Here is a 72,089-nt window from a genome sequence, read left to right on the forward strand (position 1 = left end):
AAAGTGTCGTGGCATTAGGAAGGTTGAGAACCACTGCTTTAAAGAGTCCAAGTTGTCCTAAATTGATACAAGTTGGAAGTGTTTGCTTTAAGGGGAAATGATATATGTCGGGGAGGTGGGGGGGGGAATGAATATGATTGCAGCAGCATTAGTCAAGGTTGCTCTTGCAGGCCATTTTTTACCATTAAAAATCCCCCAGCTGTTTTTCCACACTTGGATTCCTGTATTTTTTAACCCATGGATGGGAAAGCACCCATGGGTGATTGCAGACACAGTTTAAAAACCCATAGATTCAAATGAGTAGTCATGTTGGTCTGAAGTAGCACAATAAGATCAGAGCTTGCACTTGAAAGCTCACGCCTTGAATAAATCTTTGTTGGTCTTAAAGGTGCTACTGGACTCTGATTTTATTATTTAAAAAACCATGTCTCCTTTTACATACTTCTGTGTTGATCAGATCTGGGACTTACTAAACCTGCATTTCCCTAAACATTGAACACCAGAAGTCAAATTGTTGCTACCCTAGAATCATTACTGCAATCAAAATATGTTATTTTAACTTTAATTCTTTGGTTTCAGTTCTTAAACTTATGGAACAGAATGGGGTCTACTCACAAATAAACATACATCAGGCAAGATGATCACTTCATTAGATTGATTTTCTACCCATATGCCAGTAGGTTTCCTTTATTCTTAAGCCTGTGGGATGAAGTAGGCTTCTGTCTGAGAAATCATGACAGCCAAGCACATACATACACATGACTAGAGCTCCTTTGCAAGAAAATAGAGCAGGGAGTTGGATTAGATCAGTGGTCCCCAACCTTTTTTAGGCTGGGGACCGGCAGGGCAACTGCCCCGCCCATGCATCGCGCATGCGTGGCTGCATCCGCGCATGCGCACATGCACCATGCGCGGCCAAAACCGCGCATGTGCGATTTCGGCCGCGCATGGCACATGTGTGCATGCGCGGCCCTGATTCCCTCTCCCCCCCCTCCCGCAGTAAGAAGCTTCCCGGGAGAGGGAAGAGAGGGGAGAGGGAACAGCAGCCCGGCGCCATGGCTTTCGCGGCCCGGCACCGGGCCGTGGCCCGCAGGTGGGGACCACTGGACTAGATGACCTGTATGGCCCCTTCCAAGTCTACGGTTCTATGATCAGTACATAGTAAAAATGCCCAGAAATATAATTGTAATATCTATGATAATTATTGATGAATATTCAATTTCTTGAAAAACAAGGATATATGGTAAAAGAAGACAAACACAGTCTAATGTATTTAATAATAATAGCATAATGCAGAAATTGACAGCATAATGGCACAGAGACTGCAAGAAGCCCAACTAATTTTATGTGGCTCACAGACTCATTACAACCCTAAAATCTCAGTTTTCATACTTTCCCCCTTGAAGGCTACACAGATATTCCTGAAAATGAAATAGCAAAATTGTTAAATTATATGAAATAATGATAAAGATTAATTATGTAAAAAACCCTGTTTTTCATTTTCCTTGGTTTTTTTTACATAGAGCAAGATTTTAATAAGGTTCTTGGATTTTTCCAGAAGAAGAATGATTTAAATTAATTGAAACATGTACTGATGGTGTTCAGTATAGCCAAAATACAAACTCCTTTTGTCACCCAGGCTCATTTCTGTGTGGTCCCCACATTCATTGCTCACCCTCAGTGTAAAAACCATTGAAGGAAAAGATCTCTGTTTTGTGTGATCATTTGGGTACATAAGCATATAGTACATTGCAGATTATTCAACTGAATATTCCTTCTTCAAATTATAAAAACAAATAACCAAATCATATTATTGTTCACTGCTCTGATCATTCATGAGGCCATGCCTTTTAACTAGAATTATACAGAGTCCTTTAAAATATATATTAGAATGAGCTGCCAGGGAGAGAGAGAAAATCTTACTGTCCAGGCTGCTCAGGCAGGCCGGCTGGCCGGCTGAGTGTCCTTTCATATCTGCTGACAAAAAGGTCACGATGCTAGCATTTTATTATTCAGCTCCCACTCCAGATCTTGATTTTTAACTTGACACAAATAAGTCACTTCATGCTTGCCAAATCTCCAAGGTTGTCAAGCTGTTTGGAGATTATTTTGGAATAATTTATTTTGTAGGCAGCCTGCTGAATCTCTCTTCATGTAATGAGAATATTATAAGGCTGTTTTGACTGTCACCAACAGGAAAAATGCTGTGCACCTTACCTTACATGTTTAACTGGGGAAACAGGGGAATCCAAGATATTCTCTCATGACTGGCCTGTGGTAGCTTCTGTTCTGGCTTCAACAGCATTACAAATGTTAGCCTCATAAAATGTTTAAATTCTCTTACATGTATCAAAACTACCTTGCTGAACAATCATCTTTAGACACAAGCTAGGTTCACAGCCTAGAAAATAAGTACACAAAATATTTGTCTACATACTCCCCTGCTGGACTTCTGACTCATACATATCTGTGTTACTCAGTTGTGGCACAGACTACTTGCCTATTTTAAAGCCTTTGCAGGTGGATTATCCAGAGCAAATCTTATTTGATAAAGCAAAAGAGGCTCTACGGAGAGCTGTCATATTCTGACCCAGCAGTTGACTATAATAATGTGGAGGGAGGCTTCTATGTTCATATCTCCAGTGGCACCCATGTGCCACAATGGTAGAGAAAAATATCAAAAAGGATGAAGTTCATATAATTTGAGGGCTTTCCAGGAAATATTTTGTGGATTAGTTAAAGCACCATTTTAGACAAAAAATCAGGAGGAAAAACTGGATTTAGTCTTTTACCTGTCAAACAGCTATTTGCCCGAGATTTAGACAGCTTGGATTGGACTAGACTAAAAATGTGTACACTCATGCGCAAACTGTCTATAATGCTAAAAAGTCCACAAGATTCTTTATAGTGTTACCAGAGATACGTGGCTCCTGGGTAGCCTATTTCAATTAATCTTCATCAGATGCTAAACCCCATGCAAAGCCCAAGAAGAAGGGGTACATTCTATAGTTATTCACCTTGATTATTCTGGTCAAAACAGCATTTTTACAGGCACAAGGAACATTGCCTGAATAGCCATTAAAATATATGAATTATTTCCTCCATGCTTCAGTATCAATTTTCCCCTATAATTTCTGGAAATAACCACAGGGGTGACCTGAGTAAATGAGGAGTACATGGTGAAGGGGTTCATGAAGATGACATCACAGTGCCATATAGTCAAGATGATTTGGCTCTGCAATGACGGCACTGAAGGTGAAGGAAGCCAAATGAGATTGAGGCAATGCTTGCTGAACTGGAGAACAATTTGAGCTTTTTTGCTGCAATCATACCCCCCCCCCCCAAGCCAGAAGGGAATGGGGACAGTGCTGCCACATTGTTTCCAAAAAAAGTGCTCACTCTCCTTTCAACTCAGCCCTATTCAAAACCTTCAAAGATCTATATATGACAGGCGACTTGCATTTTCTGAATACTTTGCTGACCCATAATAGAACAACCCTGAGGTTGCAGATTTTATAAATCACTGGAGTCTGCACAGTCTTGATGCACAGCTTGCATGGGGGAAAGGCCAGTTTACAGCAGCAATTTACAAGCCTGCAGTGGAGTCCCAGTAATGTCCAGGTATTGGTGATAGAATCTCAGCCAAAATACTATCAACACAGCAGCAGCAGCTGTGCTCCCCTTAGTGCTCCATCATGACACATAGACTGGTGTATAAAGGTAAAGGTATCCCCTGTGCAAGCACCAAGTCATGTCTGACCCTTGGGGTGACCGCCCTCTAGCACTTTCTTGGTAGACTCAATACAGGGTGGTTTGCCATTCCCTTCCACAGTCATTACCGTTTTACCCCCCCCCCCCAGCAGTACTAGGTACTCATTTTACCAACCTCAGAAGGATGGAAAGCTGAGTCAATCTTGAGCCGGCTGCTGGGATCGAACTCCCGTCCTCATGGTCAGAGCTTCAGACAGTATTTCAGCTGCCTTACCACCCTGTGCCACAAGAGACTGGTGCATATGACTAGCCAAAAGATCCTTCTACATTTGTGTAGAGAAAGGGTGGGAAAGAAGCAGGGCCTGCTCTAGCTCACTGATTCTGCCTTATCAGTTGAAGGCACAGGATTTAATCATAGTATTGTGCAGCCTCAAGAAGATACACCTGATACACCTGGTAGAACTATGGACTGCAAACTGCTGCTGGATGTCTGAAAGCTGAACAGTTGTCAAATGTTCTATTTAAAATATATTATTGTTATTTTAAAATTGTATTATGTTAAATGATTCCACCCCCCTCAAGTCACAACCAATTTATTGGAATTTCATAGGTTTTTCAAGACAAAGGATGTTCAGAAATGAAGCCATCTCTGAATATACTTTTCTTGAAAAACCTCTGCAAACTGTCTCTGTGTAGTGACTCTGGGTTTCCTTGGTGGTCTCCCATACAAATACTAACAATGGTCAGCCTTGCTTAGCTTCTGAGAACTGATGAGATCAGGCTGGCCTGGGCTTTCCAGATCAAGGCAATATTAAAATCACATGAATGTATTTCCCTATAACCAAGCACTTGTCACGCTTTTCAAGAAAAATGGGAACTAAAGGACTAAATGAAATAACTTTGGGGCATTTTGCTTTCTTTTCCTTTAGAGTAATATGATTTTCGGGTGTTATTGATGAGAAAAAGGGCTAGCAAACATATGTCTTACAGCTGCAAGATTCAGAAAGTACACTATTTATGGATCATTTAAGGATGCAGCAAGAAAAAATAATAATTAAGAAAATATGTTGCTAGAAAGAAGACTGTAGGAACATATTTATCTTTGAAGGCACTACCATATAGAGATTGCTTGCTCAAAACCCGAACTCTTGATCTAATCACTCGGTGGAGCTCAAACTCATATTTCCCAATTCCATAAAAAAAGAGCATCTCAAGCCCCTCCAATTTTGTATTTGGTTCAGCACTCAATCCTTTCCCCTAGCTTTGTGTTTGGTTTCTTGCTTTAGGATGCTTAGGGCTGATCCTGCGTTGAGCAGGGGGTTGGACTAGATGGCCTGTATGGCCCCTTCCAACTCTATGATTCTATGATTCTATTATTCTTCCTGGACCTTTACACTTTTGCTAAACCACCAAACTCTTCTTATAGCTGGTTTTGATTTGAATTTTTCCTTAACCTTGGACTAGATGATGATGATGATGATGATGATGATGATGATGATGATTAGATTTATTATCCATCACTCCCAGACACTTCTACCTTCAACCGCTTCCCATTAGTTATGTAGTAAAAGTTGTTGAATGTGTTTATAATAAAAGTTGCAGATTCTGTTTTTTTTCCTTATTGTCTTATAATGTGTAATGATTTTTCACTCGTTTTATGGAATTCGCAAGAAATACCAGAAGGATGTCTACATCTTCTTTATTGATTACAAGAAAGCGTTTGATTGTGTGGATCACAACAAATTGCAGGAAGCCTGAAAAATTTGGGGGTGCCAGTGCATTTGATCAAACTGATGCAGTCACTCTACGTAAACCAAGAAGCCATTGTACGTACACCATCTGGTGACACTCACTGGTTCAAAATAGAAAAAGGAGTGCACCAATTTTGTATTATTTCCCCCTTCCTATTTAAATTGTATGCTGAGATCATGACAGAGATTGAATTTAAAGAATCAAACACTGGAATTAAGATTGGAGGAAGGAATATAAGTAATTTTCATTATGCAGATTACACTACATTCCTGTCAGAAACAACAGAAATCCTAGAACAGCTGATTACAAAGGCCAATGAAAAAAGTAAAAAATTTGGCCTTTTCTTAAATGGTAAAAAGGCAAAAAATAATTATCACTGCAAAAAAACCCAGACATGTCACAATAACAACTGATGGTGAAAAGATCAAATGCATTCAATAATTCATTTTTCTTGGATTACAAATTGATGTGAGTGGCGACTGCAGTAGAGAAATAAAATGTCAAATTGTTCTGTGTCACTCAGCAATGATGAGCTTGAACCAAATGTGGAAGAGCAAGGACATAAGTTGACTACCAAATGTAGAATGGTAAATTGGATTATGAAAAAATCAGCCAAGAGAAGAATTGATTCATTTGAACTTTGGTGTTGGAGAAGACTTCTGAGGGTTCCATAGACAGCAAAAGTCACAAACAAGGATCAAGATAGACACTGGCCAAAACATTACACAACTAAAAGAAGCAGTTCAAGATCGGACATCATGGTGACAGTTGAGCCATCGGATCACCAAGAGTCAGACACAACTGAATGGCTGACAACAACAGCAAGAAATACCCAACTGCATTTGTATCTGAAAAATCTCAGTATCACAGAACAAGAATTATGCTTTAAGGCTAGGAAAGGATAAGGAGAGGGGTTGACCACAGTTCTCCTAGAGTTTTGGACCAATCACTGAAGACAAGAGGTAGAATAGGTGTAAAAGCCTATGCATCTGAGTGGGGAACTTCTGGATAGCAACAGATGGATTATGATTAGGTTAGGATATAATGGGTCCCCACTGGGGAGAAAGGCAGGGTATACATTGGAAGACTTTAACAGCTGACTGGAATAGAGGGTAACCGCTGGTTTTCCCACCATCTGTGGATTTATGGGTTTTTTTTAATAACTCGTTTTATGGAATTGTAAGTTTTTAATGTTTTATGGAATTTTATGGGGTCTGCTGTTTTATTATTGTAAGCCACCTAGAGATGACTTAGTCAAGCGAGGTGGGATATAAATCAAATTATAAATAAATACATAAATAAAGTAAATCAGTTGAAATGATAGAAATTGGGGGATTTCACAAGGCAGGAAGGTAGACAAATTCTATAGAACAGATCCTGGCACTACTTGGTCTAGGAGAAATTAGGAGTAGAACATATATGTACCGTAGAGAGAATGAGTTTAGCAGGGCCACTGACTCTAAACAGAGTATGGAGATTTTTATTCAATGGGAATTGGCCAGGCCACAGATTCCATGGTGAAGATTGTAGTCCAGCAGTGACCAAATATTGCTGCTTGTGTACTATGAAAAGGCTATATACCTGTAGGAGAAGCATGATCTTGAGGAAGATATCTGGATCCTTGGCACAAAAGGAAAAGAGTAGGGAACTGTAATAGAGAAATCCAGTCAATATTTACAGCTAATGGTTAGTTATCTGTTTGCTACCACAACAGTGTCATATTCAGTGGGCTTAGAAGGGTGGGATTCTGCTTAGGGCTGCACTGTTAATAAAGTGCAAAATGACCTTCCTTTACTCCACTGGGATAACTTGTAGTCCTGACCTTTCTGGCTACTTTGCTTTTTCTGTATCCTGAGTAAATGTGGTGTCAAGGAAATACATCTCAGATATACTTCTTGACTATACTCTGAAGTCATGTAGTTCTTGCATTGCTTCCTCAATTCCCCAGCTGAACTGAAGGAAGTCAAAGAATGATTAATGTTACCAAGGGAGTTTTCACTACTATTTAGATCCAAAGGCAACAATCCTTCTTCCCAGTGTCCACCCCACCCCCCCAGCACTAGTTGCTTGTCCACTTCAAGTGATGGCCTATTAGTCAGACAAAATGGCCTTGGGTGGATTAAGACAAACATGCAGCATGTTAGAACCTAAAACAGATACATTCAGCGGGACCAATTCTACTGCTGAATAATTCCCTATTTGTTGTTTCATTTGTAACTCAGCTTCCCTCATTTCATATCTCAATTCCTAGTTTCAAGCACCGCATGACATTTTGCAGAGGGAGAAAATAGATGTAATCATGTAACATAAACAAGGGGATGATGTCCACTTTTAAAAAGGACAGGCTTGCTGAGTTGAGTGACCACTGTGAGACAGCAGTTCTCCCTGTCTGCTGCTGATAAGGCCAACATAATATGCATCAGCTAATGAGGAAGCCTTATTTGGTATCAATCATAAATTAAGTCAGTGGGTAACATTGATCCTTGCCTCTGCCAAAAGAGAGATGCAGCTTATTAATACATATTCAGACAGAAAACTAAGCTTACTGTGCTGATGAAAAGAAATCTTTCCGGGAACCTACTTGGTATTTAAATAAGACAGTCAGTTCCAAGGCCTGCAGCTGTTAGCGTAGGTGGCTTGGGGGCATTGTCCTGTGTTAATTCCATCCTGCCTACATTACATATATCCAGATTCTTCCTCCTCCATTTACACAACTGGATATTAAGGGTAGAAATGTCTAAACCGTGTGTGTGTGTAGAACAAATGCTATAAAACTCTCATAAGTCTGCAGTGCTTTCTTCTCCAAAAGGAACCAAACCATGCTGTGCTGCCTCAGAAACTTTTCACCCCTTTGAAAATGTAACAATATGATTGTGTGATGTGTAACATTTCCAGCCCTTGAAATGCCAGCCTAATATAGTTCTTGTCCACAAAAAAGGCAGTTGTGTGGTAGTGGCCAAACGTAGGCTGAAATCCTAAAAATAGTCTCTTGGGAGTAAGTCCCATTGAGACTTACTTCTGAATAGGTCTGCTTAGTATTACTCCATTTTTTACCTTCTGAGCCTTATGTGATAATATTCAGAATATGAGAGCCAGGACACAAACATAATTATTTTTAAAAATAATTTTAAAAATTATAAAAATATTTCATTGGTACTTGCTGTATTACTGATAATTTGGCTTTGCTATGAGACCAAAAAAGAGCCTCTTGTGGTGCAGGGTGGTAAGGCAGCCGACATGCTGTCTGAAGCTCTGGCCATGAGGCCGGGAGTTAGATCCCAGCAGCCGGCTCAAGGTTGACTCAGCCTTCCATCCTTCCGAGGTCAGTAAAATGAGTACCCAGCTTGCTGGGGGGTAAACGGTAATGACTGGGGAAGGCACTGGCAAACCACCCCGTATTGAGTCTGCCATGAAAACACTAGAGAACGTCACCCCAAGGGTCAGACATGACTCCGTGCTTGCACAGGGGATACCTTTACCTTTACCTATGAGATCAAATACAACCAAATATTAGAATAAATGGCTTATTGATTGCCTGATTCATAAGATGAGGAAAATAAAACTGGGGACTCACCTGAGTTGTGAAGCTGGCCAAGAGTGGGGGTGGGGGTGTGGCAACTTAGCAAAACTTTTCCAGTTAGACACAAAACTATCAAAAGAATATCAGTAGTGCAAATCCAAATTTCCTCTCCCCTTGGCCTGCTCTCATGTGATCTAATTTTCTAAATTTCAGCTTCCCCTCCTCGTACATATTTCACCCTGCTGGCATCCCTTAGAATCTACATAGCTTTAACCACCACCCAAGGCTGCCAACTGGCCTAAAGGAAAATCACCTTCAATTGCCCATTTTGATATATTCTTTTGTAAGGGCTCGGGAACACCACTTCACCCCATTTAGGCAACTTTACATTCCTGAGGCTGCAATCCTATGCACATTTATTTGGGAGAAAGCTTAACTGAACACAGTGGGACTTGCTTCTTAGTTAACAAGCTACCAATATGTCACATTCTCAGTTTGTTCATTGAAGTCATAAATAGACATGACAGATCTTTCTACACTGAGTCCACCTGCAAATGAAATAGGTATCTGTCCCCACCTCCTGTTGTTTACTTTAAGAGGCCATGTTTGGAACACTAACAGTGTGATTCCCTTGCAACAGCCACTGAGGAAGAGTGCCTGCACACAAAAGCTCACACTTTGAATAAATCTTTCTTGGGCTTAAGAAGAAGAAGAAGAAGAAGAAGAAGAAGAAGAAGAAGAAGAAGAAGAAGAAGAAGAAGAAGAAGAGTTGGTTCTTATATGCCGCTTTTCCCCATCTGAAGGAGTCTCAAAGCAGCTTACAGTCGCCTTCCCCTTCCTCTCCCTACAACAGACACCCTGTGAGGTGGGTGAGGCTGAGAGAGCCCTGATATCACTGCTTGGTCAGAACAGTTTTATCAGTGCTGTGGCGAGCCCAAGGTCACCCAGCTGGTTGCATGTGGGGGAGTGTTATTTTTTTAAAGGCGCTTCATTGCTGTCCGGTAATGCCACAACACAGATGCATTTTTAATAAAAACACTTCCGCCAGAATGATACAGCATTCCCTCCCCCCTTTTGGGATTCATGTTCTTTTGGACTTTATGTCTGTGTGGATTTCTGAGATACTGAATATGGAAACTGGAGTCCAAAGAGTCATTTTTAGTAAATGGTTGGCTAAAAAAAAAAGGTGCCCTGCATGATCAGGAGAAGGCTGCTCGATCACCCCCCCCCCTTCCCAGCTCATTTCCCACCTCCATTAAACACAAACGGGGCTGTTTTTGCCTGCCTGAGTTGTCAGAAGGCTGGACATGGGAACCGAAGCCCAAAAATACATTTTTTTTTGTAAATGGTTGGCTTAAAAACAAAGTGCTCAGACCCCTGTATGATCAGGAGAAGGCAGCCCAATCACCCATCCACCCTCTTTCTCAGCTCATTCCCCAACTCCAGAAAACAGAAACGGGGCTGTGTTTTGCCTGCCCTATCCCAAAAAGATTGTGGACACTGAAGAACATTTTATTTTACCTTTGATCGTATGTAACCATCACATTCTTTGTTGTCCTGATTTCCTTTTTCCACTAACGAATCCTAGCACAATTGCTTTCTCCAATGAGTTGGATTGCATGATATGGCCAAAGTAAGTGAGCTTGAATGTCATGACTTTGCCTAGCAGTGAAATTATTAGTTTTTAATTTCCCCAATATGTTTAGAACTTCATCTTTTGTAATCTCAATGTGATTTAGTCTTCATACTCCCTTCCTGAAAATAGTGGTTGTGAATTCAGAAACAAAACATTCATTCTCTGCCATCTCCCCATCCCTTTATTCCTTGGTCACCCAAAGTCCCCACTCCTTGTCAGGCTGGTTTCCTGCTCCAGATATATTTAAATAAATGTTTATCTGGATGCTTTTACCAACCTGCTCCTCAAATTCTCTTTTTATAAGCCTAGTAAAGCCTAGTTAGGGCCATTCTGCACCCGATAAATATAGTGTAATGCTTACCTTCTGTAGATGCGATATGTTTGGCGTTTTGCACACCATCGTCAACATCCAGCACACAAGCAGCAAACCTTTAGCTACATCTTCCATTTTGAAGTGCTAGCTGGGGAATCGCATAAGGTAGATTCCCCAAACTATGTAGTGTGAACTAGAGAAGAGCAACTAGCAAGCCACATGCCAAGGAAATGTGTGGAGCTGAAGTAGCGTTTTCTCTGCCTCCAGTTCCCACCCTTGCACCCTTCTCCCGGGGATGGTTTTTTTTTTTTAAAAGCAAACTGTCTAAAGGAACGAATAGGCATTAAATCATTCAGGCAAAGTAAACCACCACCACCCCCAATTAAAACACAAAGCATGCCTCCCTAAAGTCCCCTGTAAAAATTTTTTAAAAAGGAAAGCAAGTGTAGCAGGGGCTCAGGCAGCAGCAGCGATGTCCCTCTGCAAAAGACTACCTCCCCCGGGCCTCAGTAAAATTGTCAAGCGTTGACCAGTTCCCGGTGATAAAAAGGTTGGGGACCCCTGACACTTTGATTTGTATAATAATGGAATTAAAACAGTTCCTCGGGGCTTGCAAAGGGGAGTTCCCCCACCAGGCATTTGGCTGAGGTCAACCAAAACTAAACAGCATCTACTGTGTCCCTGAACCTCTCCCCCTTGAACCCATGCAGCAAATATGACCAGCCATAGGTCTGCCAAATCGTTTGCTGTGTTACAACTGTTATTTCTCTGTTTATTGTTTTTATTAATGTCATCTTTTGTTCGCTATAATAACTGAATTCAATGTATTATTCTGTTGGAATTTTGTCCCTTCTTAGCAGGCCTGAAGTCAGAAGGAGATCTTAGGGGAAATATTCTTGTTAACACCATGTGTTGGTTTCGGTAAAAGAAAAACTGTCTTGCCATTATCAAGGCCTACTGAATTCACAATGCAATCGGGTTCACCTCCTCTTTATACACAAAAGAGGAGCCTTGCTTTTTCTGCTAATGCATTAGATTCTCAGCACCTTCTTTTGATTTGCCTTCATCCCGTAGTGAACACACAATTTGAATAGGCTCAGAGCCTTTACGACTTCCAGATCTAGCAGATGGAGACACTGTGCCGCTTCTACAAAGGTCCTGCTGTCAAACAGTTTTGTGGCCCTATTATTTACTTGTAGTGAAGCATCTGGCATTCAAAAATATATATTAAATTAACTGCGGCTAAGGACTGACAATATGCAGCAGGCAAGATTTTAAATTTAAAAGGCTATAGAAGAGACAAGCAGAACATTTATCCGCCTGGATATACATCCCAAAAAAATGAGGGGAGGGGAAATGAAATATGTTGGATGAACAAAAGAAAATGCAGGTCACTGAAAGCTCTCTTAATGGTAATTAAGGATCAATGCATTAGAATAAAGAAGATCTTTCCATGCACCAACAAATACTATTACCGTATTTGCTGGCATATAAGACGACTGGGCGTATAAGACGACTCCCCAACATTTCCAATCAAAATATAGAGTTTGTTACATTACAGTACTAAGGGCCACTATGGGCAGCTATGTCTATCCCAACTGAAGTGCACCCGGCGTATAGGACGACCCCCCCCCACTTGGAGGCATGTTTTTCAAGGGAGAAAAGTAGTCTTATACGCCAGCAAATACTGTAAATTAAATTGCTCAGGGGAGAGCGGTATATAAATACAAGAAATAAATAAATGAAAGGGGGCATGAAAATTAAATAAAAAATAAAGTCAGATTTCCTCACTTCATCTCATTCCAGCAATATATAAGCATAGATAAGCAACAAAATAGCAGAGAGAGAGAGAGAGAGAGAGAGAGAGAGAGAGAGAGAGAGAGAGAGAGAGAGAGAGGAAAAAAGTCATCTCAGGAATGTAGATATTGCTGTGACAAATGTAATAATTTCTTTAAATTAATTGGCATCATGTAGCTAATGAAATCCCCCTGTTTCTAATATAATCAGAGGTACCCTTTCAAGCTCCACTTTGCCTTAGTAATCTACTCTATTTAGCAGATGGGCCAAGTAATTATCTTTTGGGTAATTATCACTGAATGGTACATCACTGGGAATAAACAAGGTAAACTGCCAGAATATCAGCTAGTCCCTGTAAATTTAAAGAACTGTACTTGGTGAATTAAGTATTCCACATGAACATCTCTATGATAAATTTACCAAGGAAACCCTTGACATGTTATATGATTCCCCTCCTCAGAGCTTCTACTCAGCACATTTCAAAAATGAGGTGAAATGCAGTAGTATTTGAGGAAGCAAATTCAGTCAAAATTCAAACTTTGAATGAATAAATAAAATAATGGCAGAAAAAACTATAATTAACAGAATATTTTCTGAGAAATTGCAAACCTCTATAATTATATGCTTTCTATCTCTTGGGTTTCAAAAAGTAAACATTACAAAAGAAAATTTAACGCACAAAATAGTCAGTGAAGCCTGTCATATAACCACTCACCAGTCAGAGTCCCAACTAACCAGTTGTCCTCCAGGAAATGCTAATTGCAGTCATAATTTAAAATATTTTGCTAGGTTGACATATTAAAGAACACCCCCCTCTTGTGGATACAGCAGTATTCTCTCTAACCAGCTACAGATGAGCAATCCGTACTACTAGAAACAGTAAATCCCACAAAGTTTTGACTCTCCAAGAGTGTTACATAAAATCTCTCTGGTCATTTTGTTTACCTTACCTGGTCTCTGGTCCTTTATATTGCAAGTATCCCTTCTGCTGCCCTATTATTATCTCATATTTTGGCAGAATAACACCTCCATACAACATTGTAATCCTGTTAACTGCAACATTTTAAAAGTCTCTTTTCCTAGTAGGTCACCTTACACAACTATGCACATTACAAGTGTTTTTCAACATATCCCTCTGCCATAGCCACAACATAAAGCCCTTTCTCCATAGTACTTTCTATTTGTGCAGATACCTCAATAGTCTTGGGCCCAGGCTAACTTTTCTCACTTCTGTTATTCACTTTGCTCTCCCTTTACGTAGGCACCTGTACTTCTCATCTCTCTGGCTATAGCCTATTAAAATCTAATAGTTTTGGTTCCCAACCAACCTCCTCCCTTTTCCTCTAATCATTGTCTATAAAGCTGGTTGCAGCTAAGTAGTCTGACTGGGAGTAAGAAATGTGTTTCATTGGTGTATATGTGAACAAAAAAATAATCTACCCTTAAAACAAATTAGAGGAAACAAGCACCTGTAACTGCTCCGTGGCATTAATGAAGTGCTAAGTGCAAGTTGGGAGGATAAAGGGGCGGGCGCCGTCCGTGATAAAAACTCAGAGGGGCCCAAATAGCCAATGGGGAGGTGTGAAAAGCAGGCCTCCCCATTGCCTACTTCCCCCGTCCTAGACTCTGCGCCTCGCTGCGGTGGAAGGAGGACGGCCTCCACGTCAAAGACGCGGCAGCCCTGCTTCTTTCCAGCCACAGAGCCTCCCAATTTGCCCGGGGAATGGGGAAGAATTCCCCCGCCTCCCAGTGTGCCTTCCCCTGACCACGCCAGGAGCGCCAGACTCCTGCGCCTGACAGCCACTGGCCCCGCCGCCTGGGGAGGGCCAACTTGCACCCCACCACAGCTGTCCTCCACGACGGGCCCACCCAGGTAAGCGACTGGCCCCCACGAACTGCCACCAACCCCCCCACCGCTCTTCCTACCCGATGGACCAACCCCCCCAAAATCTCCCTCTCCGCCGCTCCTTGCTGCCACCTGCCACCCCCAAATGCCACCGCACCATCCCACGCAATGCCCCCTTAGCTCCAGCCACCCAGCCACCCACCCCCAACTGATGCCACCACGCTCAACCCCACATGCCCTGACACCCCCACATGCCCTGACACATGCCCCCACACCTTTGCCCACCCATCCACCCCCGCGGCCCTACTTACCCTTCCGGATGCCAACCTGTTCTCCCCCCAGCCACTCCGCGGCCTACCACTGCCGCGGACAGGCCGCACGGCCTGCGCACCCACCGCAACGACACCCACTGAAACCACGCATGTGTAGACTTCCGCTCATGCCTGGTTTCCATCGGCCATGCTCGCCCCACCCCCCGCCATCGCCACTACGAGACACCAGGCATGCACGGCATTCCGCACATGCCTGGTTCTGGTCCCTATTGCCCCCCCAACAGCCCCTGCCGCCCCCCAGCCCTACCCATGCTGCTAGCCACCACAGGCCCCAGCGGACGCTGGCCAGCACACTTCGCCCACCCCTCCCAGTAAGCACCGAGCGGCCTGTGCCCCTGCTTCGCCCATTTTTAAAAATGGGCTTTATTCCTAGTTCAATATAATTTAATCAGTCAGAGTTCTTTTTTTTTTATGTAGACTGCAGGAATCATTTAACAGGAAAGATGTCATTTAGAGGTTATAATTGTTCCTCTTGTATTTGTCAGTCTTCATATGTACTTTTTTCTTTTTGATCGAACTCCTTCTTGAAGCCTAGCAACTGCTTCCTATCCATATAGTTCATGGCCATCTTCCACATCAAACAGATGTGGAAGAGAACATCAAAAGGTAATTCGGAACATCTATGATGAAACTAGGTAATGCTAACGCTAAGAAGGAAAAGGGCAAAAGTGGCCATTTCATTCGGATGTGAAAAATGGAGTGTCCGCTTTATAATATGTTACTTTTTTTAGTGTAATAGGCTGGAATGAAAAGAGAAAATAATAGATTGCTTTTCAATAGGGTGGGTCAAGTTGATGTTTATTTACAGAATGAGGTCACATAACCCCAAGATTCTACATTTTAAAAAAACTTTAAGAAATCCTAATCAGCCAGAGATTCACAAACTGACTCAACTGACCAATTTTGCCAGTCTCATATTTTGTAAGATTGTGGTCTTCAAAAGCTACTATTTTTTGTAATTTCCCCTTGACTTTGCAACTGCCAATTCACAACTAGAGGTAGGCACGAACCTGGAAAATGGGAGTTTGCTGGATTTGTCAGCGTTTGCGGGTTGGGGAGAAGTCAGGAACTCCGAACCCCAAACTTGCGCAGCACCCCCTGTGGGTTTGCTTGAGTTTGTTAACTGTTTAGGTGTTTCCTGGGGTGCTAGATATGTGAAATTCACTGTGGAACCCCTGACTGTATTGCCTCATTGTGGACATGATTTCTGGGTCTTGTCCAGTGTCACCCTTCTTCCCTTTGACCATATGAAGTGGTCATTGACCCACCTACCTTCCTATGTCATAGTTTTATTTTGCTACTTTAATGTTTTCCCCCAAAACGTTCCCATTTCTCTAACATTATATTTTGGCTGAAATTCTGCATCCAGCATGTCATAGTTTTAGAGAGGAACAAGGTTTCCTATGGACTTAATGAATGATCACTGAAATGCGCATCGGGAGCCCTCACAGGGGCCAAATGGTGCCTGTACATATGACCATGAGGGTCCACAAGCTTGGTGGGGCCTGGGTGGGTTGTAGTTACCAACAAATCTCCAAGTTTGTCAAGCTGTTTGGAATAATTTTTTTTGTTGGCAGGCTGCTGAATCTCTCTTCATGTAATGAGAATATTATAAGGCTGTTTTGATTGTCACCCAGAGGAAAAATGCTGTGCACCTTACCTTACATGTTTAACTGGGGAAACAGGGGAAGCCAAGATATTCTCTCATGACTGGCCTGTGGTAGCTTCTGTTCTGGCTTCAACAGCATTACAAATGTTAGCCTCATAAAATGTTTAAATTCACATAATTTGAGGGCTTTCCAGGAAATATTTTGTGGCTTTGTTAAAGCACAATTGTAGACAAAAAAATCAGGAGGAAAAACTGGATTTAGTCTATTACCTGTCAAACAGCTATCTGCCAGAGATTTAGACAGCTTGGATTGGACTGGACTAAAAATGTGTACACTCAAGCACAAACAGTCTATAATGCAAAAACATGCTCCCTGAGTCCTGGGTCAGGTGCTCTTAATTCCCACCTATCTACCTACCAGCCTAACCAGCTTTCTACCTGTCTACCTAACCAGCTATCTACCTACCTACCTAGCAAACAGTCTACCTGCCCACCTATACCATCTATCCACCTTTCTAACACCTGCTGAGCACAACTACCTACAAGCATTGGACCCAGGGAGTACGATGACAGCTACAACACATTCTGGCTCCTCCAAGTTTGTGGACCCTCCTGGTCACCGCCAGCTCCATAGGCAGACTTTCTGGATCCATCATCTAGAGAACACAGTGGCCCCCCTCTCCCCAGGAGTCATCATGATGAACTCCGGGGTACAACTGGCAGCTGGATAGCCAAGCAAATGTAGGGATGCCTGACTGTCTTCAGGGCTGTCACTGCTGTCCCAGCCTGGGCTCAGGCATGGCATAGATAAGGCCCTCCATTACCCCATGCAAAAGGAACACAGAAGTATCTGTGTTCCCTTTTTCATCATGGGTAAGGTGACCAGATTTTAACACTGGTAAAGCAGGACACCATTGACCGGGGGGGGGGGGGGCGTGTTCTTGATTAAAAATTTGGTCTATATGGAACAACAAAAAGTTTCATAGAACGCATAGAACACAAAAATAGTATTGTATATATATATGTGTATGTATGTATATGTATATGTATATGTATGTGTGTGTGTGTGTGTGTGTGTGTATGTGTGTATGTGTGTGTGTGTGTGTATGTGTGTGTGTGTGTGTGTATGTGTGTGTATGTACACACACACACACACACACACACACATATATATATATATATATATATATATATATATATATATATATATATATATATATATATATATATATATATATATATATATATATATATATATATATATATATATATATATATATATATATATATATAATTTCAACATAAGTACAATTTGCCAGGTACCCCCAGATGTCCCTCCAAAAGTGGGACAATCTGGTCACCCTAATCATGGTGGCCAATGGAGCCTAGCCTGCCAGAGGCCCGTGTGAACACAGAACAGCTGGGCCATCCAGGCCTGGCACCTCCCCATCCTGCAGAGGCCCAGAGGAGGTAAAAAATGCCCCACACAGCTCCACAGCACCACGGGGCTGATTATGGCATTTTTTCTTTTTTTTGTAGGCAGGTAGGAGTGCGTTCTCATGCAATCCCATCTTCCTGCAACTCCTCTGCTGTCTCTCCCCCCCCCCCAGAGGAACCATTCTACCCTGGCTGCATTTGTCGGGATGCATAAATCTGGGGCAGACCAGGTCCAACACTGACATGACCCACCCAGAAAGTGCACTGCTGGCAGCCCAGAGTGGCGTCACTGGTGCAGAATAGGCCCTGGATTACTGGTGTGTTGTGTATAGGGAAATGTAGTCTTTCACTTTCAATGGAGAATGATGTTATGTAGAAAGTTGCAAATAATCTGCTGTAGTTAGGAGTCTGAGTTGGAGCAAAAAGGTCTTCATTTTCCCTACCATGAAATCTGTAGTGGCTGGGACTGCAGCAGGACACACAAGAAGAAAATGTAGGCCATAAGAGTGACGGTGGAATTCCATGTCCCTCCCCACTCTTTCTCTGGGCCTGCAATTGCTCCTGGACTCTGCTTGGTCCAGCATGGCTCCTGGCTTCTCCCACTGCTGCCAAGCCCAGCATGACTCCTGGACATTTCTACCAGGCCCGGTATGAATCTTGGACTTTGTCTCTACCAGGCCCAGCATGGCTCCCATGCTCCACCATCACCTGGCACAGTACAGCATCTAGGCTGGAATCTAGCATTAATCATGTCACAGTGGGGATTTAACCTCCAATGTATTTTTTTTTAAATATATATCTTTGTAAACTTGGGGCGTTTGGAGGAAAATCTTTTCCTCAGATTGGGCCTGATTCCCAGATTTAGATATCCACAGATCTGTCTGCACTTGAGAAATAGATATATAGATAATGATCTCTAAAAAAGATTATTGTGGTACCCCAAAGCATAATAAATTGACCGTTCCATAAACCATGTTTCATTTATATCAGATGCATGAAGTGTTACACTTATTTTGCACATGTATCAATAGTCTCTTTCTCTCTCTTTCACACATACACACACGCACGTAAACTTACTTCTACAGTACAAATATTAGTATGAGGGATACCGTTTAGACCATTCCTTCCCCTTACCACCATGGCTACAGCCCAAATCTAGGCTTCCCATGATAGCTATTCATTTTTAAAAACGGTAGGTGATCCCATCACTAATCTCCCACTCAGTCTCAAAAAAGATATTCCTATTACCTGTGAAACTTTTAGCAAGAGATGCTCAGTTTGAAGCTTTAGGTCGACCACTGAGCTTCAGTTCAAAACTGTTGGGAAACGACAAAGTCCAACAAAAACTCATTAGCTGTTTTTGTTTTATTATGTTACATGGAAAGCCATATATTTACAATTTTGGAGCTGATTTAAATAATTAGGTGGGCAATTTAGTCTTTAAAACAGTGGCATTTATTGTTAAACTGTTTTCCCCAAACCAGTTCTAGAGATAAATGATATCTAGCATACCATATTTTGTTCTGGGAATGTCAGTGGTTACAGATGCAGTCAAACAGAAGATAACATGAAGTCTAAGAAGAGATCAAATAATTCCTTATCAAACTATTTAAGGATGACAAATCAGAAGTCATCTACATGCAAATAAGGAGGCTGAGGTGAGCTCATGTCTCCTGCATACCTGCTAACTAAAACCAGTGCTAAGAAGCACAGCTCTGAAGTTAAGCACTGTTATCCTATTTATGAGGTTTGTTAGGTTTGTTGACTCTACACAGGGGTGAGACAAGCCATCTGTGCCCTACCAGCCATCTGTGCCCTACCAGCAACAGTGAATGGGGTCCCTACACTGATCATGGTCAGTATTACATCTCCCTACCTGCTTCTTCCTTGCTGCATCAGCACAGAAGCAACCCAAGAAACCTTGTTGCTCTGTGCCCCCCCTCACTGAGTCAGAGGATGCTCTAGGGTTCATCTAGAACATTATTATTTTTTACCAAGACTGTCCCATATGGTAATCTAGTTATGCAGCCAGAAGTGACGTTATGAGATGTTGTTTTGCCTCCCCCCTTCCATTTCCCCACTTCCTTATGGAGCAGCAGTGAGAGCCCAACGTCAGAGAAGGGAGGTAGATGGCACGAGAGCTGGCAATCTGCCCAGCCTACCCATAGCTGCCTACCCATAGCCTACCCACCTCAACTGCTGAGCCATGGCTAAAGTATATGCATGTATATGCTAAAGTATATGCATTAGAGCTTAGCACCACCATTTTGAAGGCAATGAACTGGTTCTTCAATGGTTTGCTATTATCCGGGGACTTTGCCTTTTTTCTATTTGAGAACAGCATATTCTTCTTTGAACCAAGTTAAAGGGGAAAGTCTGATAGCACCATGATTTGTGCTTAGAAAGAGCATCATGCCTTGCGGAAACTCCCTCCAAAAGCAAGGGTGTATAATGGTCTATCGTGTGTGTGTAATTTCTGTGTGGAAGTAGTCATTCAAATAAAATTACAGTACAATCCTGAGCAGGTCTGCTCTGAAATTCAGAGTCATAATCCTATTCAAGTCTATGCAATTGATTTACATTTATTTATTTATTTATTTATTTATTTATTTATTTATTTATTTATTTATTTATTTATTTGGCTTATAGCCCGCCAGTCCGCAAGGCTCACGGCAGTTTACATATAGTAAAAATACCCTAATACAATAAAATCCTCATAAAATAACAAGTGCAATCAAGCAACCCACCCGGTCCAAGTAGCGGCGAAAATATATAACTTGACCCAACCAAGGGGAAGGAATAGTGACCGCCAGAGTAACCCTGGTGGGGGGGGGGTCCCAATCTACTGTCCAGGCTCCGGCCTCAAACATAGACCTGGCGGAAGAGCTCCATCTTGCAGGTCCTGCGGAAAGCTGGTAAATCCCTCAGGGCCCATAGCTCTTCCGGGAGCTCATTCCACCAGGTAGGGGTCCGGACCGAAAAGGCCCTGGCCCTGGTTGAGGCCAGACATGCCTCCCGGGGACCGGGTATGACCATCAGATTTGTGCACGCTTTGCGCAAGGCCCTGCTGGGGACATAGGGCGCAAGGAGGTCCTGCAAGTATGTGGGTCCCAGACCATGGAGGGCTGTAAAGGTTAAAACCAAAACTTTGAATCTGATCCGGGCAGCAATCGGTAACCAATGCAGCTGCCTCAGCACAGGCTGAATATGGGCCCTCTAAGATGTTCCAGTGAGGACCCTAGCAGCTGCATTTTGCAGATTGGGATTGAACTGCTAAATTAAAGAAGACTGAACACAGAGATAAAAACTCAAAGCAGTCACCATCTCCATATCAGATTCATCTATTATGAAACAGCTGGTGTGTAGCAGGATTGGTGCTTTCTATCTTCCCAAGGCAAAATGTTTAAAATAGGAAATTTAGAAATGCTGACATGGAGTTATTCATTCTTTCTTATTAATAATTTTGTAAAGTTAATTTGAACAGACTACAAAGGCAGACAATGATGCGTAGCTCATATTTGTACAGTTCCAGTTTGGCAAATCCATGATTTTGTAGGGAGGGTTCTTGTCAAGGAAAGGCTGGAGATCGACAATAGTTTCTTTTCCTTTCCTTTCCTTAGCTCTTCTGAGCAATAGATCTTGAACAATGACTAAAATAGTACTCACTCAGTGACTGAAGGAAAATTATGATAGACAAGAATTTAGTAAATGCTAAGGTTATATCCAGATCACTGTCTAGTCTCAGATAGGGAATAACATCCCTTTGAGGATTACTGAATGATAAATGTGATAAAAGAAGTAAAATCCATTGATTCTTAAAAGGAATATGCCAGAATTTTATGAGATAAAGTATCAGTTTTATCCAGGCAACAAGCACAAAGATGACCTGAATATGGAATATTACAAAACCTCCCACGCAATACTTCAGACGGGTTAGCATGAAGACGAGCTAGAGCAAATGCCATAGCATAACGAAGAACTGTTGAATACCTTGTATAGCACAGCACTGAGGAGGGAAAGTGCCAAAGAATTCATCCAGACAGACTCTATGAGTACTAATTACCATGCTATCATAAGTCAGCTTGGTGAGACTCTGCTTGGCAGTGTTGAGGGTCTCTGCCTTACCCAGCAGGAGAATTTCTTCTAATGTAAGGCCCAACTACTGTAATCTAGTGTCAACCGTCTTCATCCATACTAAGTAATAGGCATCCTGTTTGAGAGAAACAGCAATCCATCTGCTTCTATGGCAAAGAGTCTTTATTCTAAGCTTTAAAGCACTAAGCCATGCTGTAGCCTCCTACAACTTTTTGTGTAGTTCAGCTCAGAGAGATACTTCTAAAACACATTGAGGGTGTCCCATTATCATGTCATATAAAATCGTGACCATACTTCTGACAATGTGTTGAATGCTCTAAAGCTTCCAAGATGAGCCCTGCCCATGAGGAAGATTTAGAATGTTCCTCGCTGGGAGGGAGGGAGGGAGGGAGGAAGAAGGTAAGGGGCTTTGCAGCTAACCATGGTAGCCCAGCCAAGCTATTACCATCAGCTCTAAGGCGGGTGGCCTCGCTGCCTTCAAAAGCTCCCTCCCCACTCTATCTTGGCAGGCAGGGGGTGGAGTCTTTAAAGGGACTGGGGCCACCTGCCTTGCAAAACCTCAAAGTTGGGTGGCTCAGATGCCTTCAGTGCTCCCCTCCACCCTGCAATGGCAGGGTCTGTGAATCAACTGGGGACCTCCTTACATGTGTTACAGCTGGTGACTGTCAGAATTGGCTGTATCAATTAGGGCCCCACCCTTTAAAGCAGGGGTAGTTAACCTGTGGACCTCCAGATGTCCATGGACTACAATTCCCATGAGCCCCTGCCAGCAAATGCTAGCAGGGGCTCATAGGAACTGTAGTCCATGGACATTTGGAGGACCACAGGTTGACTACCCCTGCTTTAAAGCACACCCTCCCTGCCTTGCCAGACAGTGTTTAAAGAAACACACATACCCTGCATGTCACAGCTGATTCTTAGAATGGGCTGTAGCACATGCAGGGCCCCAGTCCTTTCAAGCACTGCCTCCTTGCCTATCCAGTTAGGGAGGGAATGTTTAATGTCACAGGCTGGGTGGGAATATTGAAAGGGAGTGCATTCTGCCTAGGGTTCATTGTATTTTTTTGCAATGGGCTTTACTGCTAATCTTACATAAAAACTGACAAAGGGGGTGATTAATAAATCCTGAAATTACTGAGATCCAGATATCAACACATTAGAGTGGCTGTTAAATTATTTTTAAATTGAACACTGGAATTAGATGAATTAAAAGTTTTTATTCACCTGCTATTTGTGATCAAGCAGGTTTTCAGAGGTCACACAAGCCCCAGAAAAACTTGTTTTCCAGAGGCAAATCCATTAGAAGGAAGGGTGTGTGAGTCAAAAGCAGCAATGCTGGTGTCATTCCATCACCACAGCTGTGACAACAACTACAAAAGTCTGGTTCCTTCATCAGTGAATTCTTCAATCCTTAACTGAATAATATTCAGCCTTGCCTTCACTGCTGTGTGTATTATAAACAAACTTTTGATTACATCTGTACATCCCCTAAAGTAGGTAAAATACAGGACACTTTGTTCCTTCTCTTCATCTAGGTCAGAAAGCAGTCACTCTGCAACTTCAGTTCTATGTCTGCATAATGGGACACACAAGTTGGTTCTGAGCCCCACCACCCCCACACACTGTGTGACTGTCACACATGGGTTTCTCAATTCCTGCATGCCTGGTGCCTGTTTGGAACATGAGGGTGGTACATGTGAAGAAGTGGTGTTAGCCTCGCTACCAGGCCAGTTTTCTGGCCTGATACAGTCCTGTGGGTACTATTTGACAAAAGTCCCTAATATTTAGACCTACATTTTTCAAACATACTTCATTCCATACAAAGCTGTATTCTTTCCTTATTTTTAGATATTCCAAATCTACCAGCATGTCTGCAAGTCTGCAAAAGCAGATTTCCCTTTTGATTATTTCCTAAAACCACATTCAGCAAGAGTGTCAAGCAGTCACAGTGCTCTTTGAGGGTTTCAGTACTTCCACATTGCTATATTATCAAATGCCTTAGCAGGTAAAGGAAGAAAATAGGAAAAAAGGGAATGTAAAATTCTAATAGATAATATACTGCAGCTGAAAGAAAATACATATGGGTTAGACTGGGGAAGGAGGAAAATGATTGTTGCTGCAGAAGTTCTATTAGCCAAAGAAACAAGGTGTTTTTTTAGAATTAGGAGCTTGCCTGTTTAGCAATGGATCTTGCTGCAACATAAATGTACAAAAACATCTAGTTGCAACTTCAGGTAAATGCAAACGGCAGTGAAAATTCCATAGGCATGTGTTTTGTTTTTTTGCTTTTACACATAACATCTTTTTTTGCTTTTTTTGCTTTTACACGTAACATTTGGATCATGGTTCAGCATCAGGCCCCAAACTGCAGAAGAATCTAGGACTGTTTTCACATTTGAGACAATACCTTATGGTAACCTCACTTCGGATTTCCTTTGGATGCTGCGAGTTGACTCTAGACATTCTGCAATTGGTTTTCCTCCTCTCATTTCCCAGGCTGAAATTTGCCGTATGCTTTCTGCATCTTAGTCAGATGGAGGCATGCTTTGCTCCCTCCCCATTTTCCAAAAGGTGTTTTGGAAAAAGGGTGCCTACCTAATCCTACCATTCTGTGTCCTCAATCGCCTCCCCCCCTTACCCCAAGAATGTGATTTTTTTTAAAGTAGATTATCATGTTACAGCACTGCTGCAGCACAACTGCTGTTTTTTTACAGCTGGAAACAGCATTCTAATGTGATCACCCCATTTTAATCTAAAAAGTCAGAAGTTTTGGGATGGCGGGAGGCAGGGGAGGGAGGAAGGGAAGAGGAGGTGTGTACAAACAACTCAAAATGGTGGCTGTGGAAAATACCCTGAATGCAAGCATTTCCTGATTTGGCACAAATTAGATTCTACCATGAAAAATGAACTTGCTGTAATCGAGAATATCCTTGCTGAGGGGCAATTCAGTTCTGAGCCTGAATTCTTCCACGTTCCCTTTCTTGCCATGAGAGGCCAGGATAATACAGGCCTGTGCATACCCACAGTGTCCCTGAAGGGACAGAAAATGGGCTGTTTGGCTTCACAGTGCTGCAGAGCCAAATGGGGCATTTGTACCTCCCCACAATGGTGGGATAGTGACATGCTGCTGTGCCCCTGCTCCCTGACACCGTGCCCCTGCTCCCTGACACTGACTCCACCATGAATCCACCTGTCCCAAAATTGTGCATGCTCACTCACAGCTCTGAGGCAGACCATGTGCGCCGGGGGACATCTTCCCCCATGCATACATGGGATTCTGTGGGGCATGCAGCCCCACAGCTAGGAATCAGCGACACCCTGGCATGGCCACCGCTGCGTATAATCAGTCCTTCTGTTCCCTGTGGGCAATGTGGACTATCTAATGTTGTCTACCTTATATGGGGGGATGCCATGGGTGCTTCTTCTGCATAGGTTCTTCCTTTTGCTGTGCTTCACAGCACGCCCAGGAAAGGCTTCCCCCCTATCATTTAGCACATTTATACCTCCCGATGACAGCATCACTGGGGCAAACAGGACAAGCTTCTGTAAACCCAGAAAACCTTCTCAAAACCAGTGAGATGGTACAGTGATTGGTGGAAAGGGGAAAGGCTAACCAACACAAAAACTGCCATTAGAAGTGTTCCTGTTCTTGACAGCCTCATGTTGAGCATAACTGCTGATACTGCCATTGTTTCCTTTCGCTCATCTGACTTCCAGAAAAATCAAAACTGGACTGCAAATGAAGATACTTCTGAATGACATTCGTTGTATTTATGGAGCATTCGTTGTATTTATGAACTGATTTTGCTTGGGGGAATTCTTGATAAAAGCTTCTAGAAGCTCGCACCATGTTGTTATCCATTGTTGTTCTCATTCAAAGTAAGCAAATATAAGATTTTGGGTCCAATTTTGGAAGAGAAGTCTCCTTACATCCAAACTAAGTTATTCATTGAAACAGGAAGGCTGTTTGTTAATTCTGTTCCAGATGTTGAACCTAAGCAATTGCAGGTGGTATAGCAACAATGGTTAGCTAACCTATAATTGTACAAATGCAATTAGTAGACTATATCAAGAACAGCATTTAAATTAACACAGCCTTAATTTAACCTCAGTCTGTTTTTTCAGTTTTGTCCTCAACACCTTTCCTTAGGGTTTAACTCCTTAGTTTTCATTCCTATCCAAAAAGAAGCCCAAATGCACATAGTTATATATTCATTCTGAATCGTTGTTATCGCTGCCTTTCCTTCCTAAGGTGCTTTATTTTTTAAAAAAGAAAGAAATTGAAAGTTACTTCCCAAGTCACCTTTTATGCACTTTGGTTACAGATGCTATGAATTATTCTCCTACTAGCGGAAAAGCCCATTGTACTGGAAAATACAACAGGTGCTAAAGCTCACCCCCACCCCAGGCAGGCCAACTGAGGCCTGGAGAGGCCAAGGAGGGCCTTTTTGGGGCAGGGGGTGCTGATGGGGACTTCTCTCCCCCTACCAGAAAGTGCTATGGTAGGAGGGCCTTTGGGGTATGCTTTACATGTTAGTCAAGTCTTCCCTATCCCATACTACATTGGTACCTGATCTCTGCCTTTTCAGTCCTCACCCTTACCTCGTGGGATGTGCTTCTGCAGCCCTTCAGGAACTCCCTCAGTTCTGAAGGGCCTGCAAAATGGAGCTCCTTCATGAGGCTTTTTGTTGGGGTCAATTAACAACTAATGATATCATCAAAAGGGCCCTCCCTAAGATTAATCCACCACTGGAGAAAGGGGTACAGAAACTAAGACTTTCAGGTGATGCAGTTCAATTATTTCACATATTACTGTTTTTAATGATGTAAACCACCCTGAGCAGGAATGTAGAAATTTAATTAGTTAGTTAGTTAACCCTCACCAAAGCACACGCTCATCATCTCACATGCAGAGAAGGTTGGCCATTATTTTATTAGCCTATAAATTGTCATATATGCTAATGGTAATACACATAAGTAAAGACAATTTCTAAAATTAATTCCAGAACTGACAAATTCAGTATGCCCCACAATTCTCAGTTGCTACTATGAATTCTATCCATTTTTCTGCCCAGGTAGCTAATGCACACAAGGACATGTGCTTATCAATGGGACAATACTCTAAAGAAGAACATTGATGGGATCATGCCCAGCATTGCATCAAGAATTTTTTTGCTTTGTGTTTCCTCAAAGCATATAAGAGCTTTTATGCATCACTGACCTTGGTGCAAAAATTTTTAAAAGACATAAAGAGAAAGAGTGGAAAACGGCTTCTTATTGCACATACTCAAAATCCATCAGTCAAAAGCAAAAGAAGAGAGACACTAGTGTCACTGTGCAATCTAACTCCCACCCTCCGCACTATAGGATGTAAATCTGGGGGGGGGGGGACTTGAGTGGGAAGAACTTCACATAAATGCCTAGTAATACCCACTACTTCTTTTTAGCAGTCTTACATTGAAATTAAATCATATGCTTAAGAGAAACACCATCGAATGCATTCTGAAACAATGAGATTATTTATATTATTTATTTGAAACATTCCTATGCCATTCTACCCAGTTTAGGGTCCTCAAAGCAATGAACTATCAAAACATTAAACAATTTTTTTAAAATACATAATATAAAAAACAGATAAAAATCAAGATGGAGCAGATGGGACTCCCTAGGGAGGGAATTCCATAATTTTAGTGCCACAACCTAGAAGGCCCTTTCTTGGGTTGCCACCCACCTAGCCTCAGATGGTGTAGGCACAAAAATAAGGGCTCCTGAAAATTACTGCAATGGTCAGATAGGTTCTTATGGGAGTAGACAAGACTACTGGCAGTCTTAAGCTGAATAGGTCTTTAAAGGCCAATCAATATCAGCACTTTGAATTGGTCAGGAAAGCCAATTGGGAGTAAGTGTAAGTGCACTTGGGCTGCAGCAACTGTAGCTTTCAAGGGCAGCCCATTCACATCACATTGCATCAAGTTTAGATGATTAGTATTCTATAACTAGAGCCTCTTGTAGCACAGAGTGGTAAGGCAGCAGACATGCAGTCTGAAAGCTCTGCTCATGAGGCTGGGAGTTGAATCCCAGCAGCCGGCTCGAGGTCAACTCAGCCTTCCATCCTTCTGAGGTCGGTAAAATGAGTACCCAGCTTGCTGGGGGGTAAACGGTAATGACTGGGAAAGGCACTGGCAAACCACCCCGTATTGAGTCTGCCATGAAAACGCTAGAGGGCATCACCCCAAGGGTCAGACATGACCCGATGCTTGCACAGGGGATACCTTTACCTTTACCTTATTCTATAACTGTCCCGAACTCATCTACTGTAGTGTATCACTCATTAATTTAGGCCACCTGAAGAGGAGAGCCTGACTCAGGGTTGTTGGATCTCCCGTGATGGCAAAAGACCTCTCACTGGCAACCTTCCATTCCTTCTGCCTCTTCTTGGGCAGTAGGAAATCTTTAAAATCTTTAATCTTTAAAAATCACTGGTATCATGCACAACCATAGAGTCTTAGGCAAATGCTAGAGTAATGCATCACTCCTGGTTTTCCCTGGAAGTGATGTCATGCCACATGCAATGCCAGAGCTCCTGCATTTCTACTTGCCCATGACCCTCCAGCCATCAACTGACAACCCTGACTTGTTGTCGTAACGTCCATATCTGGGATTATTATTATCAAATCTTGAAACCAAGTTAGTTTCTTGTCGGGAGACATGAAAAATCCAAGAATGATTTTTCATGTTGTTGGGTGTAGCTGACTTGTGTTTTTTACAAGTATTGTTAACAGCCACTATGTGAAAACATGTCATTCTGGATTTAATCTTCAAGAGGAATGATTACATTCACATGCCCTTGCTTTGTTCAAATGATGGGACTTTACAAACATATCTGACAAGCCCAAATAAAATGAATAGTGGAGAAAGCAACACTGGACACATCAAAGATTTATACACAAAGCTGTAGAAGCTGGTATGGATCTACATAATACATTAGTGGATTACATAATGGTACTTGAAACAGTTCTATACTTGGTGAACTAGGAAGTACAGATTTTAAATTTCATCCAAGAAAAGGAGGGAATTGTCAAGATCAAGAAAGCAAACCTAGGAAAAAACTATACACAACACAAATGCAAACTACTCCATTTGGCTTTAATTGACTCTATAGCTTGTGCATCTCAATTTATCTCAAACGTTGTTAACAAGGAGAGACTATCAGGAGCTCCTGTTTGTTCTCAGTCTTCAAGGGAATGGTGTGTCTCATTTGGCAGATGAGAGGACTTCAAAGGGACTTTTTCTGGCTTTTGTATTTTCATTGAATGGACAATGGATGGACCTGCAACCTTACACTAGCATTAAAGTTAAGCAACAAGCTTGCTTGCATTTCACAGAGGAAGTCAGTCATAAAGTCCTGGTGTGGAGAATATGAAAACATTTTAAATTTTTAAGTGTGCAGCCTAAAGAAGAGATCTAGTCTGAAAAGGTTTTGTGTCAATTTCATTAGTCCCAATAAAAGATACAACACAGATTTGGTTCTTGTTTTTGAATTTTGCATGGACTGATATGACTCTTTACAACGTTTTGAGCTTTAAAAAGATTGTGATTGAAATACTGTTCTAGTTCTAGTTGGTATGATATTGTTGTTATATTGTTATTAGTAGCAAAGCCCATATATAAAAAATGGGCTTTGAGCGGGGAAAAGGGGGAAGGAGAAGGAAAGGTTGAAGGGCCCCAGTTGCTCAATCTTACCTGTTTGTTGGCTGTCTGGCTCCGCAGTAGGAGGGGGCTGAGAGGAGCTTGATGGCGCTGGAAGGGATCTTGCAGTGGGCGCAAGGTGGCAGAAGGCCCTCCCAGGGCAAGGAGCCTTGGAGATGCATCCTGCCACTGGGCGCAGCAGCCTGGTGGGGCGGGAAGGGCTCTCGCAGGGGGTGCGAGGTGGCAGAAGGCCCTCCTGGGGAAAGGAGCCTCAGAGAGGTTTCTTGCCGCTAAGTGAGCAGACTGGTGGTGCAGGAAGGGCTCTTGTGGCAGGCGCAAGGCAGAAGACGCCCCTCCTGGGGCAAGGGGCAACAGAGAGCCCTCCCCCCTGGTGGGTGCCCTGGCAAAAAAGCCCCCCCCCCAGCAGGGATGCCACTGCCGAGCTGCCCTTCGGCTGCGGCAAGCAAGTGTGCTTCTGAGGCTGGGGCGAGCGCCGTTTGAGGGAGGGTGGGAATTGTTCAGGTCGGGCTAATTGGCCCTATTTGAACTTGGGCAGAGGGACTCGTTCCACCCCAGGGCAGTTTCACTTTTATATATGGATAAGGATGTTGAGATTGATACTGTTCCATGTAAATGTTCCACAATGTTTTATGTAAACTGTCCAGAGCCGTAGGGAAGGGGGGTATAAATAAATAAATAAATAAATAAATAAATAAATAAATAAATAAATAAATAGCGTGGCATAAGGGTAGAGTGTTGAACTGGGATCTTGGGAAACCCAGGTTTGTAACTACACTTGTATTATGGAAGTGCATCCAACTTCCTGGATCACAAAAATACCATTGACAACCACTCTTTGGGTGGAGTTTTCTAGCCAGTTCCTTGTTTGTTTGTTTGTTTATTTATTTATTTATGTGCCGCCCTCCCTGGAGGCTCAGGGCAGTTTACATAAATTGTATAAACAATACATGAAACAATCCATAACATATAAATAACTGTAACAATAATACCTATAACTGATAATTGTAACAGTGCAAACAGTGCAAAGAATGCAACAGTGCAAACAGGTCCAGAGCACACTGATGGAGTTCTGGGAGGGAGGGAGCAGGAGCCCTTCAGACATTATTGGTCATGCCTGGTCTCAACCAAATGCCTGGTGGAAGAGCTCCTTCCACCTCACCATCTGAAAATCTAGTCTATTTAAACTTGGGGAACCAGATCTTGGAGGGGGGGGGGATCAAACATCTCCTTAAAAAGAAACAAAAATGCAAAACAAAACAGAAATCCTCAGAATTTACTCTGAAAATCCAAACAACTCAATCACATTATGGATACAAATATTAAATATGAACACAGAATAAGACAATAAAGGCTTGAGGGGGAGATCAAGTATAATATTGAAAGCTGTAAAGAAATAATATTTAGCCTTATTACACCAAAGTACCTTTGAGATGAGATTTTTATCTAGCAGAATGCTAAACTGAGGAGGCAAGATGCTTTTTACAAGCATCATTTTGGCAACACTCCCGTCTCCCCTATTCTCATCATATAGGCCCCTATTTGAGGCTTTGGAGATAGTACCCCATACTTTACATGATAATTGTGATACTTCTTCAGATAAAAGCCCAACGAACAAAGCATTTCTGCAACTAAACAGAATTAAAAGGAAGCAGAGAAAAATTACCATTTTGGGCACATGAGAGCTATAATTAAAATAGGAATTCTGTCAGGCAGTCTTGCATCCTTCATCTTTGTTATTGCCCACCAAAGCAAAAGGAGTGGTGTGTTATCCTCCTCTTTCTCTTCGTATCCCTGCCCTACAAGTCATGGCATTATTGTCTTGATTATCTAAATAACAGTAATGGAAGATGACATTGCCTCTCAGGGGCAATGCCTTTCCTTCCCTTCAGTATTTGTTGTGAAGTGTTCTGAGTTGGTTGTGGCTGCATTGTAAATGCAGAGTTCAGAAACATATTGTGCCCTATTCTTTTTTTTGTTTTGACGGAATGATTTGCATTATTGTTGAACTGTTAAAGTAGGCACCCAGAAGATGAAATGCCTAAAGGAGAGATTAAGCTACTTAACCCTCTTATTATATTTATTTGGTTTGTAGTATTGGTGTAAGAGGAGCGACTAGAATCAAGGAAATACACAATAAATTTTATAAGACGCTTGGGCAACAGATTCAGTGACACGGCCACTAAAAAAAGTCTGAAAGTAGAGAAGTAGAGTTCCTTTTATTTGCCTCAGTGCTATCTTTGCTGAGAGCTAGGTATATTATGCATGGGTATTTCCCCTCACTTTCTCTCTTTGCAGCAGTAATTGTTAATAACAGCAAATGATTCATAAACTTATCACAGTTTCTTCCTTTTATAAAAATAGTTAATGGATAGCAAAATTTGCTTGAAGAACTGAAAACCTTTCAGTCTGTACCTCCTTCAGTTCAGTTCAATATCAGAGTAAATTAAAAACAGCAGAATGTTACAATCAAACATTGGTTGGCAAAGAACTTACAGAGGGTTTCTCAGTTACTGTATCTACATCTTATTCTCAACTTTTAAATCATTGAAACCCCCCTGAAATATTCTTGAGGTTTGAGAAACCCCAGAAGTGGGATCTCCATATCCCAGCTGGAGGCTAGCATCCTGGCCACTGTTCAAGGATGCCAGCCTTCAGGTGGGGTCTGAAGAACCCCTATAGTATGAAAGCTCCTCTCCAGATAGGATAGGGAATTGGTTAGATAACCGCACTCAAAGAGTTGTTGTCAACGGTGTTTCAGCAGACTGGAGGGAGGTGAGTACTGGGGTACCTCAGGGCTCGGTGCTCGGTCCGGTACTTTTTAACATATTTATTAATGATCTAGATGAGGGGGTGGAGGGACTACTCATCATTTGCAGATGACACCAAATTGGAAGGACTGGCAAATACTCCGGAAGATAGAGACAGAGTTCAACGAGATCTGAACACAATGGAAAAATGGGCAAATGAGAACAAGATGCAATTTAATAAAGATAAGTGTAAAGTTCTGCATCTGGGTCAGAAAAATGAAAAGCATGCCTACTGGATGGGGGATACGCTTCTAGGTAACACTGTGTGTGAACGAGACCTTGGGGTACTTGTGGATTATAAACTAAACATGAGCAGGCAGTGTGATGCAGCAGTAAAAAAAGGCGAATGCCATTTTGGGCTGTATCAACAGGGGCATCACATCAAAATCACAAGATGTCATAGTCCCGTTGTATACGGCACTGGTCAGACCACACCTGGAGTACTGTGTGCAGTTCTGGAGGCTTCACTTCAAAAAGGATGTAGATAAAATTGAAAGGGTACAGAGGAGAGCGACGAAGATGATCTGGGGCCAAGGGACCAAGCCCTATGAAGATAGGTTGAGGGACTTGGGAATGTTCAGCCTGGAGAAAAGGAGGTTGAGAGGGGACTTGATAGCCCTCTTTAAGTATTTGAAAGGTTGTCACTTGGAGGAGGGCAGGATGCTGTTTCCGTTGGCTGCAGAGGAAAGGACACGCAGTAATGGGTTTAAACTACAAGTGCAACGATATAGGCTAGATATCGGAGGGAAAATTTTCACAGTCAGAGTAGTTCAGCAGTGGAATAGGCTGCCTAAGGAGGTGGTGAACTCCCCCTCACTGGCAGTCTTCAAGCAAAGGTTGGATACACACTTTTCTTGAATGCTTTAGGATGCTTAGGGCTAATCCTGCGTTGAGCAGGGGGTTGGACTAGATGGCCTGCATGGCCCCTTCCAACTCTATGGTTCTATGATTCTATGATTCTATGACCGCAGAGATCAGTTATCCTGGAGGAAAGAGCTGCTTGGGACAGGGTTGGGAGGATGTGTAGCTTTCCCCTACAGGCACACACACACACACACACACACACACACACACAGAGGGTGGGGGGAGAGAAGGGGAGAGAGGGAGAGAGAACACAGAAGACAAAAGTATTCCTCCCTTCTCAAATTGCCAACTTTATTAACCACACAATCACCATGTAGGAAATGCCTGTATCCCTCCTTGGATTGCTCTGAGAAGCCATTGGCCAGAAGATCCTAATTAAAAGGAAAAGAATCCCATAACAGTCAATGAACAAGTAAAAAAAGACTAATACCATCCTCCTGCAACAGCTTCATCTGCCTGTGCTCTAGCTGCAATTCCTTAAGGCAATGAGAATTTGTGCTGCTTAGTGTAGTGCATAAGAGCAGCAGCATCTAATGTGGTGTGCTGGATTTGCTTTCCTGCTCCTTCACATGCTTGGGCTTGGGTGACCTTGGGCTACTCACAGTCTTATTAGAAACAGAGAAACAGTCCTGTTAGAGCAGTTCCTCTCAGAGCTCTCTCAGCCTCAACTATCTCACAGGATGTCTGTTGTGGAGAGAGAAGAAGGGAAACCTATTATAAGCCACTCTGAAACTCCTTCGGGCAGTGAAAAGCAGGGTATGAAAACCAACTCATCTTCTGCTGGGAATGTGCTACTGGGAAACAGTGTGCCCCCCCCCCCACATGTCCCCATGGTGCTTCTGTGACTTATCTACAGCTTCCCCATCGTCCATGCCATTGGTCTCAAATTTGTTTTGTTGTGGTGGTCGTGTAGACTGAAACAAGACCAAGGTGGTATCCATATGGAAAAAGGCAGTCTATATTTTCCCAATCCCACCCACATCAGCATTATTTTTCCTGCTGCAATTGCCTGTGATGGTTACCCCCAAAGCATTCTTTTCTTCTGAGAATGCAAATTGCAAACCTCACATGACTTACTCATGAGTTAACATTCCAGAAGCAGAGGCTTTTCCTGGCAGCCCTGGGTCCCCAAGGTCCAGCAGGGGGGCATTTTGGGCCTCCCACAGCCCCTCTTCCAGAAAGCATGCAGAGGCTGTGCCAGGAGGTGGCTTGCTCCTCCCTCGTGTCCTTTGAGTTGAAAGAAGCCAGGAGGCTAAGGCAACTTACTAGCAGCAGGGCATTCTCTGAGGCTGGCTCCTCTTTCACCCAACAAACCTCCGAATCTGGCATGGAGTTGAAGGCAGAGAACTGATTCCTTATTAGCTTTTCCTGGCTGAGAGCTCCCTGCTGATTGGGGCTAAACTACCAGGGTAGGCCATTCCTTGGTGAGGGCTGTGACTTACTCATGAGCAAACATTCCCAGGGCTGGGTTCATTAATTACTCATGAATAAACATACCCAGGGTAGAGGCTTTTCCTGGCTGTCCGCATGCAATTTGACCTGATTGGCCCTCATTGGCAGAGTGTTCTCTCTCTATTGGTGCCATGCACCCAGGGAGGGCCAATCAGGTAGGAAGTGAGTTTCTGAATGCAATTTGAACTGATTGGCCTTCATTGTCAGAGTGCTTTCTCTATTGGCAGCGCACCCCCAGTGAACGCCAATCAGGTAGGGAGTGAGTTGTCAACTTGAGCTTTATTGTGTTTATAGTGATATTGATGATTTTGACAGTGGGGAAACTACAAGGAAACTACTTTTTTCATGATGCCCATTTAACTGTGACTCAAACTGGAAGTTCATTTTGGATGTCCAATAACATTCAACCATCATGAGAAATTTATGTGGTTTTGGAATCAGCGATTGACAGTATTAAAATATTGCTCAAAAATTGACAAATGCCATAATTTCTCACTGTGTTGTGAAGATTCTATGAATTATTCTATGAATAATTTTCTGGTTATCAGTTTCTGAATCTATACAGAATGACAGTGTAAGAATCAACAGAGTGACTCATCTAATGCAACTAATTGGCTTGGTTGAAGCACTAACAGTCCATGACAAAAACTCTTCCAATCTTTCTTTAGGACCCCATTGATTTCTGAGATAATGTTAAAGATGGATGAGAAAAAGAATGGTGAAGCAGTATTCTGATCTAGGAGATGATGTACGGGAAGTGATGAAAGAACTTGCCAGCTAAAGGTATGAAGACAAACACAGAGTTAAGATGTTATTACCTAATTGGGTGAATAGGAAGATGGTTAAAGCCAGAGATACTCTAGACTTCATCACAAAAACATATTGACAAAATTTCTTGTGTTGTGTCCACATTGTCTAGAAGAAACTTGAGGCCAAACTAAAAGCTTACAACAGAAAACATAATTAGAGTATATTTTTAAAACTTCTTAGAGGATGGGGCTTTTTGTCAGGCAAGCAGGTACAGTTTGGATTCTGGTCTTATATTCTATATTTTTCTGTATGCCCAAACCAGAATGGCTCTAGTGTTCTTCTATTCTGATAACTGAAATAGACAAACATTTTAAAATTGTGTTGGAATTTCAAAATAATGTCCTCCACAACTCTGCCAGCAATTGAGCAATCTAATACACATCATGAAATTCTGTGAAGTCATATATGCCCCAAGGGTAGGGCATGTATCTGGAGGGAGGGAGGCAGCTAGTTCCTGTAGCTGATCTGTGATCAAGATGTTATGATGCAGGAGTTCCCCAACATTTGTAAACTTGTGGGCACTTTTGAAATTTTAAGGCAGGTGTGTAGGTACCACCATAAAATGGCTGCTGCAGGAGGTGGAGCCAAGCATTATACACAGGAGAAAAGGGGGTAGGGAATATAAACACAAAACAAACTTATGGAAGAAATGTAATGGCAGTTAACAAAGAAGAAGAAGCAGCAGAAGAAGAAGAAGCAGCAGCAGCTTTTCTCTACCTGGAGTCTCAAAGTTGCCTTCCCTTTCCTTCCCCCACAACAGACACCCTGTGAAGTGGATGAGGCTGAGAGAGCCCTGATATCACTGACCAATTAGAACAGCTTTATCAGTGCTGTGGCGAGCCCAAGGTCACCCAGCTGGCTGCATGTGGGGGAGTGCAGAATCGAACCAAGCTCACCAGATTAAAAGTCCGCACTCCTAACCACTGCACCAAACTGGCTCTCAAACCTCCAATAGAAAACCTCCACTGAAAACATCAATATGATTCTATGTGAGTAACAATTAAGGACTTCATTGATGACATCTGAATGAAATGTAAATGGAAGATGCAATCTCTAAAGGTTTTTAATGTTTTGTTAATGTTAATTATTTATATGACTAGGGGCAAAGCTCGTTGTATCCAGGAATACAGCTAGAGCTTGGTGGTGGGAAGAGGAAGGAGATGAGTTGTCCAGTCTGTAAGGGCATGGGGTTGAATGTGTGTTGTATGGCAGGTTATGGTGGCATGGTGATAAATGAGGATATGGGTGTGGAGAGATGGGTGTCAAGAACCTGTGGTTTGGAATGTTCGTTGAGCATGGGAGAGGACTGACCTTTGTGAATTATGGCATACTGGTTACAGATGAGCTTTCCAGAGCCATGTCTTCAGATATGTGAAGGGAAATGTGAAGGGAAAATCAGACTGGAGACTCTTCTTAAGGGGAGATTACACGGCAACCAATTCTTTCCAATTCTGTGTCATTTCCCTTCTTGATAGTTAGGACAGCCTTGGGGCGAAAAGGGCTGGCACGGCCTGTCCAACCCTCTGTTCTCATCCCCCTTGGCAGCCCTAATGACCTCCTCTCCTTGCAATGGTCAGGGGCTGACTGGCAGCGATGTCTCCAGATTTCCCCTCAGTGGGCAGGCCCTGTCAGAACTTTGGGGCAATGATTGGGCCTCCCGACTGGCATTGCACCTCCCGATTGGCTAGAACTCTGGCCTGACTTGGTGAGGACTCATTTGGAAGGAGGTTTGCACCTTCTCTTTTATAAGATTTTTAGTTTTGTTTTCCAAGATTAAAGATAATGAAATACAGGCAATCTACATAGTTAATACAGAAAAAGAAAGGTTATACTCTTCATTTGATACATTTAGTCCCCCGTTTCAATCTCCTTTTGTAATATTTAAAGATAATACAATGCAAATAATCTACATTATTGATACAGAAAGAAAAAGATTATGCTCTACGTTTGATACACTTGATACCCCGTTTCAATCCCCTTTTAACTTATTTTCTTAGGTAAATCAGATAACGGCCCCATTGTTCTTGAAAAGCCTCTTCTCTTCATTTAAGATTATAAGACTCCACATGTCTACAATATTATGGACTTTTACCCAAAGCTTATACACTTTTTCACGTTTCCACCACATTTAAAAAGAGAAGTCTACTTTGTTACCATTGTTTCAACATTTGTTTGCATAGTTTTTAATAATTTTAACAACCATAAACAATTTATACTTAACATGGTCTTAGAGCCATCCTCATTTCCACTAGGGAAAATAAAAAATAAAAAATAAAAACCTACTTAGTTGTACGGAAAAAGAAAAAAATATATATATATAGGTTGTTAAAGTTGTAAGCTATATAAGTGTACATTATTAATACAAAAAATGATAAAATTACATTTACACCTCCTCAGTTAAGTGCCTCCTGTTAGTTATGCTTTAAGTTTAAGCTGATAGTCACTACAGAGATATGTTAATTCAAATTCAGCTTGCCTATATGGCTACGAAAAAAAGCAGAAGGAGGAAAAGAATTTCAACCACTGTGTTTCATTTCCATTCCCCAAACTTCTTAAGGGAGTCTCATATCAAGGCCTGCCGCATCCTGTTGTTCCCGCTGACCCATGTTCTGTCCAGTTGGCCTTTGGCTTAGAGAGTGCAGTTTTAGTCTTTCCCTCGGAGTATACATCGGTGAGTCTTGAAACAGTTGTACCTCCTGGGCTCCAATATCAGTACAGTTTTTTTCCCAAGAAACTCCTTTCAATCGATTACTTTTCACAGCAGATCCATATATCTTTTGATTGGTTCTTATATACTGTTGCTTTGGAGTGGCTGTATGTCTTCTTAGGTAGGGAGTCCTTATCTAGGCTGCAAAGCTCCGACATCCCCTTTTCCATCTCCATAGTTTCAAATTTCTCTTCTGCTGGTAATTTCCCCCCTTGTTTAGAGCTATCATCAGCCACTGTTATTGATTCATCATTCCTGTTAGAGACTTCTTCCTTGCTGCCCTTGAATTCCTTGAGCATATCTTTAAGCAAGCCATCTGTATATGCTTTCAAATCTTGGGTCTGCTTCTCCAATAAATAAGCAAATTTCTTTAGCATGGACATGTTGTAGGCAATTTTGCGAATAACCAGTAGGGGTCCTACGGAGTCCTAACGAAGAGCAACAGTCTGTTTTGATATTAAAGCAATGTCTTGTACTGGAACAGAATTCTCGCGAGATCTTCTCACCCACGGCTCTTATCTCTTATCTCCGAAAACCAAAACAAATGCCGTAAGAGCTATTACTAATTAGTTTGAGTTATTTTAAGTCCTTCTTCTACTTAGAAAAGAAAATTGGCCTGCCTCGTATCACGGTGGCTTCAAGCAGAGCCAGAGACGGGGGGAAAGAAGAAACGGGAAAGTACTTGCGTCTTTATGCGTTGATTGATGTCTTAATGTCTTGAAGTTTAGTAGATGTCCTCCCCTCAGTTCACAGTTGCAATAAATCGTAGTAGAGGATCAAAGTAGATTCGCTTATCTTCCTGTCACTCTAGCTTGCTTAAATTAAAGAAAGCAGCTTTCCATGCCGAGAGGTTGTTACAGAGGAGAAGGTGCCGGGGGAAACCCCACTCACTGTTTATAAGCTCGATCTGATGTCTACCAGATGTTTTCACTCCGAAGTTGTGATGAATCGAAAGTCTTGCAGGGAAGTATCCAATTAGCTTTGAGATAAGAGTTTTGTAGATTGCAGAGTTGAAAGAAGAGAAAAAGATTTTAAAATGGCGGACAGCACTTACTGGACCCTGTGCACACTGAGCTTACGTTCCAGTGGGATATTAATTTCCCTGTGGAACAGAGAGGCCCCAGAGATTCACAAGGAATTCCTGAAAAGATTGTGGGTGGGTTAGCGTACCCAAAACCCGATTCTGTCAATCACAACAGCGATTGACCCTCAGTGGAACAGGAGCTCGAAGTAATCGAGCTATCCAAGTGCCATGTCTCGGCCCCCAGTTTTGCACCTTCTGATTGGGCCTCACCTGACTGGCTAGAACTCTTGTCTGTCCTGGTGAGGGCCCAATCGGAAGTTGCTTTGCACCGTCCGATTGGGCCCTCACCCGGACCGGCCCTGCCCACTGTCCGCCCACTTAGCCCTTAATGAAATATGTATACCGCTCCTCGAGCGGTTTAAAGATGTACTGCCCCATGTTTTATGTAAACCGAAATAGAATGAATAAATGGAGAGGATAAAACACGCACACACAAAGAAAAAACTGAGGAGGGGTCAAAAGGTGTGTTGCCATTCTCTAGTGCACCACCTCAGCGATGATTCATGGGTCTTGTCCTGGATCTTTCTCCAGTGGGCAGTGGAGTGGATCCAAATGAAAAGCCGTTTTCTTTGCATGAAGGCTGCCAGTCATTGCATTGCATTCTGCACTCACAAAGGTCCTGCTTGCTTTCCAGATACACATGGTGTACCTGGATATAAAGGGAGGGTTCTTACACAGTTGCTTAGCCCCAACATGTTCTTCTATAGCAGTTACCAAATGCTGTTACAGGAATGTACACATGCTAGGAAATGTGAATTTAGATTATTTAATCTCCCCAATAATTTTTTCACTCATTTTTGAGGAAACTCAAAACTGCCATTGTAATGGGCAGGTAGCTATGTTGTCCAAAGGGGTGAGATGTTGTTTGCTTCTACTCTGAAATGCTATCTGCAAATGAAGCAAGGTTTTGCTTCCGCTCTAATGAAATGATGGCATGGTGGCAGCTGCATGGAGTGATTTGCAAAATCTGGTTAGTCAAATCTTATCAATGTGTGTTAAAAGTCCCTTCAGCTCTTTAGATAGGTGTCCAAGCATGTACTCTCCCTGTCACAAATCTCTACTAAACCATTTATCCACTTCAAGTCCATTTTGCCTCAGAAAATGTGTTCTGAGTTTCTTTATCATACTACAGATTTTGAATCCAGTGGCACCTTTAAAACCAACAAAGTTCAGTTCTTACATACTAGTTCACCGTGCTAAGAAAATACATATGCGGTTAGAGAAACTGTACAGGGTATACTCATTGTGCACCTAATTGTTATATGTTTTTAAAAAGCATATATGATCGAATGAATCCTTGGTGGCTACTTTTTCTATTTGAAAAGTCTTGTGAAGGGTTGACTTGGAATATAAATGTAGTGGGGAAAGGGGCCACTTAACCCTTTTCCTGCCCACCATTTTTCTGCTACAAACCTTTGTCCATCGAGCTTCAACTTACATTGGATTCTGCTTGTGTGTTTGCCCTTACAGAACTACTATCAGAAGCTCTTTACATGCATTTGTGTTGATAGGATGTACCTCAGCCACAGGATTTCCTGTAATCTGCCTTTAGCTCTCCTGCCGTTAAGTCTTACTACTTAGCATTTGGCTTCATATGAACCACTTTTAGAAAACACAGCTGATTTCATTTAGACACTGCCAATCGAGGCTGGATGTGAACCAGCAACTTCAGGAATGAAAAGTTCATATCGACACATGGTGAAGGAAGCAAAGGAAAAGACAAAGAGCATCTGTTAATATGCTGAAAGAGTGCAGCATATTCCACCCCCTCCCCAAACACTTCAACAACATTGTTGGCAAGTGTTTTATGCCCTGATTATGCAATATAGAAGGATTAAGCAAATGGGCATACGGTTACTTTAATTCCAGGAAGCGTGTGTGTGTGTTTTAATCTCAGACTGTCTATTTATAAGAAGTGAGCACAGTTTAATCATACAAGAAGGGATTTCTCTCATTTGCATAGAAAATAAGAATAGTATAAGGCACTTCAGCAGCTGGATTTATTTAAAAGTGCAATTCTTAAAATATTTTGTAATTATGAATATGGTTCCTAGCCAATGCCAGAGGCTGGCAATCTGTGGGAGGCTGGGGTGGGGACCTGCAACATGACTTTGGTGCAATGGTATTGTGTCAGTTCTGGGGAAAACCCAGAAGTTATGCCTTTCTAGGAAGTGCTGGAAACCTATGGTTACCATAGAGACTGCTAGTGTCCAGGATGTCACATGCAGTTTCCCACTGGAAATGATGTAAAGCTTTTCTACCAATACATTTTTCTAAACTTTAATTTTCTTCCATTGACTGCCAGGGAGGTGGTGGGCACCTTGAAAATGGAAGAGCCCCTGTACCCAGTGGATACTTGGCAACACTAACTATGAAAGTGCCCCACAGAACTCATTTAAATTCCTAGATTTGGAGGCTGGGTGGATAGTTAACTAGACAAACCATAAAAGCAGATTTTAAAAATGTCCTGTTTTGGGTGGAAATGGTTTGTTTAGTTAAATGGTATCATGCTGTTCTCATGAAAGGAGGGTTGCCAGATATGAACAAGTTCTAGCATTTATGGGCTGGATTTTGAAAAAGCAATGCATACTCCTGAATAATAGTTCAATTAAAAAAAATTAATTCTAAGATAAATTGTATGACTGCATATGTTGCCAAAAAGAAAATCCATTAAATTTTCCTTTATAACCCCATGAGCAAATGTCCAGGCCACTTCCATGTACAGTGATAGTGTCTTTCAAACTACAGGGGAAACAGCCAACTGGACTGACTGATTGAATGATTTTCTTATATTTTTACACCACTCTCTCTTGCAGCTCAGGGCGGTTTTAGTCCTTGGAGATCTGTTTGGCTTTGCAATTTTGAGTAAATATAAAGCAGGGGTCCTCAGTGTAGCACCCAGGAGTGCTATGGTGCCTGTCAACAGCCAGTTTAAAAAAGTGCTAGTACTAATATATAAGTTGAGGTTAACTGGGTTCCTTGCTCCCAGGCAGAGAGAGAGAGAGTTATTGACCCATGCTGAACAGGGGAATGGGCTGGTATTTTATTGTCCGCCATCTTGCTATGTTTTATTCTATTTATGTTATATGGTATTAATAAGTTATTTTAGGGGATTTTATTGTATTTTATTGATCTTGTAAACCGCTGCAAGACATTTGAGAGCAGCAGTATATAAATATAAATATATAAAGAAATATAAACATAAATAAATAAAGTTGCACTGATTTCTACCAATTCCTCCTTCCTGCTGCAGATTTTCATTAGGCCATTCCTGTGGGTCCACTCTCTCTTCCTCTGCTGAATGAGATGGACCAGCAAACATGGATCAGGTCTTGGCAGAGCTCTGAGAAAAGTTACTATTCTTGGTACTCGTGTATATTGTCATGAAAGAGTCATGCTTTTTTTGGAAAGTGGGCAGTGACAGGTTGGTTTCACACACCTCACTATGTTACTATTACAAACATGCTGCCATGGTAAAAAACAAAAACAAAAACAGGGCTTCTGATTAGCCCTTGGAGATCTATTTGGCTTTTCTTTAAAAAAAAAGAGAGAGAGAGAGAAGCTAAGTACATGCAGATTAAGAACCAAATAGTTTAATTGAATAAGCTAACAAACTGCATAGGAAATAGGAGAGATAGAAGCCTGTCTCTCTGCTCTAGGTGGAGAGAGAAAGATAACTAACTCTTCCCTTAAGAACAGAGAAAAGCCTGAATGAGCCAAGCAGAGGCAAGATGGGGGGGCTATTTGAAATAGGGGGAGGTCCCTAACCTTGCTATTCTAGCTGTCTCTTCTCCTTACTGCTCCTGCAGGATTCTCCAGTCACTTCTTTGTATATATGCATAGTAGGTTTTTGCCTATCCCAACAAACCTAAGAATCTTCACATTGCAACTGAAGGAAAGCTGTGTGTATTTAAGGAACCATTTTAAAACAACGTCCTCATTGAAAAAGGCAGAACTTCTGCCTGAAATGTTCCTGGCATTTTGTGGTTGGCTCTGCCTCCTGTGGCAGGACTTTTGTGGTTTCACTCACCTCTATAGGTCACTATTACAAAGAATCTGCCAAGGTAAAAAAAAACATTGGGGACTTCTGGTATAAAGGAACCTATGAAGTCAAACTTTAAACTGATGCTACCACAATGTAGAATGAAAAAATGTAAGAAAAATATGTAAGTTACCACAGGAAACCGAAAGCCCTGGATTATGAGGAATAGTAATATTGTTTGATTATAACTTCATAGTATAATAGTAATAGCCTTATATCCAACCATCAAGTGTGGTGCAATCTGTGCATAACAAAATCTGCAAATCATGGCTACACTGACTGAAGGAGTTCCAAATTTGGTGGGGGGATTCCCACTCCCCCCCCCCAGTTTTGAGTGTTTGGGGCTAATGTCACACAAGGCACAAATGGACACAGCCTCAGCCCCATCGTAGTGGAGGAGGGGAAAGTGAGACAAGCCCTCAAGTCTTTGTGGTCCCCTACATCTATATTTTAATTGTTAACCAATCCAAATCGGAGATTACTTAAATCTGCAGACTGGAGAAATGAATGGACAAAATAGGTCTTTCCACAAACCTTGAAAATGCCCCAGATTTGCAGAGAAATTTGAAATCTTAAAAAAAAAAACCTACTACCCCCATACACAATCACTTTTTAAAAAGCCTAGAACAATAACAATTTAGCCAACATTCCAGGCTTGGTTTTGTCAGTAGAAGGCAGGAAAGGAGCAGGGCCATTTACAAGGTTGTTTGGGCCTTCAGGGAGGACTCATTGGGGCCAGGCCTGGCAGTGACCACTGAGTGACTTGCTTCCTACTACTCTGCATGACTCACCTAGGCTGACTGCTTGTTACTGTTCAGCAGCAGCCAGCCACCCTATGAAAGCCTGTGTGGTGTAGCAGTTAGCACTTCAGAGTAGGATTTGAATTCAGGTTCAAATCTTAACTCTGCTATGGAAACTCCCTTCATGACTTGGCCAGTTGCACATTTTCAGCCTAACCTACCTCACAGGGTTGTTGTGAGAATTAAAAGGAGGTGAGAATTATGCAATCTGCTTTGATCCCCACAGTGGAGAAAGGAGGGATGTAAATGAGGTAAATAATAAGAGATATAGCTGAAGATAGGAGGCAGATCAAAAACTGTTTGGGGAATGGCTGAGAAAGAGGAAATAAGGCAGGTAAAGGGGAGATGATGTGGGGGTTTCCGGGAGGAGGGAAAGCGGAAATAGTGCAGGGAGGTCGATGCAGGCTGAAGTGAGGGTCTTGCAAACCCTGCAAATCCTTGAGGGTTCCCTACCATGCAAATGGACTTGGCCCAGCAGCCTTCACCACACAACCATATCAAAGTAAATAATCACTCATGTTTGTTCCATTCTTATATTTCAGCTATTCACATAGAGTAAAGTCATGAAAACAGCTGGCATGAACTAAAAATATAAAAGCCATTGCTCAAGCCCCAAGTGCAGCAACAGTAAAGACCACCTGCACCCCAACACACAAATCTGCCAAGCAGATTTAATTCTAACTGCAACTCAATGGTGCTTACATCTCCATGAGATTTTGCCTGAGGATGTGCAGTGTGTAAAGCAGCATACAGATGACAGCAGTGAGAGGCTCTGGCATCTCTGGGCAGCTACATAACAGGAGGGAACATCATTGCCCTGTCATTGCACCCATTCTCATCTCTCAGAGCAATAAGGGCTCCATGTGGAGTGAAAAATAACCAGCAGGCCTTCTGAGGAGGGAGGGGAAGCAGTGTGTCACAAGAAGAAGAGATGGAGGTGCACCCCAAGGTGCTGACATCTCAACCCCTTCACCCTCTGATATCTCCTCCTGCCCCTTCTCAAAACACAGAAGGAGGCTCAAGGCACTTCTGCAGCCATTAGTCTGGAGAGGAGCACCCACACCTCCAGGGTCTGGAAGCACTTCCAGCCAATGCATGCTTTGCAGTGCCAACTGTGTAGGGTCCAGGTCAGTCGTGGGAAAGACTGCTATCATCTCTCAATGAGTGGCCTCCTGGACCACCTGAAGAGGTACCATCATATGCTACTTCTTCAGAGGGAGAGACAGGTTGCTGCTGGGATGCCCAAATGGACACCATCAGCAGCCAGCCAGGGGGTGAGTCATCCTGTGACCACTTCCAGAGTTCTCTCAGAGATTCAGCCTCAGAGGGATGGCACTAGTATGCCTGGGGGGAGGTAGTTGCATAACATAAGAGAGTTACCTGATATCCTGCAGTGTTGATGGCTGTAGATGGAGTCCTCTTCTCCACAGCTGATTCTCTAACTTTCCAATACTTCCTTTCATACATATCTCGTTCTCACACCATGATGAGCAGGACCATGTTGCCCTCACTCTGTAAGGCAGCCAAGGCAAACATGAAGGCAGAGATGCCATAAGCTTCCAGGAGGACTGTGCACTTCACATCAGATATCTGGGCAGCATGTCAGTTGCATGACACATATCTCTTGCTGACTGTGCATTGGTGGGAAACTCAAGATGTGTGTGGAGGGTGTGTGTGGAGAAACCAGTGGTAAGCAGAGTCAGGGCTGCCAGGCTGGCTCTTGCCAGGCCCTGCTGCATGTCCAGTCCTTTGACGAATGGCACATGGTGGACAACATTATGGCCACCATCTGAAGACAGCCTAGAAATGTGGGTAGGCAGGGACATCATCAAGAGCTTCTTAGTGACTGATGATGGTGCAAACTTGAAGCCGGAATCCAATCAATTGGGTTTTCCATGCATTCTCTGCACATTCCACCTTACCCACCTTGTAGTTAAGAATGCCTTTGGGCTGAGTTCTGAACAGAACCCCAGTTTTTGACACTAAGGCCCATAAGTGTTGGCTTCTGCTCCAGAAATATTGACACTGGGCCACAAAGCACACTGGCTGGACCTCTCTGGATGGCTTAGACCTTTCTTTCATGCACTCTGTTACATTGCACTGCTGCTGCTGTCCGTGGTACTAGTTCCCCTCTCCCTTAGCAGGATTTCTGTTTCTGTGCTGCAACCTTGTGTTGAGCTGGCATTGGCCATGATGGGGCACTGTATACACTTCAGCTGCTGGGTGGACACTAGTAGGTTAGCTTGCCTCTGAGTTGTACTGTGGAGCACTGTTAGGGCAGTACAGGGTTCTGCTGCTGGGCTCTAGTACACTGGACTGGTTGTGCTATCCCTATAGAAATGCCCACTCCTCTCACTCCAGAGATTCTCTCCTATGAACTTGGTCCTTTGGGCCCTACAGTGGCACTGATTCTGCTGGGCAATATCACACTGGTTCTTCTGCTGGGCTGGCCTTGCAAAAATGCCTTCCCCCCCCCCTTCAGTTTTGCTACAGATTCTCCCCACTTGTATTTTCTAGCCATTTCCCTCCACCATCAGAAACAATGGAGGTCAGGTGCCCCTAGTCCAATCTTTCTGAAACTTGGGAGTTCAGAAGTACACTCAAGTCTTTCCCAGCCAACCTACCTGACGATTTCAACCATGATTCCTGTTGCTTGAAGAAAGGACTGAATGGCTTTTGTCTGAAATGCATGGTTTATGTTAGCTTTGAGTACAAACTGTGGGAACTGGAGACACCTGGGACCTTGTGTATGCTCAACATGTATTCTGCCATCAAACTAGGATCTACTCTTGAGACTAAAGGAGCATTTTTTAAACATTGTATTGATTTTCTTCTGTCCAAACTGTCCAGTGCTTCTGTAGAGTGCCTGAGCCAGTGCCTGGTTAATAAGAAATGGTTAAAGCTAATTAAGATGAAGCTGCATCCTGAAAAGACAGAGATGATGCTGGTTGGGAAAGCTAAGTTCTTGAAAGGCATTGTTCTTCCCACATTTGATTGGGCTCTTTATCCCTCATTAACTCAGTTAAGAGACAAGGGACCCAGCATTATGGCTGAAGAAGCAAGTGGCAAAAATGCTCTTTACCATCTTCATTTAACTTGCAAAATGGCTCCAGAGCTTAATTGGCTTATCTGGCCATGTGGATCCACAGCACAATAATCCCAAGACTAGACTGTTGTAATTCACTTTACATGGAGTATCCCCGCAAAGATAACCTGCAATTTCCAGATGGTATTTAGGGGTGTGCACCAAGAAAACTGTTTGAGATCTGGGCTTCAAGGGGTAGTGATTTTAATATGGCTGGGTTCAAGTTAGAAACCTGTGCTGTTTTCAGGTTCTATATTTCCAGAATCATTTTCTAACCATTTTCAAGGCACTGTATATTCAAGGTTCTCCTGTACATCTGTCATTGAACATAACGCCTACCAAATTTGCTCAGAACACAGTCCCTCTCTCACCTCTCCAGGCTCCTGACTCAAGCACAGGCAACGAAGCAGCTTCATTTTATGCACACACCCCAATGTAGCTCATTTCTGCACATGCTTACTTCTCTGTATACAGAGAGAACAACATGTGTGTGCATTTCCCCTCTGTGGCTTGTCAGAAAAGGTGATTGCATAGAAGTGCTGTTTGTGCCTCCCTTGCCAGTGTACAATTGGAGGGAAGGATGCTATTGCTTAGTAAATGACAGCAATCAGAGAATAATAATACATGTGTGCATTCCCCTCTCTGCAGTCTGTCTGCTAAGGTGATTGGCTGGGAGTGCTACACCCTTGCAAGGATCTGATTGAAAGGAAGGATGCCATTGCTCAGAGTACCGCAGTCTCACATACATGCTGTGCATTCCCACTCTTCAGTTTGTCTGTGATGAGGATTGGATAGGAGTACAAGGCCCTTGCCAGGACATGATTGGAAGGATGGAACTGTTGCCAGGAGAAACAAGCAGAATTAAAGAACAGCACAGATGGCTCCTGCTGGCTTAGTAAGCACCTGAACCTGAAGTAATACAGATTTTCGAGGAGAGTAGTTTTGTATCGCTAAGAATCCTGGATTCCAAATAGCATTCTGGGAAACTGAAGGAACAACCCAAAATGGTACATTTTAGTCTTGGAAGTTCCATTATGCACATCCCTAGTATGGAAATCTGCAGCTTTATTATTATCAGGAACTGGAAATATGCATAATATACCTACTCTGCAATTGCTCCATTGGTTCCCAGTTAGTTCCTGGGTTGGACTAGATGACCCACGAGGTCCCTTCCAACTCTATTATTCTATGATTCTATTCTATGATCTGAGCACATTCGGCTGAACCTCCCACTCTGCATATGGATAAGATCAGCAGCTACTTGTATTTGAGTATTCCCTGGCTTCCACTTTGTGGAAAGGCATACCTGAATAGATTTGCTCCCACTTTTATCAAGTCAGTTTGGTATTCTGGAGAACTGGGTTTGATTCCCCACTTCTCCACATGCAGCCAGCTAGGTGACCCTGGGCCAGTCACAGTTCTTTCAGCCTCACCTACCACACAGGGTGTCTGCTGTGGGGAGAGGAAAGGAAGGCAATTGTAATCCACTTTGAGACGCCTTCAGGTAGTGAAAAGTGGGATATAAAAAACAATTCTTCTAGCATTCTGCAGAATGGCCAAAATGTAACTGTTCAGGAGGGCATTCTTGTAAAGGAAATAGAGCTGTGGTAATATAGAAATTATTTAGGAAGATGGCTTGAATGCTAATTTCTGTAATCCAGTTTTTGCATATTTTATGATATGTTTTATACCGTTTTCTAACACTGTAATCCTATTTTATTACTACTCACTGGAGATTAATTGTAATTTCAGGAAATCTCCTTCTATACCAGGAGGTTTTTAAGTTACACCCTATATGGCTCCTCTTGCATTGCTAAATTTTGTAATCTGCCTTGAATCACAGTGGGAAAGATGGATTGTAATCAACAAATAAATAGGAGTTACTTGAGGCAGCAAAAATCCATAGTAGAAGTTGTGTTCCTACCTCCAGATAATCTGTACCTTATTTTAGGATGCTGGTCTGTTATTCATAAGCTTCACACCACAAAGCACCATAGGTCTCATAGTAACTTTATTTAGAGACCAAAGAATACATGCATTCAAAGAGCAAGAGGAATGAAGGATACTTGCATCCCAGCTTGCTACGGTACTCACAGAGTTTGTTTAAAATTGTGCTGAATTTCTATGTTGCTGTCTCTTAACGGGAGAAGACATTTCTTAATGAGTCAGGTCTGATCTGTAGCCCCCCAAACATGTCAAATAATGCCTTTATGGGCATTTCAGGTAGGGTAATGTCACTGGAGAAGGCTGAAGGCCTTTTTCTCCACCATACTATAGTTTCAATCCAAACTGGGCCCCTGTGGCACTTGTAAAATTAGATCTCAGTAATAGTATCTTTGTCTGGGGGAAATGAGCACTGGGTTGGAGTAAGTTAGACCTGACTTGTTAAGAAAATAGTCCTGCCTATTTGGGCCCTACAGTTCAAGAGTGAAATCTTGTCCCCCACCCTCCTTCCTGCCATCCCCTTATTGAATTGAAGTTAATGAGGCTTATTTCAGAGTAAGCATATTTATGATTGTCATTTTAAGATAACTACACTAGCTAAACACCATAAGAGGAGAAACTGCTGGGAAGAGATCTTCTCTGGGGGCAAATAAGGCTACAAAAATTGAATATCTTTTTGGACAATCAACATTATTATTTATTGCAGGGAAAATCAGTTCTCCATTATTATTATATTATTAAGCAGATATTATTAATTTATTTACAAAGAACATCTACAGGATGTTGTTATCTACCATGAACCTTTGGGGAAGGGCAGGCTAGAAATTTAGTAGTAGTAGTAGTAGTAGTAGCAGCAGCAGCAGCAGCAGCAGCAGCAGCAGCAGCAGCAGCAGCAGCAGCAGCAGCAGCAGCAGCAGCAGCAGCAGTAGTAGTAGTAGTAGTAGTAGTATATCATAAATCTTTTGAGAGGGTAAAGGGTAGGTGAGAAAAGAAGAATAGATCTTAGTTCTTATCTGGTAATGATTCTTTAAATATTGGTCTGTTTTAATATAATAGAGGGGTGTTAAAATTGAATTTTAATTTTTTTTCTATAATGAATTTTACTGTGTGGAGTGCACTTATATCCCCTGCAACAGGGTGCCATTTATGGTGCTGCCACCCTGTTGAAGGAGTCTGAGCTACAATGAAGGGTGAGACTTGTCTTGGCAGTAGTACATGTGAAAAGGATCTGGGAGTAGACCAGACACTGAGCATGAGTCAGCAGTGTGAATCGATGGGTAAAAATGCAAATGGGATTTTGGGCAGTATTAAAAGAAGCATAGTGTCCAGATCATGTGAAGTGATATTACCAATTTACTCCACTCTGGTTAGACCTCACTTGGAGTATTGTGTTCAGTTTGGGGCACCACAACTAAAGAAATATGTAGGGAAGCTGGAGCATGTCCAGAGGAGTGCTATGAGGGAGCTTGGTATGTTTAGCCTGGGGAGAAGATGACTAAGACATGATATGATAACCATCTTTGTACCTGAAGGGCTGTTACATGTTGGAGCAGAGTTGTTTTCTGTTACTCCAGCAGGTCAGACCAGAACCAATGGGCTGAAATTAATTCAAAAGAATTTTTGGCTAAACATCTGGAAGAAGATCCTTACAGTTAGAGCAGTTCCTCAGTGGAACAGGCTTCCTTGGGAGGTGGTGAGTTCTCCTTATTTGGAAGTTTTTAAGCAGAGGCTAGATAGTCATCTAACAGAAATGTTATTTTTATGAACTTAGTCAGATTGTGAGTGGGTGGGCAGGTAGCTGCGAGTTCCCGCATTGTGCAGGAGGTTGGACTAGATGACCCTGGAGGTCCCTTCCAACTCGATTCCATGATTCTATAAAACCAGAAAGGGGAATGAATTTCTCTTCTCTCTTCTTGACAGAGCTCATCTTAGCATGAACAACCTGCATGAGAGGTTGCATATACTCCAAACTAGCCTTTCTTCACCTTTTTACCTTTGAGAAACATTCTCCAGGCTTTGAGAAACCCCAGAAGTGATGTCAGCAGGCCACACCTTCCTGCCATAGCCCTGAAAGTCACATGTCACTAGAAATGACATCACCCAGCCACTCCCACATCATAGGCAATGACAGCACAGAAATATTTTCAGATGATTTGTGAACAGAACCATAACTGCTCTCTGGGCTGGCTATCAGTTTGCTCTTCTTCTCCAAAGAGAGCCTGCAGAAAGAAGGCCAGGGCAAGCCTATGCTGTTCCATCGCCCCCACCACACCAATCCAGAAACAAGTCTGGGGCAGCCCTATGCCACTCCATTGCCTTCTCTCCCCTAATTCCAGAAACAGGGCCAGAGTAGCCTATGCTGCTCTCCCCCCCCCCCTTCACCCCCTCCAGCACAGTTAAATTAAAATGAGAGTATTTACTTCTCTGGACTCCAGTTGCTACCACATGTGACAAGTCTCAGCCGGCAGTGTTTTGTATGGCCAGGCCCCTCCCCTTCCCATCCCCTCCAGGCCCATCATTTGCGATTTTGGGAGGGGGTGGGCGGGTCAACATGACCATATATGATGATATCACTGATAATTTTTTATTTAAAAAAATATTAAGAATTAATTAACTTCCCCCAATCAGTGAAAGCATTCTGGGGCTGGTGCACAAACCCCTGATTAATAAAGCCTATTCCAAACTGTCTGATATTACTAACTATAGTCTAATGTATACTAACTATATGTATAATGTTTATCCCTGGCAACTGAGTCTCCCCAATTTGTCCCTATTTTGCTTTTGAGGAGATGTTCTTATATATACTAGTATTGTCATTCTGGATGTTTCCTGCACCTCTTCTGACTTACCAGAAATTAGGTCTCTGAATGGGGTTTGAGGTATATTTAGTGCACATGGATGTAAAGCACCATGACCATGTAACAGGCTGCAATTGGTGAGGCTCATTTTGAAATGTTAAGTATGCAACAAAGTATAGTTATGAAGGGTACATCATGCAGAAGAGACTTCAAAAAGGTGTAGAACATATATGGGTAAAGGTGTAATATCGAGAAAAGAATATTCTAGGAACACAAGATAGGCATTGTATTTCTGTATGGAGAGAGAGTGACTTAGAAGGGAAAGGGATAGTCTGCAATGAATTGACTATATGCCTTATTCACAAATGCTGATTACAAGTAGTAAAAATTGAGATTACCCAACCTATGTTAGAGCAAAATGGAAAGGACTTCTGAAGTTGGTGAACTGCAGGAGGATAGATGTGGCAGAATGGGGAACAACTTTGCTAAAAGATTTCTGCATAACCCCCTTTTAGCAGTGCAGTTTTCAGCGTAGTTTCACCCTTCTAAGTCTATTGACTTGAAGGGACTTAGAAAAGTAGTGTTCTGTAACAGCTCAGCCTACAACCTTTTTGTATCAATTTCCATTTGATTCAAAACTTGTTGAAGATATTAGCAATTTAGGAACTGGGTTGTCAATTTCTACTGCTGGCACAGAAACTCTAGGAAAGGGTCTAGCACAGGCAGGAAAATAGAACAGTAATGATGAAAGCAATGTAGCACAAAGAAAATGATTTGTTAATTGTCAACATACGAAGGAATTAATAGGCAAGGCAGTTTGACAAGGATTACTATAGTAGGTTGGCCATTGTTGGAAGCTGGGATGAAATCAGTCTAGTTTCAATCACAGAAGATTTGGGTTTACACAACTGTGTCAACTACAGGCCTTCTACTCCACCCTCCTGCTCAATGCAGGATCAACCTAAAGCATCCCGGATAAGTGTCTGTCCAGCTGCTGCTTGAAGACTGCCAGTGAAGACTGCTCACCACCTCCTTAGGCAGCTAATTCCATTGCTGAACTACTCTTAACTGCGAAATTTCCCACCCACCCAATATCCAGTCCTATCTTCTGCTGCCAATAGGAACCATTCCCTGCCTCCTTCCAAGTGAGAAGAGATAACAACTATTCAGAGATCACAAAGGAATGGATTTTTTTTTTAAACGGAGTATGCCATCTGTGCAAAGGGTTATCTGATACTGGGGTTGCCATTTGGGCATGAATAGCCGGTATCACGGGCAGGGTGGCCAGCAGGCCTGGAGAAAAATGGGGCAATCCTTTTTTAAAGACTTGATGTGTGGAAATGGGCAGCTGAAAGGTTATCTCTCTAATCAGGGCCCGAAGCAGCTCCTCACATCATTCCCCTCCCTTCCATGTTATCCCTACAGTGACAATTGTGATGTGGGTGAGGCTGAAAGATTGTGACAGGCCCAGGTTCACCTGGGAGTTTCCATGGCAGAGCAAAGATCTGAACCTGGTTGTCCCAGACCCTAGTCTGACACTGGCACCATGATGCAACACTGGATGTCAGGACATGGAGATAAATGCAGTATATAACCTGGTCTATCCCATCACCTGGTATAGAAGCCTCTGTTAAAGGGACATTTTTCCAGGCAAGAGGCTACCCTTACCACAGATGCTAACCACAGCAGCCCTTCCTAGTAGGCACTCAGTGTTTCAAACTGTATGTGATTATTCCTCAGAATTAAATGAATTTTTGGGTTATTATCTGGTTGAACACACTGACTGTTATTGTCATGACTATTGTTACATGTAACAATACCCATTTCTAGTAGGAATGTGTAACAAAAGCACAACACCTTTACTTTTTTAAAAAACGGCATCTGGCCGTTGTATATAGTATATGTCTATTGTATATACCATGAGAAGTATCAGGAAACATAAAAATGCAGCCACAATGAATGCTGATAAAATATTTGCAATTTAAACTTGAATAAGAACATTTAAAAAATCTCTTAATTTAGGATTTGTCCAAGAGTGAACCTTGGAATATTGTCCTATCTACTGAAAGTTCTCCCTCCCTCAGACCTGAAAAGGGTGCCCTTTGACCTTTCCAGCCTCCCATTGCTATGGTTACAGTTATTATTTGTTCCAATTTAAATAGCTGCATGTTCAGTTGAAGCATATTTAGTGTATCAGTGAGGTTATACAAGCAAATTTGAGGAGGCATTTTATTAAAAATGCCATAAAACTAAATTGTAATTTGGTGCTGGTTTCCAGAAATGCTTTAATCCTTGATGCATTTAATTTACGTATCTTGCCAATATCGTTTGAGTGATAGTGCTTTTTACTGTGGTTTCCTAGGGCCCTTTTCTTGAGACTGTATGATTGCAGCATTCTGTGCTGCTTCTTCTCTTATCAGCCCTGATCCCTTTGCCTTCATTAACTGTTAACCTTTCCTAAGATAACAAGAGGAGACTCTTTAATTTTCTTCTGCCTGATGAAAAAGATTTGAGAGGCACACCAAGGCCACCCAATTCACTTCCCCTTGATTCTTCCCTGCCCCCTTCAGTTGCTAGTTACTGGCACAGTTTATGCCTGTGACATTTTCAAGAAAAGATAAAGCCACTCAAAATGGTGACACGTTTGTGCTCGGTTTGCTCCTGAGCTCAAAGTGAAGCAACAGCAGCTGAATTAATGCCATCTCACAGAATTACAGGCTGCTATAATCCTGAACTAACTATCTTGACAGTAAGAGCTACTGGAATTCTGATTTGGACCCGCTACTGAATGAGATGGCAGCATGGATTTTTCCACTTTAAATGGTATAAGGGGATGCAGTCACACACTTTTTCATATTCCTTCTTCTTGCAAGAAATGGACATAGCAGGAAGTGGGCAGAGACAGAACCTACCTCTGTGCTATTTGGAGGGCGATGTTCTGTCTGTGGCCCAGGGGAGAAAGGCTGAGTGGGTGCTCTATGGCAGTAGGGCTAATCCCCACTCCCTCATGATGTCACGGCTGCTCTGCCACAACATACTGTCAGTGGCCCAGAGCGGCACTGCTGGTGCGGAATTGGCCTTGAGAGCTAAGACTAGGATCATGAACCCTTGCTATGGATTCGCCAGCCCTGGGTTTATAGCCAGTCATTGGACAGACTTGACGGACCAATCGCCAGTCTCTGATAATGGCCAATGGCATATCTTGGCAGGAGGCTCGAGAAGCAGCGGCTGCCTCTGATGAAGCGAGTGGTGGCCAGGAGAAGACGGCGAGAGGGCTGCGTAGCACACACGCCATTCATGGCATGCATGGAAGATGCATGGGTGGGGCATGAGTGCCTCTAATAGGCACCACATGCGCTTCCCCGCCCTCTCCAGAGCATTGTAGCCGGCCAGCTTCCCACCCTCCCATCCCTGCATTTTTGGTTCTGATGTAACATTTTATGGCGATTATGTCGCAGCTTCAGTTTAGGCCCGGTAGGAGCCTGTTGGGAGGGAGTCCAATTTGTGAACTGGAGTCCTTGTGGGGCTGGGGGTCTCCTTAGCAAGACTGGAACACTCATGAGTGCGGCCTACCCGGCTGGGAGGCAGGTTCCTACCATGCTGGGCCAAGCCCTGTTGAGGGTGGCGCAATAATAAAGGGCTGCGGCCATATTAATGCCAACAATGAGTTGCATCTTCATTGGCATGACCTGCCACCCTGCTAATCAATGTATAAAAGTTCCACAGTTCTGGTTGTTCAGCATTTTTGTGTTCTAGTAATATTGTTGGTTGTTGGAGCTGAGTGTCCATATCTTTCCGAACCCCTTGGATTTAATAGGGGGTGACAATTTAAAATGGCTTCTTCTATATGCATATTGAAGCGATACAGTCTGCTTTACCACATGTTCACCAGGTTAATGTATTCTATTCACATGCCCAGACCTCGAAGTGAGGTAATCATCAGATCTGCTTTTACCCCATGTCACTCTTTACTCCCTGAGCTGAATACTGAGCGAAGCAGCTGAGCAGCAACCTTTGCGGCATTTCCTTTCCCACAAATGATTTGCAGCAAGCAGCCGCTTCTGTCACTGTGCAGTGTGGGGGGGGGATGTTCTTTTCAGGGGAGATCATGTGTGGGTGATTAAAAGTACACACTTTTAAATGCAGATCATTCACTATGCCTCACATTGCATGTGGGGTGCCCTGACCTAGAATGTTGAGTTCCCTGGTTCATAAATGTCCAGCACCCCTGACCCAACATCTACTTAAGCCCCAAATAAGTGTGAGCCAAGGATAACCACTGCTCACAACACCAAAGCAAGTGAAGAGGTGAACGTTTTCCATGGCAGAGTAACCACACCTATATGCCCGTAGGATATTAGGAAATAAGGTTCTTGTTTGGGGGTAGTGTCTGGAATCTAATTTTATATCTAAGACACCGTTTATTAGCCATCAATGCTCTACCCCTAGCTTTCCCAAATCTTACCATTTTGTCTTATGCCCTGTAACGTCTTTTGAGAGGAAAAAAGAATTAAAGAAACATGAGTTCAGCTGCCAAAAGGATCATTGTGTGATTGAAGGCAAATTGTTTTTCCTGAATTCTGATAATATACCATGCAACAGTAATGGGATCTTGAAACCTCCAAAACATATTTTTATATATATTAGGAGTTTTAAGAATGTATTATGTGGCTTCCTAACAGTGTATTCCTACACACATGCTGACTTTTAAAAGGGATTTCTTTTTAATTATTAGCAAAAGATGACATACCCCCTCCAGGTATGCAGCATTTTACAGGCTGAAATTTCTTCTGCTTCATCTTTAACTGAAAACCTATCCTGTGAAGTATGATGCCTTAGAGTCTACCGTCCAAAGCTGAAATGTTCTCCATAATTCTGGGAAATCACCAGGTCCCACCTGGAGGTTGGCAAACCTGCTGAACAGTCAGATTGGAACTACATAGTATACTAAGAAGGGCTCCAGATCTCCTTGCACAATTTTGTTAATTTAAACCTACTCTTTCCCCTTAGCTTTCCTTTTCTCTTTTTAGGACTAATTACAGCATGGAAGGGAATCGATTTACATTAGGAAAACTGCATAGAAAAGAACAGTTTAATCTGTTCTACCAATAGATAAACTAGCAGAAGACTGACACTCTAAAGCTATCAGTGAGATCACTCCCCAATGCCCTTTCCTCTCCTGTTCAAAGCCATGGTAAGCCCCATAGCTTAGGAAACAGGAACTGAGACAACTTGAGCAAGTTTGGCAGAAAACTCTGGACAAAGCCTCAATAACATTGCAGAAGACACTTATGAACACTGATATGATGGCAGTAAAAGCCACAAAAAAGGGAATATTTTTGGCCTCTATTGCTTCCACTAGTTCATGGATGATCTCTGGAGACAGCTGTATCTAGGAGGGTCAGTATTGCTGTTGACCTAATGGTAGCCCAGTGTCTAGCTGATATGGGGGTTCAAGGTACAGCCCTTACATGGCTGCAATCTTTCCTCCAAGGTTGGGTTGAGGTCAATCTAATCTTCTTGGGGCTGGGGATCCTGAGCAAGTTTTGCTTGCTGGATCTTAACACTCTTTGGGGAATATACAGGGAAAGGTCATCCCACAAGTACGATGGTTCCAGAACATTTGGAATTTGATTCTGTCTCCAATATGAAGTCAGTGCAGCTAGGAAAGCACAGGTGGGCCTTCTATTGGGTCCAACTAAGGACTCATACAGCTGCATTCTGGACCAGCAGGAGTTTCTGGAGCAGCTTCAAGGGTAGGCCTGCACAGACTGAATGTTCTTCCAAATGAGATCAGAGCCCTGCATGACTTTGAACAGGACTATGAACAGTTCTGCAGGGCTTGCAAATTGGAGTTGTTAATCCAGGCCTACGGTTGATACCTAAAACAACATCTGAATGTGCTGGCCTGTCATTCCCCCCCCCCCAATTTCTATGTTATCTAGGGAATGTATGACTTCCCACCTCCTTTCTTCTACTTTCCAGTCATTAGAAGAACTAGACAATTGGCTAATTCAAATTTGTTTTTAATAATTGTAAAAAATGTTTAATTTATTATTTATTTAATTTGTTATTAGCATATTCTATGTTTATATGTAAATTTATTTTGATGTAATCCTCCCAGGGTCTCCTGAGACAAGGCAAAGAAAAAATGTAATTCTAATTATAAATAATAAATACATCTTGATCCCCTGCATGACCTCAATCCTAATTGGCCACTATGCAGTCTCTATTCACATTTTTTAAATTCTGGAAGGCACTAATCATGCCTCTTCCAAATCTTGCTTAGTTTGACCTTCAGTAGCTCCATTTATGAAGTACTTCAGGATTGCCCATTTCTACTTCTAGATTATTTTCGACATTTCAGCTGTTAGAGAACCTGTGCATGCTTCCAGAGAAGTAAGCCCCATCATATTCATGGGTACTAACTTCCAAGTGCATAGACTGCACCCCTAGTTTTTTAAAAATAGCACATGAAGAAATATAATTTACTGCTACTTACATGCAGTTTCTAAAAATTATTCTGTCAGATAATGTTAGTGTACACAAAAAAACTATTTTGTTTGGAATATCAAGGCCAAAACAGATGTTAATGGCATACTATTTTTGACCGCTGTTAGCATATAGTTTAGCCTCAACAGCCACTTAGGGACACTTGTGGTTAGGTGCAAAGTCATGTCCGACCCATCGTGACCCCATGGACCAAGATCCTCCAGGACTTCCTGTCCTCTACCATTCCTCGAAGTCCATTTAAGTTTGTACCAACTGCTTCAGTGACTCCATCCAGCCACCTCATTCTCTGTTGTCCCCTTCTTCTTTTGCCCTCGATCACTCCCAGCATTAGGCTCTTCTCCAGGGAGTCCTTCCTTCTCATGAGGTGGCCAAACTATTTGAGTTTCATCTTCAGGATCTGGCCTTCTAAGGGGCAGTCAGGACCGATCTCCTCCAGGATGGAACAGTTTGTTCGCCTTGCAGTCCAAGGGATTGCAAGAGTGTTCTCCAGCACCAGAGTTGAAAAGCCTCAGTTCTTTTACACACAGCCTTCCTTATGGTCCAACTTTCACAGCCATACATTGCAACTGGGAAGACCATAGCCTTGACTAGACACCCTTTTGTTGGCAGGGTGATGTCTCTGCTTTTTAGGATGCTTTAATTTCTTTGCTGCAGTCCCCATCTGCAGTGATCTTGGAGCCCAGAAAAATATAATCTGTCACTACCTCCATTTCTTCCCCATCTATTTGCCAGGAATTGAGAGGGCCGGATGCCATGATCTTCGTTTTCTTGATGTTGAGTTTCAAGCCAACTTTTGCACTCTCCCCCTTCACCCGCATCAAAAGGCTCTTTAGTTCCTCTTCGCTTTCTGCCATTAGAGTGGTATCATCTGCATATCTAAGGTTGTTGATATTTCTCCCTGCAATCTTGATCCCAATTTATGACTCATTTAACCCTGCCTTTCTCATGATGTGCTCCGCATACAAGTTAAATAGGCAAGGCGATAGTATACAGCCTTGCCAAACTCCTTTCTCAATTTTGAACCAATCAGTGATTCCATGTCTGGTTCTCACTGTTGCTTTTTGACCTGCATATAGGTTTCTCAAGAGACAGATAAGATGCTCTGGTATTCCCATATCTTTAAGAACTTGCCACAATTTGTTGTGCTCCACACAATCAAAGGCTTTAGCATAGTCAATGAAGCAGAAGTAAATGTTCTTCTGGAACTCTCCATGATCCAGCATATGTTGGCAATTTGATCTCTAGTTCCTCTGCCTCTTCGAAATCCTGCCTGTACTTCTGGAAGTTCTCGGTCCACATATTGCTAGAGCCTAGCTTGTAGGATTTTGAGCATAACTTTGCTAGCATGAGAAATGACTGCAATGGTGCAGTAGTTTAAACATTCTTTGGCATTGCCCTTCTTTGTCTCTAGATTGGAATGTAAACTGACCTTTTCCAATCCTGTGGCCACTGTTGAGTTTTCCAAATTTGCTGGCATATTGAGTGTAGCATTTTTACTGCCTCATCTTTTAAGATTTTAAATAGTTCAAATGGAATGTTGTCACCTCCACTGGCTTTATTATTGCTCAGACTTCCTAAAGCCCATTTGACTTCACATTCCAGGATGTCTGGCTCCAGGTCAGTGATTACCCACTCGTGGTTATCAGGGATGTTAAGCTCACTCTTGTATAGTTCTTCTGTATAATTTTGCCACCTTTTAAAATCTCTTCTGCTTCTGTTAGATCCCTACCATTTTGGTCCTTTATCATACCCATCTTTGCATGAAATGTTCTCTTCATATCTCCAATTTTTTGAAGAGATCTCTGGTCCTCCCAATTCTATTGTTTTGATTTATTTGTTTGCATTGTTTATTTAAGAAGGCATTTTTATCTCTTCTCACTATAATCTTGAGTTTGATGAACTTAGGTGTAATTCCATTTAGTATTGTACAGTCTGGGCCATTTTGCACAAGGGAATTTCAGCGAAATCATTACCAGATGCTGATGCTTTAAAATCATGGTTTCAGATGACACTGTCAGCCTCCTGTCCCAGTTTCGCTCCATCTGCCTATTTGTAGCGGAAGCAGGGAAATCAGGAAAACTACATTCCCCTGGTCAAAATCTCAACAGATGTCGCAATCACCCGCCAAGTGACAGTGAGGAGTGGTCAATAGTACTTATACCGCCATGAAGATGTCCCTCCCCTGTTCCTGCCTCCATGGCTTCCGGGGACGGGAGGCAGGTGTTTTTTAAAAATTGAGAATGCTGAGTAGCAATGCATACTCACAAGTCTCTTCAGAACCCTTTCAATTATCTGGCTGCCCCCTTGCTCTTTATGTGAGTTTGTGTGTCACATTCTTTTTTTGTTCTTTTTCATTGGGGGCGCATGTAGAAACCCAGCAAAATACCCCCCCCCCCTTGTTTTTTGTTTGTGAATGGCTGGAAACTACAGGTTACCCCACTCTCGACTGCTGGAAGGGGAAGGGGGGGGGTGAGGTTGTCAGATCCAGACAAGTTAACTGCCAGGGAAGGGCAGAGAGCACAGTTGGAATCAACTCTCCAAGGCATAAATGTTCCCTATCTTTTGCCCCCAAAGCATCACCTCTGCTTCTGAGAAGGGGCTGCCATTTGGGAAGATTTGCACAGCAGTCTCTAAATATAAGTTTGTGCTATGAAACTATCAAAACTAAAAGACGGAGCTGTGAAATATAACCAATGCCTCTGTGACCAAATGAAATTGCATTGCAATGATTACTTTGATATTTTTTTTAAGGGGGCGTGGGCTTTGCGTGGCTGGCCAAGGCTGATTGGTTGTTCAGTTGATTGGCAGGCTCGAGGAGGGAGGGGGGCAAGGGAAGTTTGTGTCATTTTCATTGCTCCTCGGCAAGAACCGGAAGTAGGTGAGGAATGCTGGAGGAGAAACACTCCCGCTAGGAAAACAGAATTTTTTGCCAGGTGTGAAATGACATTGAAATGCTACAATACACAGCAATGGAATATTCAGTGGTGATTACTAATTTCTACCAGCTGTGTGGAATGGCCCTCAGTTTGTCAGATCTCTAATATTTTTGCTTTAATTTCAGGCTGATATATCATAGATTTATCCTTCCTGCTCTTTCTTGAGCACCTTCACTATAGAATTGTTAAGGTTCTGTCCATGGTATGATTATACCTTAATGCACTATGTATTGATTAAATGCTTACCATGAGCCTAGGAATTTGCATTATGTGAATGATAAACTTCCCAAGACTTTTGGAGAGGAGTGCCAGATCCAGTTTGCACATGTTCTTGTATAATTAGGGATGCTGTAGGGGAAGGACTGAACCATGGTGTTTTATGGAAGATCTATTTAGTGCAGATTTGGTGAAAACTCTGAAATGTTAAGCACTGTGGAGGTAAAAGAGCCTAATATGACCCAAATTTAAAAGAAGACCTTAAAAGCCTCGCCCAAAAGTTAATATATGCCCGCTAACCCATGCTATAGTTTTGTAAGGCAGACGTGGTGAGAGCAGTGTTCCCAAGAAGGATCCTTTCTACACGTTGGCTTCTGCTTTCCTAGGGTTCTATACCACCCATATCAGTTCACACAGAGAAGTGGCAGGAAAATGACTGTAATTTTTTGCATTGTTCAAGAGCAGTCGTAAATTAAATTGTGCTGGATGCCCGTCCATTTTTGCCCACACATCTGTTCATCTCATCCTGTAGCTGCCTTCAAAGACAGCTGGTATCCTTGAACTTCTTTTCTTCCGGATGAATCAGCTTGCCCCAAGAAACATAGATCATCCCCGCCCCAGATCCCCATCGCTGAGAGAAGTGTCACTGTGCTTGCTATGTATGGCGTTACCTGTTGACAATGTTCTTTACTTCACCAGTGATTAAGAGTAATGCCGAGCATCGAATGCTGCACATTCACTAATAGTCTCTCTTCTATATATAACTAATATTAGAGTGAAATCTTAAATCGATGCAATAGAACCATTTCAGTTTTCATATACCCACCCTGGATTGTGACTGATTCAGCTTGGAACAATCCTAATTATTCTGGCAGGAAGGCTGATATAATTAGGAACATGTTTTGGCATTTTTGGTATATCATTACCCACAATTCAATCAGTATCTATCTGTTTTATTGAATCTGTTGTTTTGTTTTGTTTTTGATAAAATGCATTATTTTTGCACGTCAGGTAGGTTGAGATTAAGGAAGATGTAAGGATTACATCTCTTTGTTTCTCAACACACAGGACAACCTGAGACAGTCAGTCTCCAGCAATCAGGGTGTTGGCACAGGTTTCTGCATGTACATCCTTTGTTGGCTTGGGAACGGAACATGCAAGCAGGCACTGCATATGCAGTTATTGGCATAGTTAATGACTGTGACATTTTTGAGAAAGAGAAGTCTACTCAAAAGGGCGACACAATTAGATATCTATTTCTGTATATATGTATTTACATGTATTGTCCATCTTTCTTCTTGAGACTCAACGCACATTACAGATAGGCGACAATACAATGAAGACAATATATATAATATATAAAATGCAAAACATGAAAAAAACATGCCATGAATTACACAAATTAAAGAATAATGAATAGAAACAATACAATACAGTGTACAAAGAGGATATCACAGTTAGAGAATTAAGAGCCAATGAATTGGATTTCACCATTACAAGATGCTGAACTAGAGACAATGTAATACTCTTAGTAAGCAATGCAGTATAAAGAGGGAGAAAAAGAAGGCTGCCTAACAATTTCACAGGCAATTAAAATCAAAACTTTATTATCTATATAGAAATTGCCCCTCTGCAGAATTCTGCTTTACTACTTCCACATTGGGGAAATGCCTTTAATCTTTCTTGGAAAGCTCCCTTTCAAAAGTAAAAAAAGAAATACCAGCCCCAACTGAATGGTTACAATTAACTCATCATATTAGGGTTAGGGTCATTTGTTTTTGTTCATTAATTTCCATTGGTCAGCGAAATGAATAATGTGCCATTTCAGAAATAAACTGCAGTAATGTGGTATGGCCAGTAGCCTAAATGCATTTAATTGAATTTTGCTATGTCTTTCACAAAGCGTTAAAGGTCAAAGTGTATGAAAGAAGTGAGAGGAAATTCTAACAGTTCTTTCATAGCACACACATGCAACAATTTTAGAAAGAACAGATGGCAATTCTCCACTTCTACTGGCATATGGCTTAGCGGTCCAGCTGCTTTTAATAAATATAAGAATGTACAGGCTACATCACTCAGTGTTTTGTGGGGTGGGGGAGGCTTCCTATTTGCACCCTAACAAAGGAGCATAGAATGTTATGCATGTTGCAGATCTATAGATAAGGATGTTTTATAAAGTTGTAGCAAGCAAAAAGTCAGTATTCCCAAAAGACAACAGTGTGGCCTCACTGAAATCAATAATGTTACATTGAGAAGGGGGCTTGAATATTGGACGGGTTGCACTGTGGCAAAGGGGGCAATTACCGTATATACTTGTATATAAGCTGACCCGCATATAAGCCCAGGCACCTAATTTTACCACAAAATCTGGGCACACTTATTGACTCACATATAAGCTGAGCGTGGGAAATGCTCTATCATTACAGGCTCTCCCATCCAGCCTCCCCCACCCCCAACAAATGCAGAAAACTCAATAGGATGAATAGTTGCTTTTTTTGTACCCCACTTTTCACTAACCAAAGGAGTTTCAAAGTGGATTACAATTGCCTTGCCTTCCTCTCTTGATGCCAGACACCCTGAGAGAGCTCTGACAGAACTGCTCTGTGAGAACAGCTCTGGCAGGAGAACCAAACAGGCTAGCAAACCAGAGCAGAACAACAGTACCCAAAGTTGGCAACCTACTACAACAAGTACAACAGTTACCAAACTGGGAGAATGGACAACTCTAACTACAACTGCAGTGCCCCGCCAGAACAAAACACTGAAATAAAGAACTATAAAACTGCACACTGAGAGAAAGAACTGTAAAAACCAACTTTTAAAAGAAACACAAGTCAGAGCAAGCTCAGCTTGCAGTACACATTTGCAAAAGGCAATGCAACAATTGGCTGGCTAGAGCAGGCTTTTATTTCAAGAAGAAGAAGAACAAGAACAAGAACAAGAAGAAGAAGAAGAAGAAGAAGAAGAAGAAGAAGAACAAGAAGAACAAGAAGAACAAGAAGAACAAGAAGAACAAGAAGAAGAGTTGGTTCTTATATGCCGCTTTTCCCTACCTGAAGGAAGCTCAGAGCAGCTTACAGTCGCCTTCCCATTCCTCTCCCCACAACAGACACCCTGTGAGATGGGTGAGGCTCAGAGAGCCCTTATATTACTGCTTGGTCAGAACAGTTTTATCAGTGCCGTGGCGAGCCCAAGGTCACCCAGCTGGTTGCATGTGGGGGAGCGCAGAATCGAACCTGGCATGCCAGATTAGAAGTCCGCACTCCTAACCACTACACCAAACTGTATATACCTGCATATAAGACGAGGAGGGCTTTTTCAGTGTGAAGAAAGGTGCTGAAAAACTAGGCTCTATCATCACAGGCTGTCCCATCCAGGAGAACTAAAAAGCCCTCATAAATGCACACACTTTGTATCCCAGCCTTTGTCAACCATCATTACTACATAAGGAAAACAACCAGCATATTTATGGGGAAAACCCATCACTATACCACACTGCAGTGATCCATCTCTCTTAGAAAGAGAATATTATGGAAATCACTGAAGTGAGCCAAAAATTTAAGGGATGGAAATATTTGTAGGACTGGGTTCTATTAAGAACATGGCTGTTTTTCCTATTGCCTTTCCCCAGCCACAAAACTGGATCAAAACTCAGATATAAGTTTTTAAATTCTGTCACTAATGTACATGGAGAAAGAAACATCAACATTTGGTTTATTTTCACTGCCTTTCAAACAGTGCTGGCCATAGTACAAGTGATTATTATTATACATGTTCATATAAATAGGAGAATAATCAGAGCAGGTAGTGGCTGTATAATTCATGAACTAGCTGGCAGGTTTACACTTACAGTTCTCCCCAGAGGGTCTGAAATGCTTTCTGCCAAAATGAACAGTTTTAAAGACATTCTTTACTTTGTCTGAGCTTGGCTTCCCTTTAGGGTTTTTCTTTTGAGGGGGGGGGGGAGGGCACCCTCTCTATCTATGTACCTTATATAGCAAAACAAAGAAGGCTGAAATTTTGTGGAAGAACATTATGTTAGCTTTGAAAACATAATGGAATGTCAGACAGAAATGAAAATGATGCACAGCTGCCTAGATGCTATGCAAACAGATTCAGGGCAATATTTGCTCAAGTATTTAGATTCTGCGCTGCCTACTCTCACGTATCTCATCCTTTGCTCACGTATCCCCCACTTTCGTAAGGTGCTTCCCAAAGTGATGCAGATAACTTAGAGTACCATGAGTTATAAGCATTGTTTATTAATTTCTCATTTATCTTGTGATTTCACATGTTTCCCATGTAGTGGTTAGGAGACATGGCCTCTAATCTGGAGTGATGGGTTTGATTCCCCACTCCTTCTCCACATGCAGCCAGCTGGGTGACCTTGGGCCAGTCACAGGTCTCTCAGAGTTCTTTCAGCCCCACCTGCCTCACAAGGTGTCTGCTATGGGGAGAGGAAGGGAAGGAGATCGGAAGCCACTTTGGGACTCCTTCGGGTAGTAAAAAACAGGTTACAAAGAGCTAGCTCTTCTTCATCTCCAGTTTACTCTGAAGCAACCCTGTGAAGCAGGTTAGACTTAGTATGAGTGACTGACTCAAGGGCACCTGGTGAGCTTCCATGTCAGAGTGGGAATTTGAACACAGGTTTCCCTGGCCTTTGAACTGGGGCGAACCTTGCTTCAGGTTGAGTGAATCAAGATATACTGGAACTTGCACTCGTTTGTGTATGTGTATGAAGTCCCAGTGTCACAGTTGACTTATGGTGACCCCAGCAAGGGACTTTCAAGGCAAGTGAGAAGCATAGGTGGTTTGCCATTACCTTTCTCTGCAAAGCCTTCCTTAGTGGTCTCCCCTTCCAGGTACTGACCCAGCTTAGCTTCTGAGATCTCATGAGATCGGGCTATGCCATACTATATTCCCTCCCAAAATTGCCTTTAATGTGTTCTTTTTATCACAGCAGAACTACAATACAACTGCATCATGACTAGTGATAGGCATGACCCCATGCACAAACCCAGAAATCCCAAGACAATTTGCCAAGTTCGGCTCGTGACCTGGGGTTATGTGATTTCACGTGTACAATCCTCCATGAGTCTTTGTTTGTTTGTTTATTGTTGGATTTCTACCCTGCCACTTCTCCAAGGCCTCTTGGCAGCTTACAATAAAAACATTGACGAGTTAATAAAATTCCAAAAAAGACCCCAACAACCCTCCAAGGATGGCAGCCAAAAAACTCCTGAGCAGACCAACCAGGGTGGGGAGCAACGATGTGTGTGCTCTAGCTTGAGGGGAAGCCACTTTGATCTTACTCTGGCTTTAACCCAGGACCTGGCAGAAAAGTTCTATTTACAGGCCCTGTGGAACTGTGACAGCTCTGTCAGAGCCCTCAGTTCACCCAGGAGCAGATCCCACCAGGTTGGGCCTAGGACCAAAAAGGCCCTGGCCCTTATTGAGCCCAGGTGGACTTCCCTGGGGCCAGGAAGCACCCTGCAGGGAGCTTGAGAAGGCAAGCGGTCCCTCAGATAGGTAGGGCCCAAGCTGCGGATGGCCTTAAAGGTCAAAACCAAAACCTTGAACCTGATCCGGGCTAAGATTGACAACCAATGCAGCTGTTTCAGCACAGTCTGGATGTGGGTCCTCCACGGTGACCTGGTGAGGACCCTAGCAGCTTCATTTTGTACCAACTGCTGTTTCCAGGTCAAGGACAAGGGCAGGTCAGCATAGAGGGAGTTACAGAAGTTCAATCTGGATGTGTCCATTGCATGGATCACTGTGGCAATGCAGTCTGGTGGTTTGTGCTGAAGCTGGGCACATCCATTGCATTATCTGCACACACCCACTATCAATCCAAAATATGTCTGCAATAATTTTCAATGCCTCAGTTCTCTTCCCCCAATTCCAAAGGGAGGGAAGGGAACCCATGAGCTGAAATCTCTTGCAGCCATTTGGGGCTGAAGCCTTGGAGGAGCCTGGTGTGAGTGGGAAGGGAGACTTAGACCAGGGAGACAGCTGGAAGCCATTTTAATGAGCCATTTTGCTTCCACCATCATCTAAGTGAGGGAAAGCAAAATGGACCAGCCCAAACCAGACAAGTTCATGGGGGGGGGGGCTGGGTCATCCCAAACCCCAAACCAAACCAGAATTTCCCAGATCAAAATTTTCCAGTGCATACCCATCCATGATCATGACCAAAATGTATCTCTGTGGCATCGCATCAAGCATTTGGATATAGCTACTGGACCTTCCTAAGCAGAACAGCAGATGGCATATGGCCTCATAAGTCCAGACACACATAGAGAACTGCTATGTAGGTAGTTTGGAATTGGGGATATTGCTCTTTCCTAAACTGAGCCAAGTTGACATATTTTGCTGCTGTAAAGTAAGTTCAAATTTTCTCCTCATCCCACATTATACTGAGCAGCATAGAAAGAGCCATCCGAGCTGCCTCCATGCCACCAGCACCGCCTCTGCACTGCCTCAGCCTCCTTGCCACCTGAGCTTCCACACCATCCAAGCCACCTCTGAGCCTCTGCCACCACCCATGGCATGGGCAACACGCAGGTGGCATGGGTGGCATGGAGCCAACATGGTAGTCACGGAGGCAGCTCAAATGGCTGAGAGGCTTGGGTGGCGCAGAGTTGGCCTGGGCAGAGGTAGCTCAGACAGCTTGGGGAGGGGGGTCAGGAGCCCTAGGCAATTGTGGAAGGGAATGGTGTGGCAGGCAGATGGACCAGAGGGGTGAGGGGGAGGGAAGAGAGGAGCAGAATGGATGGGCATCTGACAAATGTGAGGAGGAAGGGAAGGAGGTACTTACTAAAAAAACCACTAGAGAGAGACTTAATACAGATTGAACTGACACAGGGGTGGGAATCTGCCTCTCTTGCTGTGTCATCCGCTGGCTGGCTGTGTTTGGTTTTTTTTTTTGGGGGGGGGGGCTTTACCTTCCATGGCAATGTGTCTGCATAACAATGTATATGCATGGCCACATGTAGGTTTCAGACCAACAGACCTCCATTGATTGACGGGCTGAGGAGTGGTGAGTTAAAAAGTACGTTGCTCTCTCTTTTGCTCTTTTCACAGCTAGTGAGGAGGGGAAAAGGTGAGATGCAGCCACAGAAAGGCTTTAAAGTGTGGAGGGGAGAAATGGTGCAATGTACTATCCTGCTATTGCGGGTAGGAGACATTGCGTGATTTGACCCTCTTGGCGGAAATGCCCTTGGTATCCCAGTTGATTGCCTTATTCACCTCTAGTAAATAAGTACGTCCTCTTTCCTTTTGAATTAACAAAATCCACGCTAAATTCTTAAGGATTATATAGAAACCATAGATGGTTTTGAAAGAAATGCTACAGCAGCTGATGTGAAAATGTACATTTAATTCTTCTGCCTGGTATTTTCCCCCCTCCTGATTCTGTGAAATTACTGCTTCCTAAATTAACAACCACTGCATGTTTGTCCTGGTTTCCACACAGGCTACAAAGCTTCTCATGATGCTCACCTCATGAAACTTTAATGAACATGATAAGCATGGCATGAATCATAGGGTAACAGCACTGCTGCCATTACAGGTACATCTGCAGGACACTGCAGAATATGAAAAGGGAGATCTTGGATCTGATTTGGATTTTCGAGTGATTTTACACTCCGATCTCTGTGAATCTTTTTTATAGACACAAATGCAGAACTGGAAACTGCTGTTAGTTATTCTCCTTGTGGAAATAATTGTTTTTGAAAATCTCATGATTTTATACAGAAAGATCTTCATAGAAGTGTATATGATGGAAATGGCATCATATTATTGAAACAGGTTCAGAAATGATAAGTAATGTTGGAATAGCTAGTAGATGGAGGATGCAAAAATAGCTGAGAATTAAAATTGGACAAGCAAGGCCTGGTACACACCAGAATGAATGGAATTAATGGAGTTAGTACAATTACAGGATGGTTGTGTTAAGCAACCTTATTTTGCAGGTAGAGGGAACCATTCCATTCTTACTGGTGCGAAGAATTACATTTTTCTATCTATCTGTGGAGTAGTTTTTTAAAAACAAAATAAAACAGAATATAGTATGGTTTGTGGAAGTTATAGACTGTTAACCAATCTAAATTGACTTGCAGGTGGGCATTTTGAGCTGGAATAAGACGTGACATACCATAGTTGGGTATATATGAGTCCACAGCTTTATTACCTCTCCACAGGAGGGTTGGCACAGCATGGGAGAGGGAGCCTGACCTAGCAGTCAGCAGACTGCACCAAACACCCCCATGGAGTCCAGAGGTGCCCTAGGGATCCTCACCATTCCCAGCCGGGAGAGCAGATCCCCTTGCCTACTGAAGTCCACCACTAAGGGAAGCAACCTATGTGGAGGAACAAACTAAATGCAAACCTCAGTTGGCTGCCCCCAGGCTGCCTGACAAAATGAGCCCCTGGCCTCCCCCAACAGGTCAGTCATGCTTGTTTACGTGCCATCTCTTATGGAGGCCCAGAAATCCAGGGAGTCCAATCACATACTGGACTCACTGCCAACAGGCTGAATCCCATGCAAACCCACCACAGAACAAGGCCAAACTGGTCCCATTTCCTCCAACCCTCCTAGAACCTCAGCCATTCCAGCAGGGCAGCCAAAATTCACATGCAACCACAAGTCACACCTCGGCCCAACTAAAGACCGCCATTGCCCCAGGAAAACAAACTTGTCCTCAGGGCAGACTGAACAACGTGTACCCACAGGCACCACACAATATAACAATTGGGCTTCATTGCTCCCACAGCTTCAGGGCAACTTTGTTGCCAAACCCACAGGTCCTCTGGTATTTATGTAATTAGCTGCAAGCTGGGTGTCACCGGCAAGCTATTCTCACCCAGGTAAACTATGGTAACCACAGGGGTGCCTGCCCAGTGAGCATCCTGGTCAGCAGTGTCAGGAGCTTTGCCGCCTCATGCTATGATGTCCATACAAGCAACATGGATGTGGTCCTTGAGACCCAGGTGAACGCCCCCTGTCTATCTTGCAGCATGACCAGCACTGACGGCACAGGACCTCCTACATGCCAACTGATAGATACGCGGGGGAAGGCTTGGAGTTTCCATTTGCTCTGCCAGCAACACCAGCCTTGTCTTCTCTGGCTGGCCATGACTCTCCTGGACACTCACTTGGGTCTCCCTCCACTCCTGACTGGCTCTTTTTACTGAAGCTACCAGCAAAGGGAATGGGGTCTCTTGCACGACAGGAGGCGTCTACCAGGCCACTTCTTACTATAAGCTTTACCAGTCGATCCAGTTACAACAAGAAGAGGGGGGTCCTCTCTACCCAGATGAGCAACAGACCTCCACCAAGTGGAAACCAGCCCCGGTGTCCCCCCCTTCCCCGTAAAACTGCCGTATACTGAAGCAGACCCTTGATCCATCAAAGTCAGTATTGTCTGCTCAACCCAGGCTGAGTTCTTTCCCTTCAGTTCCTGTCTAGTCCTGAAGATGTCGGGGACTAGACTTGGGACCTTATGCATGCCAAACATATCCTCCATTACTAGGCAACATCCCTTCTTGACTGTGGGAGACAGGTTTCACCACTGCCATCTACTGAACTAACCCCAAAATCATCACTGGTCCAATGCGAACGATAACTGTCCCTGCATGCAGGCAGAGCAATCTTCTCTCACTTCTGGAAACCACTGTGGGAATTGCAGGACCCCCTCCCCCCACAATGCTCCTTATCCCCTTGCCACACAGCAACAATAAAAGCAAGACCATTGTCAATGTCAGTCTACCCAAGATCTTTGGTCCTTATAGCTGTGGTTGCATAGTGGGTGGGCCTAGATGACCCTGGAATTCCCTTCCAGTTCTATAATACTGTGAAGTGAACTGGTTACCCTTCCCAGTTTTATCTGGGCAAATCCTACTTGGCTTCAGCCCCTACCTAGATTCCAAGGTCTATGGGGAACAGGCTAAGTTGGTACATCCAGGGTATGGGCAGCACAATATTGAGTGTGTCGCTTCCAAGGGGTCCAAGTACTCTCCCCCCCAAATACAGGCTGTGGGAAGGGAAAGCTAAAAAGGGGGGAACCCCAGATCACCTAGCCTGCATGCCTTTTTACAAACACAAGGCTCCTGAACCCCCTGTGTTGCCCAGAGAGAGAAGAGGAACTGCCTGCAAACCATTGACTGGGCTCACCATTGCATGCTTAAGTGTGCCTGAGTGCAAAGGAGGGGAAGGGAAGGGATGAGGCTGGTGTAACCACTCTGATGCTGCAGCTGCTGGCTGGGCTTTTGT

The sequence above is a fragment of the Paroedura picta genome, chromosome 1 (assembly GCF_049243985.1).
Source record: "Paroedura picta isolate Pp20150507F chromosome 1, Ppicta_v3.0, whole genome shotgun sequence".
Taxonomy (NCBI): Eukaryota; Metazoa; Chordata; class Lepidosauria; order Squamata; family Gekkonidae; genus Paroedura; species Paroedura picta.